This window comes from Neoarius graeffei, chromosome 28 (genome assembly GCF_027579695.1).
Source record: "Neoarius graeffei isolate fNeoGra1 chromosome 28, fNeoGra1.pri, whole genome shotgun sequence".
Taxonomy (NCBI): Eukaryota; Metazoa; Chordata; class Actinopteri; order Siluriformes; family Ariidae; genus Neoarius; species Neoarius graeffei.
The window spans coordinates 3,393,752-3,465,840 of NC_083596.1; positions in this window are offsets into that span (position 1 = coordinate 3,393,752).

The following is a 72,089-nucleotide window of genomic DNA, read 5'->3' on the forward strand; positions in this document are numbered from 1 at the left end:
GTTGCAGTGGCCTCTTCGTTCAGATTTATTGGAGATTCTTCAGATTCCTCAGATAGTAATTAATTTGACTGTAATAGTCCTGAAATTGGAGTGTGTGTACATGCTACTGCTATACACGTAGAACCGTATCAGTTCAAGCCATTGGAAAGTGAATCCAATAGTAACATGTCAGCCACGGAGGCCCCCACCTTACGAAATAAAGCCAGAGAACAAAGCCGTCTAGAGAACTGGATGGAATTGAACTGACAATCTCAAGTGACTCTCATTAAAACAGGATGGGTGTTATAACTTATGCAACATACATGTACATGCATGCATTTTCACTGATAAAATGTAAAAGGCTCATTAAATAATCAGATGAACTGAGACAATCACATTCTGAAGCAAATTAAATAATCTTATACCGCTAACTTAAACACACAATACAAGTTACATGGATTAATCTAAATGCAGGTAAACGAGTGTTGCTGTTGTTGTCTCATCTCATCTCATTATCTGTAGCCGCTTTATCCTTCTACAGGGTCGCAGGCAAGCTGGAGCCTATCCCAGCTGACTACGGGCGAAAGGCGGGGTACACCCTGGACAAGTCGCCAGGTCATCACAGGGCTGACACATAGACACAGACAACCATTCACACTCACATTCACACCTACGCTCGATTTAGAGTCACCAGTTAACCTAACCTGCATGTCTTTGGACTGTGGGGGAAACCGGAGCACCCGGAGGAAACCCACGCGGACACGGGGAGAACATGCAAACTCCTGCTGTTGTTGTGATGTAACCAAATGAGAGTTGCATCTTACCCATCTGTGTTCTTGCTTCTTGAAGGCCGAGCTTGTGGCCGATTGTTTTGAAACAATCTGACTTTCAGTTCTTCATTCATTTGCTTCTTCCACTTCAGGGCGAGATATTACTGCTGAGGCAAGCATATCCAACTGGGAAATCTGATGACTGGTCCGCTCATTCTCCATTTTCTCCATACTGAGTACTCCGCCATTACTGCTCGGCTCACACTCCGGGAGAACTGGTGCAACTGAACTTACTTTCCTTTTCTTGTAGTTTTATTTTCCTTTTATTGTTGGTACTGCACCCTCTTTCAATACGGGCTTATAGCCAATGCTCCTCAACAGATCAGAGGTCTCATACGAGTCTTCAGTAAAATGTGCCTGTGAATTTCTAGCAAAACGCGTCCAAATCTTTGCAGTTTGAACATTCTTCGGCCATGAATGCAACATAAATCCACCGTTTGTCATGTTGCTGCACCTACCAGTAACACATCTATGTGGCATGGCGATAAATTAGCTCAAAATGGAGGATTGAAGTTGCAGTTAGCTCTGTGTTTTAGGATAATGAAAATGGCGATGAGACCAATAGCCATTCCCGTTGTGATGTCATAGATGTCAAGGTCATTCACTCAGACTGCTACCTACATGAATCATTTTAATCATAAAAATTACTATATTAGATTTATTGTTAATGCTTAAAACTATTCCTATGCCATTTTTGAGGTCTCAAGGCATTTATAAACGAAAGTAAGGCCATGGTTCTGCATATCTCCTTTAAGAAACTGATCGAGGAAAATGTTGGCCTGCAAAATGAAGATCTCCTGTCTGCCATGCTTGACTGAACTATCTGGAAAGACTTCATAGTGTCACCAACAAGTCTTGGATGACACAGAATCGAACGGAAGTTGGTTCGCCAACCACCAAAGAACCCTAAAGAAGAAGAAGAAGAAGAAACCTCAAAAATACAACAAAATATGGAATAAAAGTACAACCCCGATTCCAAAAAAGTTGGGACAAAGTACAAATTGTAAATAAAAACAGAATGCAATAATTTACAAATCTCAAAAACTGATATTGTATTCACAATAGAACATAGACAACATATCAAATGTTGAAAGTGAGACATTTTGAAATTTCATGCCAAATATTGGCTCATTTGAAATTTCATGACAGCAACACATCTCAAAAAAGTTGGGACAGGGGCAATAAGAGGCTGGAAAAGTTAAAGGTACAAAAAAGGAACAGCTGGAGGACCAAACTGCAACTCATTAGGTCAATTGGCAATAGGTCATTAACATGACTGGGTATAAAAAGAGCATCTTGGAGTGGCAGCGGCTCTCAGAAGTAAAGATGGGAAGAGGATCACCAATCCCCCTAATTCTGCGCCGACAAATAATGGAGCAATATCAGAAAGGAGTTCGACAGTGTAAAATTGCAAAGAGTTTGAACATATCATCATCTACAGTGCATAATATCATCAAAAGATTCAGAGAATCTGGAAGAATCTCTGTGCGTAAGGGTCAAGGCCGGAAAACCATTCTGGGTGCCCGTGATCTTCGGGCCCTTAGACGGCACTGCATCACATACAGGCATGCTTCTGTATTGGAAATCACAAAATGGGCTCAGGAATATTTCCAGAGAACATTATCTGTGAACACAATTCACCGTACCATCCGCCGTTGCCAGATAAAACTCTATAGTTCAAAGAAGAAGCCGTATCTAAACATGATCCAGAAGCGCAGACGTTTTCTCTGGGCCAAGGCTCATTTAAAATGGACTGTGGCAAAGTGGAAAACTGTTCTGTGGTCAGACGAATCAAAATTTGAAGTTCTTTATGGAAATCAGGGACGCCGTGTCATTTGGACTAAAGAGGAGAAGGACGACCCAAGTTGTTATCAGCGCTCAGTTCAGAAGCCTGCGTCTCTGATGGTACGGGGTTGCATTAGTGCGTGTGGCATGGGCAGCTTACACATCTGGAAAGACACCATCAATGCTGAAAGGTAGATCCAGGTTCTAGAGCAACATATGCTCCCATCCAGACGACGTCTCTTTCAGGGAAGACCTTACATTTTCCAACATGACAATGCCAAACCACATACTGCATCAATTACAGCATCATGGCTGCGTAGAAGAAGGGTCCGGGTACTGAACTGGCCAGCCTGCAGTCCAGATCTTTCACCCATAGAAAACATTTGGCGCATCATAAAACGGAAGATACGACAAAAAAGACCTAAGACAGTTGAGCAACTAGAATCCTACATTAGACAAGAATGGGTTAACATTCCTATCCCTAAACTTGAGCAACTTGTCTCCTCAGTCCCCAGACGTTTACAGACTGTTGTAAAGAGAAAAGGGGATGTCTCACAGTGGGAAACATGGCCTTGTCCCAACTTTTTTGAGATGTGTTGTTGTCATGAAATTTAAAATCACCTAATTTTTCTCTTTAAATGATACATTTTTCTCAGTTTAAACATTTGATATGTCATCTATGTTCTATTCTGAATAAAATATGGAATTTTGAAACTTCCACATCATTGCATTCCGTTTTTATTTACAATTTGTACTTTGTCCCAACTTTTTTGGAATCGGGGTTGTATTTGGTGTTAAGAACGTATCTTTTTTTATTTTTCAAGGATTATGAGTATAGCATTTTTCACAAATTGTTCCTGTCCTTTTGCCGGTTTGTTTACATTCTAAACGGAAATGATTTTGTCAGATGTCTTGTATAAAGATTTTATTTATCGAATTTGCAAAACCTAAAAAAAAAATGCTCCGTTTCTCAAAATACAGTCAATGTGGATAGAATAAAACAGTTATTCCACTCAATCTCGTCATACATGGATTATAGACAACTTGATGCTACGCGCCTTGTCGACTATCAGCTCATGTACGACTCGATTTTGTGGAATAACTGTTAATTGCACAACACTTACTTCTGATCCATTCATCTGTTTGGTCGAGTGGCGTTCCAAGAGTGCTGATTCTATGTTTCTACGAGAAGGTTTCACTGTGTGTATCACTATTTTATGCTTGTCATGTAAAATTCCACCTCCTAGTTTGAAACGTGACTACAGTAGTGTTAGCAACACTATCATCAGCAGACATGGCAAATAATACTTTTCAGGAATATAACTTGCTTTTGACTTAAATATAAAAGCTCATCAGAAGAAGATAAAAAAAGGATACCAATTTTACTAAAACCACCTTTAATGAAAATGTAGAAATCAGTGTGAGAGAGCTAGCCAGCTAGCCGACGTGCTATAACGTGAGTGTGGCTTCTTCTTCAGGATCTATTTCCGCTCACAGAGGAAAACAAAACAAAACAGAACATTTGGCATATATATTGTGTCCAAAATGTCATTTATTTGACATTAAATTCTTGTTTATAGACCTCAGCAAGAATACACTTGAGGTCATGCTGCTGTTGATACTCAGCACAACAGCTCTCTCTCTCTCTCTCTCTCTCTCTCTCTCTCTCTATGTGATATTGCATCATATGTCATGCCCTGACATCATGATATACACCAACCGCTCACTTGCATTTATAAAATGTCATTTATCTCACTGATTAAGTCTTCTCATCCTTTAAACTCTCCAGTGTCACCAACAGGTCCAAATTAGACACACACAGGAAGTGGATATCTGTAACTCCAGCCATAACATGGATTTTCACAGCGCCATCTTCAAATTTTCTAATGATTCCTCATGACAAGTTTGATCATTATAAACATTCTAGTGTTCTCCATATTGGAATGGCAGCCATTTTGAATTTTTTTTATCTTTCTCCTCTGACAAATTTGGTCCCTGATCATGACTAAAGAAGAAACTGCAAAAAGCGTCAATTTCTCAGTCCTGAAGATGTTCCAAAACTTAACGTTAACATGACAGCTTTAACTCGGACTGTTGCAAAGCGCTTGCACTGGAGACTCCTTCCATACAGTGAACGTTATTTAGAAGAGGGTCTGAATGTACACGTCCCTGCGAACGAGCTGTTACTATAGAAACGGTAACTTATTAAAACGAGTGCATTGATCTAAACCTGTCAGAGCTGCTGTTATCGAATATTAATCAACAGTGAGCTGTATGTTAAAGCCTGCTAGGTCTTGAGGGTAATGAGCTCAGGCCGCTGTCAGCTTCCAAACCCGTGAGCCCTTTTTGTTTTGTCGGTGAAAAGTGTCGGTTCAGCACCTCGGCCTGGTGCTTTACGGTTGCTCGGCTCCCTCCGGATTGCCCTGCCAGTCCATTAAGCGTGAAGTGGAATCATGTTTTTCTGCAAGGCCTGCTCCTGACATCCATCATGTCATGCCTTAACAATGCACTCTGCCCAGACGCCTTCCTAATTCACCATTCCCAGAGGTGGCAGTCAATGCCTGGTGCGTCAAAACAAAGCCAATCCGCCATCTTTCACAAGACTGCGCAGGGCGTGACTCCTGCGCAGGTTTCTCGCCTGTGGTGCGATCGCTGTATTGTTGGTGTGAAACTGCGTTTGGGAATGGCTCGATAAAGCACAGCTGCGAGAATCTTTCAGAAAGCGAGTGAGAGGCTGTGAATGAACGCCTTCAGAACGCAGATGAGTGATAATTGCTCTGCTGCACTTGCTGCACTGCTGAATGACCCGAACTGCTTTTAGTTCTTTTTTCAGGTTACTTCTGCCAAAAACGCAACCTTGTGCTCTGATGTTTGTTTGTAAAAAACAAACAAACAAAAAACTTTTTTTTTTGTATGTAATACAAACCCCATTTCCAGAAAAGTTGGGATATTTTCCAGAGGCAAAATAAGACTGAAAAGTTTACAGGATATTCAAGTAACACCATCTTGGACGATTCCACAATAAGCAGGTTAACTGGTCACATGACTGGGTATAAAAGAAGCAGCACCAAAAGCTCAGTCTTTGCAAGCGTGGTCCCCCCTCATGCCAAAATTCATGAGAGAATTGTTTCAACATCTACAGTACATAATATTGTGAAAGGATTCAGGGACTTTGGAGACATCTCAATGTGTAAAGGGTGAGATCAGAAACCACTGTTGGATGGGCGTGATCTTTGAGCCCTCAGGCACCACTGCCTGGGAAACCATCATGCTAATGTGACAAATATAGCCACATGGGCTTGGGAGGACTTTGGGAAACTATTTTCACTTAACTCAGTCCGCCGCTGCATCCAGAAATGCAACCTGAAACTATTACACAAGGAGAAAGCCATTCATTAATTCTATGCAGAAACGCTGCCGATTTCTCTGGGCCTGAACTCATCTCTGATAGACTGAAAGACAGTGGAAACATGTGCTGTGGTCAGATGAGTCACATTTCAACTCATTTTTGGGAAAACCGGACATCGAGTTCTCAGTGCCAAAGCTGAACATGACCACTGTTATCAGAGAAAGGTGCAAAAGTCAGCATCTATGATGGTATGGGGGAATCAGTGGGTGTGTTGCATGTGTGAAGGGACCATTGACACGGAGGTGTATATTGGGATTTTAGAAAGACATGTTACCATCAAGGCGATGCCTCTTCCTGGGAAGTCCATTCTTATTTGAGCAGGACAATGCCAGGCCTCATTCTGCACGGGCTATAACAGCGTGGCTTTGTAGGCACAGAGTGAGTGTGTGTGACTGGCCTGCTGCCAGTCCAGATCTGTCTCCTACTGATAATGTATGGTGCATCATGAAGAGGAGAATCAGACAACGGAGACCATGGACTGTTGAGCAGCTGATGTCTTGTGTGAAGCAAGAATGGGCAAAAATTCCAAATGCAAAAATGCAGCAATTAGTATCCTCAGATCCCATACGATTAAAAAGTGTTATTAAAGGAAAGGTGATGTAACACAACGGTAATAATGCCTCAAATCCTAAAAACATCAAATTCTAACTTTGTTTTCATTTACAAAATACACTTAAGTTGGTCAATGGCAAGCTTCATTCTGCACAGGCTACAACAGCGTGGCTTCGTAGACACAGAGTGCATGTGCTTGACTGGCCTGCTGCCAGTCCGGATCTGAAAACGATTGAAAATCTTTTCTTTGTACTTTTGTCAGTTAAATAAAGGTCCACTTGAATGAACAAATCACAGATTTGTGTCTTTATTGCATTTTGGAAAATATCCCAACATTTCTGGAAACGGGGTTTGTACCATGCAAAGAATAAAACAGTTTCAGAAAAATAATCAATGACGATGTGGCATGATGGAGTTGAGGAAAGCAACCACATCAACCACATTAACCACATCAGATAAATTTCCCATGATGCATTTTATTTCTCTTTCTTTAAATTTTAAATTAAAGAATGCCTGTTTTTATTTGTTTACATTTACAGTGACATTTGAATTTCATTTTTTAAAACTCTATCTTGTTTTATATCTTATCAGGTTTGCAAATACACCTCTCATTAAATTTTCAGTGCTATCAGCAGGGAGACTGTTTTTTTTTTTTTTAAATCCTCCTCACAAATAACTTGGTATTTAATTAGGCTTGTTGGCATACGACCCTGTCGAGTTTGTACAGAACCTTCTCCGGGAGATGTTAAATAAACACGGCCGTCCTGTGAGGACATGCTTTATTTGCCATTTGTCACAGATTGGACTGTGTGGAGGACAGACGGTGCTCCTGATTTACCCTTTCACATCTCATCGCGCTCACACTCTCTTTCTTTCTCTCTCGAGTGTGAGTTTAACCATGGCCTCAGATTAACCAGGGGAAAAAAAAAAAAAAAAAACGCTCCTGCTTCACTGTGGATGAGACGACTACAACGACATTCTTTTTGCCTCCGGGCCTCTAAAAATGAAGTAATGGAGAGAGGAAGGAAAAAAGAGAAGCATCCCACATCCCAGGCTTCCCATTTTGGCGCGTGTAGGACAGCAGAGCTGCTCATTAGAGAGACGTCCAGAGCCGAGAGCTTCTTATCGGTGGGAGGCCGAGGCAGGACGGCTTCAGCTCGAACACTAATGGGCCCTAATGGCTTGTGCTCCAGGCTGCCAGGGTGCCAATGAGGAAAAAGACTGCAGTCTCCTTCACACAGCCATCTGCAGCAGCAGAACAGATAAAGCAAGCAGGAAACGAGGCGCCATGTTGGAGCGCAATGAGAAAAGTGCGATCGGGAACAAATTAAAGGACTTGGGGCTGTTTGTGTGTTTGCTTTTGCCGCAGGGTTTCTTTGTTTCTTGGCTCGTCAGAGGGCTTTGTGTTTGGCCCTCGTTATTCTGATTCATCACAGTTGTGCAAACACACACACTAATGCTAATGCTCAGCATGTTCACAAAGGAAACTTTTACGACCCAGATTTTATTTTACATAATTTATGTGGCGTGTGTAGCTATAAACCAAGACTCATCCCCATCGCATGCTTATACACACTCACTGGCCACTTTAATAGGAACTTGCTGTTGGTTGATTCTAAGATCCCTGTTCTTGGCTGCAGGAGTGGAACCCAATGTGTTCTTCTGTTTGCTGTTGCATGCTGAGATGCTTTTCTGCTCACCACGGTTGTAAAGAGTGATTATATGAGTTACTGTATCCTTCCTGGCAAAAAAGCTCAAACCACCTCAAATCTGTCCATTTCGCTCTGACCCTCTTTTATCAACAAGGCGTTTGTTTCCAACCACAAGACTGTCGCTCATTCAAAAAATGTTTTTTGTTTTCCGCACCATTCTGTGTAAACTCTAGAGACTGTTGTGTGTGAAAACCCCAGGAGGAGATCAGCAGTTTCTGAAATACTCAAACCTCATCCTCATCTGGCTCAAACCAACACCCATACCACAGTGAAAGAAAGAAAGAAAGTCACACTTCACTGTGAGATCACAGTTTTTCCCGTTCTGATGTTTGAACATTGTGAACATTAACTGAAGCTCTTGATTTGTATCTGCGTGATTTGATGCATCGTGCTGCTGTCGAGGGATCGGCTGATTAGAGAACTGCAGAAAACAGAACAGCAGGTGGATGTAAGGGTGTTCCTAATAAAGTAGCCGGTGAGTGTATTGTTTTTGTACAGATGAACATATGATTTATAAATAAATAAAAAAAGAAATGAGTTTTCCTGCAAGGAGTCGTTTATTTATTGTTTTATGGAAGGAGTCTCCAGTGTCAGCGCTTTGCAAAAATCCCATATGTTTTCCGACGTCTTGACTTCAGGGCAGATGAGTTTACGCTTTGTGGTTTCTCTCGAACAACAAGCTGCATTTTATTACCTTCAAGAGAGAAAGAGAGTGAAGCTGATGAAGGAACGACTGTCTACACAGTAGATTCTGGAACAGGAACGACGTGTTTCATGGACGTTCCATAACGTTAAACATAGCTACAAATGAATAAAAATAACATCATTCTTTATCACTTAAGGCTTCTTCAATTCACAGTCACTTCAGTTCACTTCATTTATCCTTAAGGAACCTTAGAAAGCGGTTCTACTTAGGAAAGCGCTTTGTTCTGGAGTTCTACATAGAACCTTTCATCATAGAAGGATTCCTCAGAGTGGAAAGCATCTGAAGAACCTTTAAGGTAATGATTGCTAAAGAGTATACAGTACAGTACATACATATTCCTTCCCTGCATTCAATAATTTGTAAACCATGAGGAGAACATACCGGATCTACATGTTCCTCACTGATGGTGTGTAGAACCCAAGAAATTCACAGAGCTTTCCGAATATAACCCATTTTGTAAAAACCCTTATTTATCCACTGTGTGTGTGTGTGTGTGTGTGTGTGTGTGTGTGTGTGTTACCTGCTTTATCCGTGTGTGCGTGTGATAAAATTTCCAAATGATCGCTCATTGTTCACTTGTCAGATGTTTAATGTTTTGCTAAACTGGTATGATAATAAACTGGTTCTTTAAAGGTTCGGGGGAAAATTAACAATTCTTAGCTTTGATTTAACAAATTTCTTAGTCACTGCATAATTCCTTCTTTTTTTCCTTTTTTTGTTTTCCTTTTTTTTGAGGATGTGTGTTTTCTTTCTGGCCGTAATCACGCCACTGTGCTCGAGTGTGACATTTAGCACTGACAGTGATGTACGACTTTCCGTTGGCTGAAACGCGTTTATCAGATTCATTCAGAAACAAAGTTGTTACGATGAAGGCTGAATTTCTAATGGGAGCTTTATCCATCTCTCTCTCTCTCTCTCTCTCTGTGTGTGTGTGTGTGTGTGTGTGTGTCCACTTCTTCACAGGCAAGTTCAGGCTGATCTGTTTTCAGGTGCCGAGTCAGCATCGCATCGCCGGGGCTCGACTCGACGGTGTGAAACAGAAGAAGCTCCTTTCTCACAAAATCACACTGAGAGCCATGAAGTACCGAAAACTCTTCCTCTCCCTCCTCTTCCTCCTCATATTCTTCTTCCTTCACATCTTCCTCCTTCCTTTCTTCTGCTTCTTCCTTTCCTCTTCCTCCTTCTCCTCTTCCTCTCCCCTCTGCATCTCCTATTGCTTCTCTTCTTCATCCTCCTCCTCCTCCCTTTCTTCCACTTCCTTCTTCCCTTTCTTTCTAACCCTTCTCTGCTCTCCTTCATCTCCTTTTGCTCTTACTCTGCCTCCTCATCTTTCTCTTCCTCCTCCTCTTCATCCTATTCCTCCTGTTCTTACTTTTTCTCCACCTCCTTTCTCTTCTCCCTCCTATTCCTTCTCCTCATCCTCCTCTTCTTCTCCCCTCTGCCTCCTTCTCTTCATCCTATTCCTCCTCTTCTTCATCCTCTTCCTGTTCTTTCTTTTTCTCCTCCTCCTCCCTTTCTTCCCCTTCTTCCTTTTCCTCCTTTACTTCCTCCTCTTTTACTTCTTCTTTTTCCTCCTCTCCTCCACATCTCCTCTTCCTCTTCCTCCTCCTCTTCATCCTATTTCTCCTCCTCCTGTTCTTTCTTTTTCTCCTCCTCCTTTCTTCCACCTCCTTCTTCCCTTTCTTCTTCCTTCTTCGCTCTCCGTCATCTCCTTTTGCTCTTACTCTGCCTCCTCATCTTTCTCTTCCTCCTCCTCTTCCTGAACCATCTCCTCATCCCCTTCTTCCATCCTTTTTCTCTGTCTCTTCCTCTTCCTCCTTCTCCACCTGGTAGCACAAAATGCTCAAAACAAGGTGGGCACTTTTGGTTTGAAAGCAGCTTGTCAGCATTATTGATTCGTTCCTTCGTGCGAACCGAATTACATTCGATCCAATTTGCTCTCTCTCTCTCTCTCTCTCTCTCTCCCCCCGCAGCTCTGATTTACATGCTGAGGTAAAGAAGAACTTTGTCTCCTGCAGCCGGGTCACACAATCTGAAGTGTCACTTCTGGGAATGAAGGATAGATTGGAATGCTGGGAATTGAAACGTGGGATAAACGGAGGTTCTAACTGCTGGTTTATTTGGGTCTGTGTGCTTTTCCCCTTTATAGACTAGTCATGATGGATAAATCTGATGCTCCACTGGAGGGCAATGCTGTATGAAGGATCGAGCCGAGGTTCTTAGTCTTTAGTGTAGAAAGTCTGACGGATTGGACCTCAGTAATGGCTCATAATGCAAGTCTGTAGAGTCCAACAATTTGTTTTTTGAACTCTTTAGCTTTTGTTTTTCATTTTTAAACCTGAGCTACGAGATTGTTAAACGGTGGTATGTGCTCCTTTACAGGACATAACTCAACTTTATTATTTTTTAACAAATAGCATTCTGCATTAATCAGAATCCACTGACACCGAGAATCCCAAAACCACCAATCAGAGCCGTCACTGTAACCATGGAAATACGTGGCTCAGGAATGAATCAGTGTCACAAAGTCTTGCACTGTGGGATTGTTCTGTGATTTTTTTGAAAATATTAGAGATAAAGGTTATGAGACTGAGATGGTTTGGGCACATCCTGAGAAGAGATGCAGAGCATTTTGGAAGGAGAATGTTGAGGATGGAGCTGCCAGGCACACGAAAACGAGGAAGGCCAAAGAGGAGATACATGGATGTGGTGAGAGAGGACATGAAAGTGGCAGGTGTGGTAGAGAAGGATGCGGAAGACAGGGAGCAATGGAGACGAAAGATCCACTGTGGCGACCCCTAATCAGGAGCAGCCAAAAGAAGAAGAAGATTAGACATAAAGGTTAGAATCTGGAAAAAATACCCAACAGTCTTGTTAGAAACAGGCTAAAAATGGATGGAAAGTGGAATGACATCACTGCAATGCATTATGGGAAGCGTAGTTCTTTCTTATGTAATGCATTTTGTACTTGACTTTTTTCCTCTTGACTCTTGACTGATAACAGCGAGTCAGCCTAGTGGTTAGTGTGTCCGCCTCTCGATTGGGAGATCGCGACTTCTACTCCCGGTCGGGTCATACCAAAGACCATCATAAAAATGGTACCTACTGCCATTTGGCGAGGCATGCTCCAATACAGATGCGAGTGGGGAGTCAAACTCTCATGGTTACCAGGGGACCCCCCCCACACACACTGTAAACCTAGCTATGTAATAGGCGAGAGGCCGAGGGCTACGGAAACGGAGATCGGCGTCACCATATGGTGCGGGAAGGACTTGACTAACCATTTTTCTTTTTTGCATTGAAATTATTTTTCACAAGGTATCACTAGCTTGCTAGTTTGACTCACCAAGGATGATCCAGTGTCCCACTTTGGAAAACTGGAAATGTTATATCAGTCATATCAGGTGTTCCTTCTCAACAGGATATCCAATAACATGTTCAGTAGGCCTGTTTAAATGATACATGTTCATCAAAATGACAGTCTCGATCCATGCATTTGAGTTTGATGTCCAGTCAGGTTTGGAGGAGTTGTTGAAAGTCTGACTGATGTGTGCCATTATTCAAGAAACCGCAACATTTTGAGAGCATGTGTGCTTGACAACTGAGCCTCTACTCACATGCAGAATGGCAGCATGCATCATTGTCTTTGATGTCAGGTTAGTTAGCTGTCCATTATTCGCTTTGGTCATAGGTTTATGTTTAAAACGGCTGGTTTCTGGACTTTGGAATATGAAGAAGATTGACCTGATTGAGTTACGTATGGGACCCAGGTATTTTCCAACCGTGAAACTGGAGATCTTTGGTGAGGAACCTCCTGGCTAGCTAGCTTGCTAGTTCAGTGAACAATGCTATTTTACTGTAAAAATAGTTCACTGTTACCTGAAAACAACTTAACGACTTCAGGATGTTGGGGTGAGTTGTGCGTTGTCTGGGCAGAAGATTTTTCTTCTTGGGCCATGTAACCTCAGCTTATTACAGCTGGATCACTGGAACCTCATCTTGAGGAAAGTCAGAAGAAACTCCCATAAACTCTTAAGGACAAATTAGCGTTTAAATCAATTGATTTTTCAGTGGTGCAGTTGGTAGCATTGCTCCCTCACAGCTCCAGGTCTGGTCCTGAACTCAGGTTCCTGTCTGTGTGAAGATTCCCATGTTTCTCTCTGAGGTTATTAGCTCATCTGGCTGACAGGTGATGAGTTTATATCATCATGTGTAGTCCGTCGTCTGTCTGGCGTCATCCACGTTTCACGAAAATCGCTTCTTCTCTCTCAATTCTTCACCAATTTTTATTCTTTTTGGCAGGAAGGTAGGTCTGCCTGGGGTGCATATGGCTTCTACCCAAATTTGCATAATTACAATTAATAAAGAAGATATGGAGTAATTAAGACCTAATGAGCAGTTTCTACACAAATCGCTTCTTCTCCCTCAATTCTTCACTGATTCTGATTCTTTCTGGTATGAAGGTAGCGGTACCTAGGGTGCATAGAACTTCTACCCACATTTTCTTCATTACAATTATTAATGAAGTTATGGACTAATTAAGCCTTAATGAGCGGTTCAACAAAAAGGTCAATTCCTCACCATTTTGGATTCTTTCTGGTAAATAGGTCGATATTCCTAGGGTGGATATCGCTTCTATATATAGCTTGTATATAGTGTATATAGCTTACAACATTTATTGCGCAAGGTGGTCCACTTTAGATCGTTCCTTCTGGACTAGACGGGGCCGGAGTGAGCCACACCATCATGCACGGTCTCGGTAAATATTCTCCAGATGGATTTTAAGAGCACTCGCAAGACACATGATGCTCCCTGGAGCCAAAGCGAGTGATGTTCCTCATCACGATGTTCCACTTTATCACAGTCCTTTAGATACGGCACTCCGTGATAACCGTGCCTTCGTTTCATTGTCTCCGTTTGGATTGTTTCATTTCCGAGGTCTCTGTCAAGTTCACACTGAGTCATGCAGCAGGAAGGAAGTCTAGTCAGCCAAAATTGTGGATGAGGACAGTCCGGCTCGCGCCACTTTCCCGCTATCACAGCCAACAGAGACGGATTCTCTCTCTGGCCTCCGGTTCTTTCCATCCAAACTCTCACTTTCTCTGTCTCTCTGTCCACTCCCTTCATTCTTTCATTGTGATCCGGCTAATTTCTTGTCTCTGTTGCTTCCTGTCTTTCTCTTTCTGTCCACCATGACTGAAGAGATGAGAATGAAAAGGGCAAATCAGTCAAACATGGGGGCACAAACATGTGCAAATGTTTGTGCCCCTATGAGCAAGTCAAAGAGATTAATGGTAATTTGTGTAAGGAATAACACACTCTGTGTCATTGTGCTATCGGAAAGTAAACAGTGATGCCATGGTGTAATAAAGCAGAGTTACTGTTACCACACGAAAGTTGATTATTTTCCTATAACAGCATGTTACGAGTTTGTGTTTTATTCCTTTTATAACACAGTGTTTGCCAGTGATTCCATCCATCCATCCATCCATCCATCCATTATCTGTAGACGCTTATCCTGTTCTACAGGGTCGCAGGTGAGCTGGAGCCTATCCCAGCTGACTATGGGTGAGAGTCACCCTGGACAAGTCGCCAGGTCATCGCAGGGCTGACACATAGACACAGACAACCATTCACACTCACATTCACACCTACGCTCAATTTAGAGTCACCAGTTAACCTAACCTGCATGTCTTTGGACTGTGGGGGAAACCGGAGCACCCGGAGGAAACCCACACGGACACGGGGAGAACATGCAAACTCCGCACAGAAGGGCCCTCGCCGGAATGCTGGGCTCGAACCCAGACCTTTTTGCTGTGAGGTGACAGCGCTAACCACTACATCATTGCCAGTGATTCAAATTTGTAATTTATTACAGTGTCACGTTGGATTTTTTCACACATTTATTGTTACTTTATGCTCTGGAACATCCATGAAACTTGTTATACAGTAGCAGCTATCAATATATAAACTGTCATTTCACCATCATTACACCATCACCAGCCTCTCTTTTACTCTCTCTTGAAGTTTATTAGACAAGAAAAAAAACACAGTTTGCCAAGGTACTGAGAAACCATAAAGCGTAAAGTCCTGTTCTGAATTTGTTCCTACATTATCACAAGAAACCAAAAACAAAATCAGTGATGGCGTAGCTCACTCCAGCTATGGAGTGATAAGTATAATAGGTCGGTATTCCTAGGGTGGGTATACAGTAGCTTCTATATATAGCTTGTGTATAGTGTATCTAGCTTGCAATATTTATTGCACAGGGTGGCCCACTTTAGATCGTTCCTTCTGGACTAGATGGGGCCAGAATGAGCTACACCATCATTGACGGTCTTGTTTCTCCATGTGGTCTCCTTTAAGTTCTCCATTTTCCTAAAACATAGCAGTAGGTGGACCGGTGGCATCAAATTGCCCCAAGTGGGAAAGTGTGTGTGTGATGACCTGCCATGGGCTGGTGTCCCATTCCCTGGGTGTTCTTCCACCTTGTGCCTAGTGTTTGTGTGATAAACTTCACAGAAACCGTGATGAGAATGAATGATCTGGTTCCTGAAAATGAACGAATGAACAAATCTATTACAAAGCAAGAAGAATACGGACTCGACATGAGGGCAGAACTTGTACTAAGTTCAAGACATCAGATGAGTTAAAGGCAAAGCAAGAAGAATAACACAAGAATACACTTCAACAATAAAAAAAGAACAAAGCTTGAGAATGGAAATGGCAAGACTTCACGAGGTAGCACAGGGAATTTGGGGGAATATATACAGTGCTAATTAAGAGTCATGTTGAACGCTGACAGGCTCAATCAGAAGCTGAGGTTAGAGCTGGGAGTTTTATCCACATATAAAACAGACTTCATTTCATATCTGTCAGTTATCACTTTTTATTTTTAGTCTGACGCCAACTTTTCAAGCGTGCTCACTCTCTGAGTCCTGTCAGAGTGGCTTTTACAGCTTCTTGACGTCTGATCAAAACACGGAGCTATTAGATTTAATAAAGGTGCGGCCGCATTTAGAACTCATGTCTGCAGGAGAACCTTTGACACTAAGGAGCCAAGTGCTAACTGTTTCCATCATCATGGTGACTGATGAACTTGAGGAATACATTTCGACCCTTGCCATCATCACCCAGGACATGTTTCGATCTTAATATTAAAGACAAATGGCAAGGAAGTGAGAAGAAGTGAAACTTTTTCTTGTGCAAGCTGCAAATTCAAGAGACCTTTCACACTCCAGTATAATGATTATAATGATTTTTCAGGAACTCGATAGTGACCAGCTGTTAAATATCCATGCCAGTGGAGAGAGAGGCTCGTTAATGATCACCTGGAGTGGCAGAAGCTTGACTCCAGATCCCTCGACCTTTAGCTCTGGAGGGGAAAGTCAATGAACCGCCACTGTGCACTGCCTGTCGTAGACCTCGATGCCTCGCTGCTTCAAACGGCTCAGATAGATACACCCAGCCAGAGCATCCCTTCCTCACACCATCTCTTCCGTACCTGTGTCAATATCTTCACAAAGGCTCTCGCCAGATGTGGGGAATCATCCTTTGGGTGGTGAGTTCATGACAGGAAAGTGATACTGTGGAGAAAATGGCCTGGGGGGGGAGTGGAACCCAGTCTTTTCACCAATTGATGGAACCAAAAATGCTCTGTATTCTGAGATGTATCTGTATGGGTAATACTCCAACTATCTGAAACATGAACAAACACATCATTATACACCCAGATGTAGAATTGTCAGGGAATGGTCTCAATTACAGATGTGTGTACTCATGTTGGTATTTTATTTGTGCACCCCCAGAATATTTTCCCCATCACATTACATGCTTCCTCCAAGACACATGAAGCTAGCTAACCATGCCTTTTCAAACTGCTGCTCATGCTCTATAGCAGCATGGTGGTGTAGTGGTTAGCACTGTCGCCTCACAGCAAGAAGATGTAGAATTATATCTTCTAGCCTCACGGTGTGTCCTCTGAAATGTTTAAAACATTTCAGAGGACACAGTTAAATTGTAGAGCTGATAATCAACATGGGTACTCTTCACTGTTGTTGTTGGATCTTTTTATGTATACAAGTAATGAGGTATTAGCCATGTAGTGTCATCGGTGGCAGCTGTCCATCGCGAGCGATGATGACTGCTTCATTAGGATGTGCAGAAATGCAGATGGGCCATGATTTCCTAATGAAACGCCTTGCACAGTAAGGTAAGACAAATGATGTCATGTCCCCATCATGTTGTCTCTCTGGACCTCCAGACCTGATACCAAGTGGTGCACAAAAGTGCCACAGACCTGATGGATATGGAAATTGCCCCGCAGTGACAACTGACTTGCCGAGTGATGCCATCCATTGGCCATTTGACTGGCTCTTCTGCATGCCATCTGGTGGTGCGCCATTGACCCTGTTGGGTTCATCTGCCACATTGCACTGAAAAGTGCCCTGCTGGCAGCGCCTGATTGGTGATGTACTATTTAACCCATAGCTGGAACCCAGGCAGGTGCTACTGTACCACTCTGGGTCAGAGCAGACCTGGTAGCAATGGTGATTAAGGGGTAACTCCACTTTCCCCAATACTCAAGTCCTCCTGGACTTGAGACTCACCACTGGTTTCAGTGTAAAATCATACCCAGGACTAGGCCATGTAGCGTAGAGTGTTATCGTTATCAGAAAATGAGGTCACTTTTTCCTCCTTTACCCTCCATAGTGTCTTTTCACTGATGATACCCCCCCACCACCACCACATGCACGCACGCACACACACACAAATTTATGTACTGGTATTTATATGTTAACACGGGGACTAACCTCACTACACGCCAGCTCTTGGATATCACTTTCGTCAGAGTGTTTGACGCCTCTGTCCAGTGGCTGTTCTGGCCATTGTTTTCCACAATTTGTTCATGTATACATGAACAAATTTCACTGGGGGAATGTAACTGACCATGGGGTTTAGCTTGTAGCTGACATCTTCGAATCTCTCGGATGAGTCTGAGATTTGGTTTTCTCTGCCTGCTCCCAGACATACATTTTCTGAGTTACCAACTCTTCTAGCTTCAATGATTTTGTCAATCAGATGTGCTTTCTTTAGTTTCAATCCTAAATCTTTACAAATTTGATAAAGTTTACTCAATTTGAGGTGCGATATCACTTGTCTCTTGCTGACAGATGTTTGATTAAATGCTAAAGTATCCATGTTGTCTTCCTTCTGCCATACAAGCTGGCCAGTGTGCATGCACAGCACAATTCTTGTGTTTTCTCGGCCTTAGGTCAAGAGGGTCTATTCTGGCCAAGTCAACCAAACATGGTTTGCCTCAAGCCTGGATCGGGTTCGGCAGTGACGATTACACTCATATTCTGCAGAGCATCTTCAGAGGAAACTGCCATCTGCCCTCTTCTCCATACATAAGCTCATAGACACACATGATTGTGCATGCTAGTGTCATGTTTGGGATTTGAACCTGAGATCTCCAGATGATACGGTGAACACTTTTCCTGGAGCCAAAGTGATGAATGAATGAATGAACTTACAGAACCAAAAATTCATGTTAATGAACGTACGTGGTCATTGTTTGTCCCAAACTACTCAACTTTTTTATTGTGCACACCTGTAATCTCAACCAGGAGCCTTTCTGTGAACCTTTCAGGCAACAATGCTCCTCTATTTGTATCTGTACTTGTATACGTTAAGACATTATCCCTTCATTCTGAATCATTTATTCATCTTGGCTTTCATCCTTCTTAACACCAATGTACCTGCCATCTAAATCGAGTTAGTAGCAACACTGGAATGGTGGAAGCAGACGTGCTCTCTTTCTGTCACGACTCTCCAAAGTGTGAAAGATAAATCTTTCTTTTACACTTTTCCTGTCACCAAATATAAGTGTATATGATCTATCCATCCACCCTGGTCCATTTACTACACTGGGTTTAACAGCTCTGTAATCTTCTGAGAACATGTGAGCTGACAGGTCGGATTGTCCAGCAGACCTGAGAGAAGTACGCTACATCTGCTACGATGAAGATTAAATGCAGTCACCTCAAAGACCTCAAAGACCTGAGAGAACTCATTCCCTCTTAATTGTATCCTGGTGAAATCACATTTAAAAAAAATATTATTAATTTTTTTTTGGGGAAGATGACTTGCCAAGAATTAACATTTCTCTTGGTTGCTTTAACAGAGATTTGAGGATTGTGTTGAGAACCCAGTGGGAAGATCTGCCAAAAATAAAGCTAAAAAAAAAAAAGCACAAGGGTCGGGGTTTATCTGGAGCGAGATGCAAAACAGAAGCAATGAAATGGAAATCATTCTGTGATATCTCTAATTGGGTTCATTTATAATTATTTTATATTTTCTAATCATTTTAGTGTTTTCATACACACTATTCTGCGTTTTTATTTATCAGGACCTAAATAATAATTGTGTGGTCCTCAGTAACATCTGTAAACAAATTCCTCAGGTGATTACAGATTTCAATATCTAGTCTTTTTTTTTCCTCCCAAAAAGTAAACCAACACTCAAAACCTAGATGGGAAAAAAATAAGTGCACTGTCTAATTCAGGATCATGTTTAAAATCCTTTATTAAAAATAACTTGTAGTAAATGTTTTGTGGAGGAGGAGTTTATGAGTCTCTCACTGGGAGACCATTTGGGAGAAACTTTGTATAGAAATGTTATAAAGAAGAGTGAGCAAAAATTCATCTAAAATGATGTGAGACAACAAAAAACACAAAAGAGTTTTACAACGACATATTCATGTCATTGTAGGTAAAAAAATAAATTAAAAAAATGGAGCTGACGGAAGGATTAATCTCTCATCTCATTATCTGTAGCCGCTTTATCCTGTTCTACAGGGTCGCAGGCGAGCTGGAACCTATCCCAGCTGACTACGGGCGAAAGGCGGGGTACACCCTGGACAAGTCGCCAGGTCATCACAGGGCTGACACATAGACACAGACAACCATTCACACTCACATTCACACCTACGCTCAATTTAGAGTCACCAGTTAACCTAACCTGCATGTCTTTGGACTGTGGGGGAAACCGGAGCACCCGGAGGAAACCCACGCGGACACGGGGAGAACATGCAAACTCCACACAGAAAGGCCCTCGCCGGCCACGGGGCTCAAACCCGGACCTTCTTGCTGTGAGGCGACAGCGCTAACCACTACACCACCGTGCCGCCCCGGAAGGATTAATATTCCAGAAAAAAAGAGAATGTCCGAGATGAATTAAAGTTGTACATTTATGAGGAAAAACTTGGATATTCTCTGAGATTATAAAATCATACATTTTCAAGAACAAAACTCAGAAAAAATATGGAGCTGATGGAAGGCTTAATATTCTAGGGAGGAAAAGGTCCAAAATTAAAGTTGTAAATTTACGAGGAAAAAATTTGGATATTCTCTGAGATTCTAAAGTCATAAATTTTTGAGAACAAAACTCAGAAATTCTGAGATTAAAACGTCTTTAAAAAAAGATAAAAAAAGGTTTTTTTGTGCATTATGAAGCTGATAGAGAGGGTAATATTCTCGAGAAAAAAAACCTCAGAATTTCCAAGATTACAGTGGTACATTTATGAAAAAAAAATTGGGTCTTCTCTGAGATAATAAAGTCATAAATTTTCATGAAAAAATGGAAAACGTGTTTTTTTCCCCCCTTGAGGAACCACTTTGCACTTTTGCTTCACTTTGCAAGATTGAATCGATTTCCTCATACGACAGATGCTAACGGCTGAGCCGAGAGTTTTAGAAAATGCAGTTTTTCCTTCTTGATCGTGCAATATAAATAATTATCCATCCAGGACACTTTTTCGATGGAATAAAAACGTGTTCTATTCCCTTCTAGCGGGTTTCATTCATTTGGTTTGATAGCATGCAATATTATTAGCATATCGCTTATCCTACGTGTATTACGTCACTCTACCCAATGGAGAATGAGCATTGAATATGGTTTACGATATTGCATGGTTGTCAAGACAACATGACTTCACACAATGGAGATGTAAAACTTCCGTGCTAGCGAGCAACTGGGACAATTTGTAAACAAACATGTCTGCCAGGTTTACGTCATTAAATATGGAAGATTTTGAGAGAATTTTGAAAGAGAAAGATGCATTGAACACCCGAAAGGAATGTGTATGAATAATAATAATAATAATAATAATAATAATGGCTTTTTTTCGTGGTCTATCAGATATATTCCATTCAGCTAGCAGGATATTGAATGAATCAACACCAGCCAATATTATTTAAATAAAGCACTAAGAGATTTTTAACTGCATTTCCCAGAATGCACTGCAGCCAGGAAGGACGTGATTGTTGTCTCAGAGAATGACTTTGAAATTCTTGACTTTTTAATCTCAGAAATTCTGAGGGTTTTTTTTTTTTTTTTTGGAATCACATCCCGTTCCTCAGCTCCATTTTTTTTTTTTTTTACCTACAATGGCTCTAATATGGCGTCATAGATTTCAATACGTGATCATTGGTTCCGCGCTATTTTTCCCAACATATAACTCATTCGAAACAAAAATAATTAAATGAATAACTGAAACAGTAAAAAGAACAAACAAACATATGGTTATATTAACACCAGTGTCTGGTATTATGGAGGAACACTTCGTGTTCACATATTTTTAAAATCTGTTTAAATGAGGAACACCAGGAAAAATGAGAAAACACTGAACGCTCCCATTAAGCGTCAGACTGATGGGCGGCGATGTCAGCCAGACGTGATCCCATCAGGGGATTTGTAGCAGAACAGCGGAGGACTGTGCAAATAGCGATGGAGATGAATGTAAACCTTCACCCTGTTGTAACACATCCTGCCGACAGCCGCCTAAAAGAGCGTCTAAATGATGAAGCCCTTTTAGTCAAATCGAATTTCAGCCCAATCACGTCGATGATGCGCCGCAATCCGAGTCTCAGCGGATGGCGATGGATACAGACAGCTAGCGTCTGGCGGTTTGACTATAATGGAGCAGCCACTTAAAACACACCGCCTCATTTCCCCAGTGGATCCGACACTAATCTCATTGGAGTGAGTGGAAAGCTTGCAAGCTTGGTGCACATGGAATGGGAAAAAAGTCCAAATGCCTGGTTTGGAAATTTGACAGGTGATATTCAACATCGTCAGGATAATTGAGGGCTAATTAGAGCAAGCTGCCAACATTGCTGAAAGGAAACTCTGAATTTGGTGGTGGATGAAATGGAGTCGCACAAACAGCGTTGCAATAAAACATCTGTGAATGTTTGTGAAATGTCTGGATTTAAACGCAAGCTGAGTGTGTTAGTAAACTTTATATGATTATTACAAAATCTTATTACAGACAGTTACCAGTTAACATGTTGGCTTTAATAGGCCATTTTTGACAGAATTTACACTCACTGGCCACTTTATTAGGAATACCCCGACACCCATCCACCTGCGGTTCTGTTTCCTGCAGTTCTCTGATCAGCCGATCCCTCGACAGCAGCACGATGCATCAAATCACGCAGATACAAATCAAGAGCGTCAGTTAATGTTCACTATTCACGATGAGGTTTGAGTATTTCAGAAGCTGCTGATCTCCTCCTGGGGTTTTTCATCTCATCTCATCTCATTATCTGTAGCCGCTTTATCCTGTTCTACAGGGTCACAGGCAAGCTGGAGCCTATCCCAGCTGACTACGGGCAAAAGGCGGGGTACACCCTGGACAAGTCGCCAGGTCATCACAGGGCTGACACATAGACACAGACAACCATTCACACTCACATTCACACCTACGCTCAATTTAGAGTCACCAGTTAACCTAACCTGCATGTCTTTGGACTGTGGGGGAAACCGGAGCACCCGGAGGAAACCCACGCGGACACGGGGAGAACATGCAAACTCCGCACAGAAAGGCCCTCGCCGGCCCCGGGGCTCGAACCCGGACCTTCTTGCTGTGAGGCGACAGCGCTAACCACTACACCACCGTGCCGCCCTGGGGTTTTTCATTTGATTCTTAAATGGTTCACTTATAGTCACATGTGATTTTTACACGATTCATTTATTTTCATAGGTGAGTCTTCATTGATTGTTATATTCACATGTGATTCTTACATGTCTCATCTCTCTCATTATCTCTAGCCGCTTTATCCTTCTACAGGGTCGCAGGCGAGCTGGAGCCTATCCCAGCTGACTACGGGCGAAAGGCGGGGTACACCCTGGACAAGTCGCCAGGTCATCACAGGGCTGACACATAGACACAGACAACCATTCACACTCACATTCACACCTACGCTCAATTTAGAGTCACCAGTTAACCTAACCTGCATGTCTTTGGACTGTGGGGGAAACCGGAGCACCCGGAGGAAACCCACGCGGACACGGGGAGAACATGCAAACTCCACACAGAAAGGCCCTCGCCGGCCCTGGGGCTCAAACCCAGGACCTTCTTGCTGTGAGGCGACAGCGCTAACCACTACGCCACCGTGCCACCCTGGGGTTTTTCATTTGATTCTTAAATGGTTCACTTATAGTCACATGTGATTTTTACACGATTCATTTATTTTCATAGGTGAGTCTTCATTGATTGTTATATTCACATGTGATTCTTACATGTGATTTATTTATTTTTTCATGTGATTCTTACACAGGATTCATTTAATTTCAGATGCGATGCGATTTTCTTTCACACAACTCATTTATTTTTCGGGGATGCGAGTTAATTTCTTTCCGATGTGATTGTCTCACATGAATAATTCTTTTTCACACGGTGCCACATGTTTACTCGAGTTCTGGGAACAGTCCGTTGAAAGTCACTTTGACAGGTTTTTGCACATGGGATCGCACATTGTTCAGATGTGAACTACAGGTGATGGACTTTATATTTTATCTGGAGTTACGCAAACATTCTGACTGAAAGATGGCTCGGGGAAATGATGTCTTCCAGAGTGTTCCTCTTACTGTTGTACATGTTCACTGTGGTGCTTTTCTCTCATCTCCCAGATTGAATTACATTATAGTGAAGAAATTCTTAATGAGACATGGAGAGAATTAAGAGAATTAGAGAGAAAGACTGTTTTTTTTTACACTCTTCGGCTGTATGTTCATATTTATTCCTGAATTCTTTCCACGTTTCACTGGTTTCAGTGAAGACCAAGGACAACGGCTTTAAACTGGACAAATTCATGAATTTATTTTTTTATACAACTGAGCATTCTGGTCAATCGTGAACGGATAAATACAAGGACAAAATGTCTCTCCATCTTTCTTGTACAGAGGATTTTTTTCTTAATTAAAAAAAAAAGAAAAGTTTTTCCATGCCAGTCCTGAGGCATTGTGCTTGCATAACTCATAGCCTTGCTGACTCCTACACACACGTTCTCAGGACATACAAAGATCAAACCTTGAAGATACGCTTCATATATATAAAATGCCAAATAAAGCAGTGAATCATTTGTAAAGATGTTAAATAAATAAATAGATAGATAGATAAATAAATAAGGTTAGCTATTATTCAAGTTTCTCAAGTGTTCATGCATTCCAAAATTTAAAAAACAAAAACAAAAACAACAACATGGCAGCACACAGGAGAAAGAAAAAAGCTCCTGGATGTAAAGTATAAAATGTAAAAGCTTCAGACTCTGACAGGTGAAATTAAATTAACTATATTTATATTTTATACTTTTTCAAGCGGAAATGACGTTCAGCTGGTCTCCTGATGAACGATGACGTAATCGCGGTTGTCATCCAGAAGCTTGGTCACCGTATCGTAGACAAACAAGCTACATGTCAAAGCCTGTGATTGGTCATTACACACAAGACACACCCAAACCACACCCTTTCCACATCTCACACAGGTTTTACTGGCATGCTAATATCACCAATCTCATCAACAAACTCTTTTACCACCAATGTGGCTCTTTGCGACGTTACAGGAAATCTTCCTGTAATTGTGGAACTTGTCATGACATTTTAACAGCGCCACCTGCAGGACTGGAGCACTAGGACGTGACATGGAGCAGGCTTGTAGGATTCGAGTCCAGGACTCGGACTGGAGTCCGACTCGTACCCTAATTTTAAGAACTTGTGACTTGACTTGGACTCGAGCACTGATGACTTGGACTTGGACTCAGCCTCATACATTAACTGCATTCGGACTTGTAAATTGGAGACGAGGACTCTGATTTTTTCTTTATTTTTTGTAACATGCCATAATAATTTGGCATAAGATATTTGTATCTACATTAATTTTTATACTAATTTCATGCAAGAGTATCACACCTGCATGCCTTGCGTGCATCAAATAGACTCTTGGGCGCGCTCCGGACAGCTCATGCGCCAAGCGGACTCTCTCACATGCCGTAAATGACTCACACCTGCACAGGATTAAGGCACAATCAGCACGCTGATATAAAAAACTCTGAAAACACACTTACTTTGCAAAGTATTGAGTTGCGTTGCTGACACGTTACCGAGCCTTATTTCCTTGTTTGGTTTCCTGATCCCTGATTTCCTGTTTCTCGTCTCTGATCCTGCCGAGTCTACGATAGCCTGTTTGTGCCTTGCTCGACCTGTCAGCTGTTTCACCATTTTATGATTTTGCCTGCCGTTCTGGATTGTTTACCGTCTTCACTTGGATTAATAAACACACCTTCTGCACTTACATCTGTCTCCCAACCATCTCTGACAGAATACTTCACACTCCCTGACAAAGAGAAGCACATTCACCTGTTCATACGCCATGTTCAGGAGCAAACTCATGCTAATGGCGCTGAAACAGACGCCGTCACATGGTGTGGTTGGAGTCTTGTTCTCAGACTCGACTTGAACTTGACTCAGATCAATGGTGGGCTTGGACTCGACTCAAATTTTTATTTTAATGACTTGGACTTGAACACTGGGGACTCGAGACTGGACACAGACTTGAGGTTTAGTGACTCGACTACAACACTGCCGTGAAAAGCATGCAAGCTTGCGCATCATTTTTGCATTAAGTGCACTGACGATGAAGAAGCTAGAGTTAAGCACTGACATGTTTTATAGTTTTTTTCTTTTTCTTTTATAAAATCTCTGCTGCATGATTGAGGTTGTATTTTTTTTTAGATGCATTCGAGGTTTGAATATCACAGACATGACTGGATCATTAAAGATCTTGTTTGTTTATTAGATGATGAAGGAACTTCTTGGCTTTCTATCTGTAGATGTCATTATAATAGACACTTTATTCATCCTGTGGATCGTGCTTTTCAGATTTCTCCACAGAGGAAGTGTTTAATAAGGATGCACGCTTAGTAATTAATTACAGCAAGGAGCAGCCAGCAGTCAAAAACTTTTTTCCTCATTGCACAGAGGCAGCGTCTGTCTAAAAATGATCAGATGATGCCACAGACAGTCAGGAGAGGGTTTGGTCTCTGAGAAGGAGACAGAGAAATACACCGTCATGACCTGTCTGGATGAAATAAAATCAAAGATGATCACCTGAAATGATGGACTTACTCCGACAGCTCCATGTAAATTTAATCCCAAATCCAAACAGGGCTTTGACAGCACCTGGAATTCTTAGTTATGAGGAAAAATGCAGTCGTGAACTCAGAGTTGTGTCCTAATGAAAGTCTAAGGTGCAAAAACTTTAAGAAGCCAGTTCACCCACATCCTGGCAAAGAAATAAATGTGCTAAAAAAAGGACTAATTAAAAAAAAGCATCAAAAGCCTTGCTGCCCTGTGTGGACTCAACCCTGTGTGGAGACAGGAACATTAATTAAAATAAATAAATAAATAAATCAAATAAACGAACTCTGAGTCATGTAGTATAAAGCAAAAATGTTGAATTTAATTCTCGTCTCGTCTTCATCCGCTTATCCGGGGCCGGGTTGCGGAGGCAGCAGTCTGAGCATGGAAGCCCAAACTTCCCTTTCCCCAGACACCTTGGCCAACTCCTCGGGAAGAACACCAAGGCGTTCCCAGGTGTAGGTACAGTCCCTTTAAGAAACTACATTTCCCATCAGCCAACTTCTGTTAGGACTGGGACTGTTTTGGCCTCTAGAGGCCCACTGTTATTTCCTTTTCTGGCCATGTTTGTTTTGGGCCTCTAGAGGTCACCACTGTGTTCTGTGTTTTGTTTTTGTCTTATTGCCTGTTTCCTGCCCCGCCCTGTCCTTAATTAGTTTGTGTATTTATACCCCTGAGTTCAGTCCTCTTGTCACGGAGTCTTTGTGCTGTTATGTTTAGCTCCAGTAACCTCTTTTCTGATTTCCTCGCCTGTGTCTTTGTGGTTTTTGTACTTTGCTTTCTTTTGGACTTTTTGGACTTTGTGTTTACCATTTTGGATCCTCTGAGCGTTTGTATTTTTGTCTCTTCTTTTCTGGTTTTTTGGCTCTTTGTTTCTTTGAACTTTTGTTTTTTTCCTGGTTATCTTCTGAGCGTTTGGATTATACTTTTGTTTTTGCCTTGGATTGTAAATATTGTAAATATTGTAAATAAACCTTTTGATACTTTTTCTACTTCCGCCTCACGCCTCTGCACTTGAGTCATCCCCCTGGTGGCCTAGTGGGCGTTTGCTGGATTATCACACCAGCAAACCAGGTTCGAATCCCAGCAAAACCCGAACAGAAAGACTCCGTCATGACTGACTCAGCAGAGGCTTCTTCATCTGTCTACCCGGCCAACCTTCAGGGAATGATGGCTGCGTTAACACACCTTGGATCCACCATGGACACTCATGGACGGACTCTCGCAAGCCAACGTGAGACCCTTGCTCGCCACGAGGTATTGCTTCAGCAGATTGGGAGAACCCTGGCACAGCTGACTTCTCTGCCCCATCTCCTCCGCCTGATTCTGCTCCTGCTCCACCATCCGCTCCTGCTCCAGTGCCTCCTGCCATGCTGCCTTCTTCACCTCGCGAACCCAGCCTTCCTGCACCACAGAGGTATGACGGCAAGCACAGTGAGTGTCGAGAGTTCCTTACCCAGTGTCAACTCACCTTTGAGCTTCAGCCTACCACCTACACTACGGATCGCTGCAAGATTGCCTTTGTGATAACCTTGCTAGCTGGTAAGGCGCGAGCCTGGGCTACTGCTATCTGACAGGGACCTGAGTGCTCTGATTTCCAGCTGTTTACTGAGGAGATGCTGCGTGTCTTCGATCAAGCAGACATCAGTAAAGACGCAGCCAGAAAGCTCATGTCCATCTGGCAAGGGGGAAGCGTCGCAGACTACGCCATCTCCTTCCGGACGCTCGCAGCAGTAAGTGGATGGAACGAGACTGCCCTGGTGTCAGCCTTCCACCATGGTCTGTCTGACCCCATCAAAGACGGTCTGGCTTCTATCGGATGCCCAAGTGACCTCGAAACACTGATCTCACATTCTACTCATCTGGACAACAGGATGAGAGAACGCCGCCAAGTACTGAGCCTCCCCGGCCTCCCTGCCTCTACCTGGAGCCCATCTACCTCCTCCAGTGACTGTCCAGAACCCATGCAAGTGGGTCGTACTCGCCTCTCCGCATCTGAGAGGGAGCGCAGAAGGAGGGACAAGTGCTGCATCTACTGTGGCAAGCCTGGTCACTTCCAAGCATCATGTCCCGAACTCTCGGGAAAAGGACCGCCCCGTCCAGCCGAGGGAGGGTTGTGATGGGGCCTACCCTTTCTCCCAGACTCCCTGGCCAAGGAATCTACATCCCGGTCTCCATCTCCTGGGGTGAGTCCGTCCACTCTTGTCAAGCCTTGTTAGACTCAGGGGCGGCTGGAAACTTTATGGATATCCACTTCGCCCAAAGCATCAATGTCCCGACTGCGCCTCTTGAAGTCCCACTGTCTGTGTCTGCCCTTGATGGCCAAGCGTTCGGTGATGGAAGAGTCACCCAAGTTACTTCTCCAGTCTTCCTCCAGTCTCAAGGTCACAAGGAAGAAATATCCCTGCACCTGATTCCTTCACCTGAGTTCCCAGTTATTCTAGGTCTTCCTTGGCTTACCCACTATAACCCTCGTATAGACTGGGTTACAAGCCAGGTTGTGGAATGGGGCTCTGCATGCCATGCCTCTTGTCTGCTCTCTAGCTCTCCTGTGTCTCCTGCCGAGCCCCCTGATCTCACTGAGTTATCTCAAGTTCCCACAGAGTACTGGGATCTCAAGGAGGTCTTCAGCAAGAGCAGGGCCGCCGTTCTTCCTCCGCATCGCGCCTACGACTGTGCCATCGACTTGCTCCCTGGGACTACTCCTCCTCGGGGCCGTCTGTTCTCCCTCTCTCAGCCAGAATGCAAGGTGATGGAGGAGTACATCAAGGAAGCCTTGGCCTCTGGGTTCATTCGACCCTCCACCTCACCCGCTGGTGCCGGCTTCTTCTTTGTTGGCAAGAAAGATGGGGGTCTCCGGCCATGTATTGATTATAGGGGCCTGAACAAGATCACCGTGCGCAACCGCTATCCCCTTCCGCTGATGTCCACAGCATTCGACCTGCTCCAAGGCGCCACCATCTTCACCAAGTTGGACTTATGGAATGCATACCACCTCGTCCGTATCCGACAGGGAGACGAGTGGAAGACCGCCTTTAACACCCCGTCAGGGCACTACGAGTACCAGGTGATGCCCTTCGGACTCACCAATGCACCAGCTGTTTTTCAGGCCCTTATCAATGACGTCTTGAGGGATATGATTAATCTATACATTTTCGTCTACCTCGACGACATTCTTATATTCTCCAAGACCTTACAGGAACACCGCCACCATGTCCGCCAAGTCCTCCAGAGACTCTTGCAGAATAATCTGTTTGCTAAAGCCCAGAAATGCGAGTTTCATGTCCCCGAGGTCTCCTTCCTGGGATTTATTGTACGAACGGGGCAACTCCAAATGGACCCAGCCAAGACCCTGGCTGTCCAGGACTGGCCTACTCCCAAGTCTGTTAAGGAGGTTCAGCGGTTCTTAGGATTTGCTAACTTCTACCGCAAGTTCATCAGGAACTTCAGTTCCGTAGCTGCACCTATGTCGGACCTCACCAAAAGGACTGGTGGCTCCTTTGTCTGGTCCCCTCAGGCGGAAGAGGCATTTAATGACCTAAAACACCGCTTTTGCACGGCACCCATTCTGGTTCTCCCAGACACCTCCCAACCATTCATCATGGAGGTGGACGCCTCGGACAGTGGTGTCGGCGCGGTGCTCTCTCAATGCTCGGAAGGGAAGCTGTACCCCTGCGCTTACTTCTCCCACCGCCTGAGCCTTGCGGAGTCCCGCTATGATGTGGGGGATCGGGAACTGCTAGCGGTCAAACGAGCCCTTGAGGAGTGGAGGCACTGGCTGGAGGGAGTGCAACATCCATTCCTGGTGTGGACGGACCATAAGAACCTGGAGTACCTCCAGCAAGCCAAGAGGCTGAACCCACAACAGGCTAGGTGGGCTTTGTTTTTCAGCTGTTTCAGCTTCACCCTATCATACCGCCCGGGCTCTAAGAACACCAAACCGGACACGCTCTCCAGGCTGTTCTCGCCCAACAACAGGGAGAGTGAAGTTGGGCCTATCATCCCTATATCCCGGATTGTGGCTCCTGTCCGCTGGGGTATTGAGGAGACCGTTCGACAAGCTCAATGCCGGGACCCTGATCCTGGGACGGGGCCACCGGGCCTCCTGTACGTCCCTCGTCAAGCCCAGGCCAAGGTTCTCCAGTGGGGTCACTCTTCCCCTCTCACCGCCCACCCGGGAGCTCAGAGGACCCTGGACTTCCTGAAAAGATGCTTCTGGTGGCTTAACATGGAGAAGGAAGTGAGGTCATTCGTCCTGTCCTGTGAGGTCTGCACCAGAACCAAGAACCCATGACAGTGTCCCCAGGGTCTCCTGCATCCTCTACCTACAGTGGTGCTTGAAAGTTTGTGAACCCTTTAGAATTTTCTATATTTCTGCATAAATATGACCTGAAACATCATCGGATTTTCACACAAGTCCTAAAAGTAGATAAAGAGAACCCAGTTAAACAAATGAGATAAAAATATTATACTTGGTCATTTATTTATTGAGGAAAAATGATCCAATATTACATATCTGTGAGTGGCAAAAGTATGTGAACCTTTATTTTCAGTATCTGGTGTGACCCCCTTGTGCAGCGATAACTGCAACTAAACATTTGTGGTAACTGTTGATCAGTCCTGCACACCGGCTTGGAGGAATTTTAGCCTGTTCCTCCGTACAGAACAGCTTCAACTCTGGGATGTTGGTGGGTTTCCTCACATGAACTGCTCACTTCAGGTCCTTCCACAACATTTCGATTGGATTAAGGTCAGGACTTTGACTTGGCCATTCCAAAACATTAACTTTATTCTTCTTTAACCATTCTTTGGTAGAACGACTTGTATGCTTAGGGTTGCTGTCTTGCTGCATGACTCACCTTCTCTTGAGATTTAGTTCATGTACAGATGTCCTGATATTTTCCTTTAGAATTTGCTGGTATAATTCAGAATTCCTTGTTCCAACAATGATGGCAAATCATCCTGGCCCAGATGCAGCAAAACAGGCCCAAACCATGATACTACCACATCCATGTTTCACAGAAGGGATAAGGTTCTTATGTTGGAATGCAGTGCTTTCCTTTCTCCAAATATAACGCTTCTCATTTAAACCAAAACGTTCTATTTTGATCTCATTTGTCCACAAAACATTTTCCAATAGCCTTCTGGCTTGTCCACATGATCTTTAGCAAACTGCAGATGAGCAGCAATGTTCTTTTTGGAGAGCAGTGGCTTTCTCCTTGCAACCCTGCCATGCACACCATTGTTGTTCAGTGTTCTCCTGATGGTGGACTCATGAACATTGGCTAATGTTAATGTGAGAGAGGTCTTCAGTTGCTTAGAAGTTACCTTGGGGTCCTTTGTGACCTCGCCAACTATTACACGCCTTGCTCTTGGAGTGATCTTTGTTGGTCGACCACTCCTGGGGGAGGGTAACAATGGTCTTGAATTTCCTCCATTTGTACACAATCTGTCTGACTGTGGATTGGTGGAGTCCAAACTCTTTAGAGATGGTTTTGTAACCTTTTCCAGCTGATGAGCATCAACAACGCTTTTTCTGAGGTCCTCAGAAATCTCCTTTGTCCGTGTCATGATACACTTCCACAAACATGTGTTGTGAAGATCAGACTGTGATAGATCCCTGTTCTTTAAATAAAACAGGGTGCCCACTCACACCTGATTGTCGTCCCATTGAATGAAAACACCTGACTCTAATTTCACCTTCAAATTAACTGCTACTCCTAGAGGTTCACATACTTTTGCCACTCACAGATATGTAATATTGGATCATTTTTCTCAATAAATAAGTGACCAAGTATAATATTTTCGTCTCATTTGTTTAACTGGGTTCTCTTTATCTACTTTTAGGACTTGTGTGAAAATATGATGATGTTTAAGGTCATATTTATGCAGAAATATAGGAAATTCTAAAGGGTTCACAAACTTTCAAGCACCACTGTATTCCCCGGCATCCCTGGTCCCACGTGGCGGTCGACTTCATCACGGGTCTCCCTGAGTCTCAAGGTAACACTGTCATATTGGTCATAGTGGACAGATTCTCCAAGGCCTGCCACTTTATTCCACTGTGCAAGCTCCCCTCTGCCCTTGACACTGCTAAATTGTTGTTCACTCATGTCTTCCGAGTTTTTGGTCTCCCTCAGGACATCGTCTCTGACCGGGGGCCCCAGTTCTCCTCCCGAGTATGGCACGGCTTCTGCAAGAGCATCGGGGCCACTGCCAGCCTCTCCTCTAGGTTCCATCCCCAGTCCAACGGCCAGACGGAGTGGCTCAACCAGGACCTGGAAACCACCCTGCGAGGCCTGGCTATGGATAACCCGACATCGTGGAGCACCTGGCTGCCATGGGCAGAGTATGCCCACAACACCCTGCAGTCATCGGCCACCAAGCTGTCGCCATTCCCGTGCCAATTCGGGTTCCAGCCACCTCTGTTCCTGGACCAGGAGGAGGATGCTGGGGTGCCCTCGGTCAACCATTACGTGAGACGGTGTCGCAAGACCTGGAGCAAGGTCAGGAGGACACTCATCCAGACCTCCAGTACCAACCAGACTCAGGCCAACTGCCATAGGAGACCTGCCCACACTTTCCGCCCTGGGCAGCGGGTTTGGCTGTCCACCAAGGACCTTCCGCTGCGGGTGGAGAACCGCAAGCTTGCTCCTCGCTACATTGGCCCCTTCAAGGTTGTATGCAGAGTTAACCCTGTCTCCTACCAGCTCCAGTTACCACATACGCTAAGGATCAACCCCACATTCCATGTTTCCCTGTTGCGGCCTGTACTGACGTCCACGTATGCCCCTGCGCCTATGAACCCCCTGCCCCCCCGCATCTTCCAGGGTCAGACTGTGTTCACCATGCGCCGCCTGCTGGACTCCCGCCGGGTTCATGGGGGCCTCCAATATCTTGTGGACTGGGAGGGCTATGGCCCTGAGGAGCGCTGCTGGGTCCCAGCTCGGGACATACTCGATAAAGAACTTTGTCGGGACTTCCGTTCGGCCCATCCTGATCATCCTGGGAACGTCAGAAGACGCTCCTGGGGGGGGGGGGGGGGGGTGTCCTGTTAGGACTGGAACTGTTTTGGCCTCTAGAGGCCACTGTTATTTCCTTTTCTGGCCATGTTTGTTTTGGGCCTCTAGAGGTCACCACTGTGTTCTGTGTTTTGTTTTTGTCTTATTGCCTGTTTCCTGCCCCGCCCTGTCCTTAATTAGCTTGTGTATTTATACCCCTGAGTTCAGTCCTCTTGTCACGGAGTCTTTGTGCTGTTATGTTTAGCTCCAGTAACCTCTTTTCCGATTTCCTCGCCCGTGTCTTTGTGGTTTTTGTACTTTGCTTTCTTTTGGACTTTTTGGACTTTGTGTTTACCATTTTGGATCCTCTGAGCGTTTGTATTTTTGCCTCTTCTTTTCTGGTTTTTTGGCTCTTTGTTTCTTTGAACTTTTGTTTTTTTCCTGGTTATCTTCTGAGCGTTTGGATTATACTTTTGTTTTTGCCTTGGATTGTAAATAGTGTAAATATTGTAAATAAACCTTTTGATACTTTTTCTACTTCCGCCTCACGCCTCTGCATTTGAATCATCCCCCTGGTGACCTAGTGGGGGTTTGCTGGATTATCACACCAGCGAACCAGGTTTGAATCCCAGCAAAACCCTAACAACTTCTGCGTTGACCTACGTCACGCATGGGTGGGATTTCCTACATCACATCCTCCAGGAAGGCATAAGTAATGGAACAACGCTTCCGTTTCTCTCTCTCTTGTCTGGATTTCAAGCCATCTGGACACAAAGAGATTTGCTCTGCTGATAAAGACGTCTTTTCTTTTCCTCAAGAATCAGAGTTTCGCGCTTTTCTTTCACCTTTGGCCACAGTAGATCCTAGAATCGCGCGATTTTAAACTCAGCTTGAGTTACAGCCGGTTTTGTTTGTTTATTCATTATACGTACGTACGGACTGCAGCCCAAGCAGTTAATTAATGTTAGAAGCGACCGGATCCTTCTAATTAAAGCGCTGTGCACATTATTATGATCAGAGACTCTCTTTTCACCATGAGCGACCACGCATCGGACCAAGAAATCCTCTGCTTTCCACGGACGCGACTCACGTGCTCCACAACGGTGAAACTCCAAAAGTCTCCGAACATTTTCTCATAATCTTGCATAGAGACGAGATACTGAAGTAAGACTAGCATTTGGGCAAAACCTAGTCTTAGGAATTAGCTTTTATTGAAGTAGTGTGAATTTAAACTCAGGAACGGTTTAATTCTTTACACTGTAGACACGCAGCATGTTGAATTGATGATTGTTCTATTTTGTTTTAATCCCTCAATTGTTTAATAGATAGGCTTTGCATGCTCTCTTTCTTCTATTCCATCCTAACACTCTTAATTTCATTCTTACACACATTTTGACCTCATCAAGATTTCAGTGGATTTAGTAGTGTTATGAGCTAGTGGATTAGCTACCGGCTAGTCCTTTGTTACTTAGAGACATGTGGCCACAGGCCTCATGACACACCTTAGCTAAACACACGGCTAATTCCTTTGTATTGTTAGCAAGCTAGGCTAAGTTTTGCTTAGGCCACACACAGGCTAACGCTTTGTTCAGGCCATGTGGACATACACAGGCCTCACGACACACCTTAGCTAAACACACAGCTAATTCTTTTGTTTCATTAGCATCCAGGGCTAATTATATTGTCTCAAGGGACCACGAGGTCATCATCCTCCCCCCACAAACACACGTGGAGTTAGCTACCAGAGCTAATTCCTTTATTTACACACACACACACACACTGTATATAAGATTTCAACTGCCATTATTCAATGTTATCTTTGTTATAATAAATTCAATTATTATCGAAACTGTGTGTTTATTTGCTTCCATATTCCTTGAAGTCACACAATCTCAAAGAATTCCAAGGTGCATATGAGTTATGTAATATGGTAAGTGATCATAATAATTTGGAATATACCATAATTTAGCTGTTTGGTAATTTATTATTAAGCACCAAAATTAATGGTATGATTCAATGAGACTGATTCAATGAAAACGATTCAATGAGACTGATTCAATGATTCAATGAGAATGATTTAATGAGACTGATTCAATGATTTAATGAGATTGATTTAATGAGATTAACTAATGAGACTGATTTAATGAGATTGATCACTTAATAATTACCAATTGCACCTACACAGGCCAGCCGAGAGACATAGTCCCTCCAGTGTGTCCTGGGTCTTCCCCAGGGCCTCCTCCCGGGGGGACATGCCTGGAACACCTCCCCAGGGAAGAGTCTAGGAGGCATCCGAAAGAGATGCCCGAACCACCTCAGCTGATTTCTCTCGATGTGGAGGAGCAGCGGCTCTACTCCAAGCTCCTCCCGAGTGACTGTGTTCTCACCCTATCTCTAAGGGAGCACCCAGCCACCCTGCGAAGGAAACTCATTTCGGCCGCTTGTATCCGCGATCTTGTTCTTTCGGTCATTACCCAAAGCTCATGACCATGGGTGAGAGTCAGAACGTAGATCGACCGGTAAATCGAGAGCTTCACCTTTTGGCTCAGCTCCTGCTTCACCATGATGGACCGGTAAAGCGACTGCATCACTGCGGAGGCTGCACTGATCTGCCTGTCAATCTCACACTCTATCCTTCCCTCATTCGTGAACAAGATCCCGAGATACTTAAACTCCTCCACTTGAAGCAGGACTTCTCCACCAACCTGGAGAGGGCAAGCCACCCTTTTCCGGTCGAGAACCATGGCCTCGGACTTGGAGGTGCTGATTCTCATCCCAGCCGCTTCACACTTGACTGCAAACCACCCCAGTGCATGCTGAAGGTCCTGGTTTGAAGAAGCCAACAGGACAACATCATCCGCAAAAAGCAGAGATGAAATCCTGTGGTTCCCAAACAGGATTCCTTCCGGCCCCTGGCTGCGCCTAGAGGTTCTGTCCATAAAAATTATGAACAGAACCGGTGACAAAGGGCAGCCCTGCTGGAGTCCAACATGCACTGGTAACAGGTTTGACTTACTGCCGACAATGCGAACCAGACTCCTGCTCCGTTTGTACAGGGACCATACAGCCCTTAGCAAAGAGCCCCGAACCCCATACTCCCGAAGCACCCCACACAGAATACCATGAGGGACACGGTCGAATGCCTTCTCCAGAGCCACAAAGCACATGTGGACTGGTTGGGCAAACTCCCATGAACCCTCGAGCACCCTATGAAGGGTATAGAGCTGGTCCAGTGTTCCACAACCAGGACAAAAACCACATTATTCATCCTGGATCCGAGGTTCGATGATTGGCCAAATTCTCCTCTCCAGTACCCTGGAGTAAACCTTCCCGGGGAGGCTGAGAAGTGTGATTCCCCTATAATTGGAGCACACTCTCTGGTCCCCTTTCTTAAAAAGAGGGACCACCACCCCAGTCTGCCACTCCAGAGGTACTGTCCCCGACCACCACACGATGTTGCATAGGCGTGTCAGCCAAGACAGCTCCACAACATCCAGAGACTTGAGATACTCAGGGCGGATCTCATCCACCCCCGGTGCCTTGCCACCGAGGAGCTTGCAAACCACCTCAGTGACTTTGGCTTGGGTAATGGATGAGTCCACCTCTGAGTCATCAGCCTCCACTTCCTCAATGGAAGACGTGATGGTGGGATTGAGGAGATCCTCGAAGTATTCCTTCCACCGCCTGACAATGTCCCCAGTCGAGGTCAACAGCTCCCCACCTGTACTGTAAACAGTGTTGGCAGAGTACTGCTTCCCCCTCCTGAGGTGCCGGACGGTTTGCCAGAATTTCTTCGAGGCCGACTAATAGTCCTCCTCCATGGCCTCATCGAACTCCTCCCAGTTCCGAGTTTTTGCCTCTGCAACTGCCCGAACTGCAGCATGCCTGGCCTGGCAATACCCGTCAGCTGTCTCAGGAGTCCCGGAGGCCAACATGGCCCGATAGGACTCCTTCTTCAGCTTGACGGCATCCCTTACTTCCGGTGTCCACCACTGGGTTTGGGGATTGCCGCCACGACAGGCATTGGAGACCTTGCGGCCACAGCTCTGAACAGCCGTGTCTACAATGGAGGTAGAGAACATGGTCCACTCAGACTCAATGTCCCCCGCCTCCCTCGGAAGTTGGGAGAAGCTCTCCTGGAGGTGGGAGTTAAAGACCTCCCCAACAGTGCTTGGCCAGACGTTCCCAGCAGACCCTCACCATACATTTGGGCCTGCCAGGTCTGTCCGGCTTCCTCCTCCACCAGCGGATCCAACTCACCACCAGGTGGTGATCAGTTGACAGCTCAGCCTCTCTCTTCACCCGAGTGTCCAAGACACAGCGGCTAGGTTGAATTTAATTATTCAAAAATTTATTTTTTTCATTTAAATTTTTTTCATTTTATTGTGTTTTTGCAGTAATTTCAGACCTCACAAACCATGAACTTTTCTTTTGAATGGTTTTCCTGACTTAAAAAAGTATTTAAAAAAAATGGGAATACTGACGTCAAAAAAAAAAGGTGAACAACACAACTATTAAAGCCACAAAATAAAACATATGGGTGAAATAAGCTAATCCCATCTGAATAGAGTTATTGTGTATGCTGAATATCCAAGGACATTATTTAACTGATTATTTGTGCATGTCTGTGTTGTAATAACAATGTAATATCACACAGATCACGATTCAAACAATAACCAGGCATTAATTAAAATCATTCCCAGCTATATCCATGTAAAAGTGGGAGAAGTGTCAGGAGAAGTGTCAGAGCCCGTCTCTTATTTCCTCTAAAAGTGAGAGAGAGAGTGGTGGTGGTGGTGATGGATCGTGCCCCACACTGAATTAGGGATTAAAGTGAGGGAGATGGATGTGTTTAGCATGGATGTGGCCTCAGAGGCACCGGCCTGATAACAGAGGGAGCTGAACGCCTGCCAGAGCTCGGGATGAAGCCTGACTTATGCCCTCATATTTTACGGGCTCTTGATGAGCCTGTGCGAGCAGCCATTAATCAAACTCTCCGTGGCAGAGGATGGCGCCAGAGACGGAGGAGAACCTTCCATTCGTCTCTCTCATTTCCTTCTCGCGCCGTCGCTTTTCGGGCCAAAAGGTTCTGCGTCCTGAGGACCTGAGTGTCTTAGTGGATCGGCTCACAGGTAGAGTGTGATTTGGATGAGTCGAGGCAGATCTGTGTGCTCGGGTCATTCCATTCCCTGAGGCAGTCTCCTGGTTCATTTTTAACCCGCACTCATAGACGAATTCATATGAGTCTGAATGGGCAGGCAAAGATCCCTGTTTCAATCTTCACCGAAATGAAAAGTCTTGGCTGAAACTAAAACTGAAATTTGCTCAGAAATTAGAAATAAAGAAAACCGAGCACTGGAATAAAGCTGAAATTCATCACACTGAAGGTCACTCAGAGAGCGCAGACCTCCACCAAGGTCAACAGTCGACTCTTCTGTGATCTGCAAATCTGCAAACGCAACCACTTTATATATCGGATATATTTCCAAAACTATTAGAACGATGTGCCTGTATGCATATCTGTGTATCTGATACCTGTGGATGTGGATTGTTATTATATGGAGTCATCATATTTCTACATTGGTTATGTTTTGTCACTATTGAACTTTACTCCCATCTACTGGATTTTAAGATGGATGGCATTGTTTAGTGAAACACAAGGTTAGCAAAAGTGAAACTAAATTTATGGCTCCGCCCCATGCCTTGGATCCACTCCAAAATGTAATGGGTTCTTCCTCGGCCCAGGTTACACCTTTACACCAAGTTTTATGGAAATTGGGTCAATAGGTTTAACAAAATCCTGCTTACAGTCAGACAAATATAACCTCCTTGGCGGATGTAATGAATAAGCAAACAAGCATAAAAAAAGAGCAAAAAATGACAAAAGTAACAACCTAAAAAAATAATGTCTTAAAAAATATTTCTTTCAATAATATATGTATACTTTTTAAATGAACAATTTAAATATTACACAGTTTACAAATAATTTTAAATATTGCAATTAAGTTTGTACTTGTACAGTTGCATAGTTAAAAAAAACAAAACAAAACATTTTTTTAAATCGTGTAAAGTTAAAGGTATGAATTAAATGATAATTTTCTTTATCCCCCCCCCCCCAAAAAAAAAAAAAAAAAGTAAAAACATTTTATTGACATACCTGGACATTGCTCCACTAAACCAAGGTGATAATGCAAACAAACAAACAAACAAACAAACAAACAAACAAACAAACAAACAAGACAAGTTTTTGCATTTTTGGCTTGTCTTTAACACAACAAGCTACATTTATTTATTTATTTGTAAATAAAATGTGTCTTCTTATTGATCTTTTATTTATCTTTTGTTATTTGCACCAGCAAAGGACAGTCAACTAATTTCATTGTACTGTACTTGTCATTATAATGACAATAAAGATCGGTCTGTCTGTCTGTCTATCTATCTATCTATCTATCTATCTATCTATCTATCTATCTATCTATCTATCTATCTATCAAGAGAAAAAAGAGTCTGGTGAAAGAGTGAGAGTTTTGAGCTGCTATAACGTCAATGAGAACAAGAACTGACTTTAAATGTAACTATAAAAGTATAAAAAGTAAACCGTAATGGCCTTCAACGAATGAAAAACCTGAGTGTTAGTTAGTGTTGGTCAATGGCTGTGGTGTCCGAGGAATAAAACACTTCAGGATGGAAACTGCAGCTCCTCTTCTGTTCACACAGCATGCCATCATTGATTATTTTTCGAGAACAGCACAACGCTGGAGGTTTTATTTATTCCTTATGATATAAGAGTTTCTTATAACCACAGCGAAAGACAGAAAGCCGATGTTATTATAAGTCTGTAGCATTGCATTGACTGAGATCGCGCACCTGAATATTGACACAGTTTAGTGTGGTTTAACACCCACATCTGCAGCACCTGCCCTCTCCTGATCCGCATGCGCCCCAGATGCCAGCGCACATGGATACACCGAAGCACAGAGCCGCTACGCTGCTGCATGTGTAGCCCGAGGCTTTTATTCCAGCAGGACATGGGAGGAAGCAAAGTGGAGTTTCAGAGCTTCTGTTTTCTCCACCTACGAGCACCTGAGAAGGAACTTCCTGTCCTGTGAGAACCGATCTCTCAGATGTCTGTGATTTTTCTCCAGCTAGAGTTTCTTTCTCACCTCACCTCACCACCCACCCTCTCTCTCTCTCTCTCTCTCTCTCTCTCTCTCTTCTCCTGACAGTTCCTGCTTGACGCTTGCTTTGCACTCCGGCACAAAAAGGCTGTTATCAAGCTGCTGTCCTCTCTCAAACCCTCGCTCTCTTCTTTCTTGTCAATCTGTCAGTGAGACCCCCCGCAGTGCCAAGCTTCCTCACGCCAAAATCTCTCTCCTTCTCTCTTGCTCTCTTTATTTTTTCTTTCTCTCTCAGCATTTTCTCTTCCTCTAACACTGAATCATATGGGGGGAAAATCACATTGTGGAAATACATCAATCAGGTGAAAATAAAAAACACGACTGAAAAATAAACAAATCGTGGTGAAAAAGAATCATGTGGAACAAAAACAAATCATGTGTAAAATAATCACATTTACAAATACATGAATCAGGTGCCAAATGAACATGTGAACGTGAACTAATCACACTTGTTTATTCAAAATCAATGAATTGTGCAAGAATCAAGTACAATTAAATGAATCATGTGTCAAAAGCACATAAACGAATCATATCTAAATGTTATGAGCTAAAATAGATCGTATGAAAAAAAGACAAAATAAAATGTGTACAATAGCCCTAGTTAGGTAAAAATACATAAAGTACAAATAAATAAATAAATAAATAAATAAATAAATAAATCCCAGCTCTGCCAGGCAGCCACTGCTGGGCCCTTGAGAAAGGCCCTTAACTTGCACCATCTCAGTGATATAAATCAGCCTTTCTCAACTGGGGTGCCGTCTGGCTTTGTTAGGGGTACCATCAAAAAATTATATATTCTAACATTGAAATAAATAAAATAAATTAAAATTCCAAAAAAAACGATAGTTACACGAATGCAGATCATCGCCGCCTCATGCATCATCAAAATTTGTCTCACGGCCCCCTTTCCCATGTCACAACGTCACTGCCAGGGTCAGCGTATGGTCAGCGTGACTGCATATATTTTATATGCAGGTGCCTTAAGAATTTGCATACTTCTGAAGGGTGCTGTGACTGAAAAAAGGTTGAGAAACGCTGATATATATGATATAAAAATGCAAGTCAGCCTGGATAAGGGCATTTGCTAAGTGCCATAAATGTAAATATAAATGGATTGGCTTCATTAAATTACCCTTGATGTGAATGAGTGTGTGATTGTATGTGCTGCCCTGCGATGCATCAGCGTCCAATCCTGTGCGTTCTCCCACCTCCCACCCAGCATTCCCAGGATAGACTCCAGATCCACCACAACCCAGACTGGGATAAAGTGAATTTTCAGATTCCTGAAGATGAGTGTTAATGTAATTTCTTCCAAACTTAAAAACATGCAGTATGGCGTCCCACAAGGTTCTCCTTTAGGCCCCTTATTGTTCTCCATTCATATCCATTTCCTTGGACACCCAGTCCAAAATTTTAATCTTGATGTTTTTTTAGTATACTTAAAAATACTATAAAATAGTTCTTCACTACTTTTTTGAAGGGTTAATTGCATAATTATGGGTTTTTAGCCTCATAAAAGGGCTCTGTGTGTTTCCCCTGTCAGAAAGGTTTCCATTTAAACCCCTATTTTATCTAAAGAAAATTTAAAGAATGTTTGGAGAAACATAATTTTGTCCCAAGTATGAATACAGTGCATGCAAACTGTACACATTTAAATCATTTTTCATTAATTTTTTTTATTTATTTATTGCACATGTGATTCTTTCAAGCGATTCATTTATTTTCATCAGATTGTTTCTTCATAATTTGGTAATTCTTTTTTATTTTACAAAATATTGCATGTTTGCAGGAGGAATCCAGAAAACCTGGAGGAAACCACATGGGCACGAGGAGAACGTTGGTGCAACCCCGTCCCACCTGTTCTTATTATCATTATTAATAATAGTAATAGCCCGTTACTTTATCTACAGTCTGAGCTTTATCGCAGTAACTGGTGCTCATGCTCTCGAAATATTCCCGCTAATTCTGACTTTTTTTAAAGTTTGAAGTTAAAAGGAGTTTCGCGGCACACCATGATTCACACTCCTCTAAATTTGGTGCTGTAACAGAGCTGCCAGTTTTGTCTTTACATCGGACGTATGTTTTTCTATTGGTTCTATGATGGTAATTACTCCAGTAGCATCATGTAAACTGTTTAAAATAAAAACAAACCTCAAAGATCACAGCGTCGGGTGATTGCTTATAAAAATACCCCCCCCCACACACATTCTCTCACTTAAAAGGTGTTTTAATATTTTTAATAGTCTACCTTAAGGATCCCTTTATATCCTGTGCTGCAATATACACTACAGCCCTGCTATAACAAACTCTTTTACAATGAACTTTCACATATAACGAACTAACCTTGTGACCCTTGCCTTTCGTGACAATGAGTTGGAGTCTTGAAACATCACTATGTTACATTCATTTGTATTGGCCTTTGGAGCATGCAGCACCATTAGGACTAATTACTCTGCACCTGTTCCAGATTAAAGTGCAACCACAGCATGCACTTATAATCACTCTGTAAACACACAGACTTGCTGAAGTATATGTGCTATACCGAGTGTCTCACATTACCAAGCCTTATATCTGTGTATTACCTTTATTTTGTGTATTTGGACTCTGCCTTTCATCTTTCCTCCCTCCATTTTGCTTGTGCCTCGCATGACCATTTCCCATTTCACGACCCTGCTTTTGTCTTATGATTTTGTCCTGTTTACCTGCCTGTTTGTAAATAAACACTCTTCCTGCAATCACATCCATCATTCGCCTGCTTACACACACACTGAGCCATGCATTCCTCTTCCCACCAGAGACAAACAATAAGTAATCAAGTCTGCAGTCGAGTTAACAATACGTGTCAGCACCATAAAACAAAGGCTTAACGAGATTCGCTTAGGTATTGATCATGAACAATTATCGAGAACGGTGATCAAAGGATCGATAAAAGGATGAAATGATGGCTGATAATGCTAAATAGGTTTAACACCTAGTTAAAGTGCACCAGTGGTGTTTTTATACCCCCCACCTTACCCCGCTCAGCCCCACCCTGCAGTGCAACATAAATCACATCATTGCTGATTTGCAACACATGAATGAACTGAATGGTGAAGATTTTTCTATTCTCTGTTTATCCTGTAATGATGCTGCTGGAATTTTAATTTCCCTGAGGGAACCCTCCCAAAGGGATCAATAAAGTTATATCTAATCTAATCTAATCTAATCTAATCTAATCTAATCTAATCTAATCTAATCTAATCTAGAAAACAGAGTGAGTCAGTGGTGGATACTGACACTGAACGATACACTGGTAACCTCCGTCATTTCCATAACAGACGAAGAAATCAATCATTGCCTCTGTTCATGATCCTTTAACTCAGTCAGTGAACTACGATAGTGACTCGGAAGGAGAAATCCGTGATCAGGAGAATGTGTGTAAAATTTCACATATAACGTGAGTGTTTGGTGCGACAAGTGGATCCATTTCAGTCTTATGAACGTTTTGGTATAATGAATGATTTGGATCTGCAACCAAGCCGTAAATGTTTAATCCACACTGGACGGAGCATTAATATGACATTGTGTCTGAGTGAGCTGGGTGAGGTTCTACCAGCAGCTCTGCCCCAACACCATCACTTCATTGTCCTCTCTGTAACTCATTAGGGGCCATATGGAGTGTTATTAAAGAGATTTGCAGCCTCCGTTTTTTTTTTGTTAGCGAAGGCTCGGTTTTGTGTTAATTAATGATGTACCATGAGACTTGAAGAACAATTACAGTGCCGCTCGAGTACGCCCCTTTTTTTTAAACCCTCAGCCTTGTGCTGCATATTCAACACGGCTTTAAAGAAATCCAACTCTTTTAAACCAAGCTATTAAAAAAAAAGCACATTGACTTGACTGTTTTATTTTTCACTCTGAATGAATAGCATAGTAACGAGATATAATTAGGATGATGGTCTTGGAAAAAAGATGGGAATGACTCTCATATAGGTGGTTAATCTCACATGTATTCAAATTACACACTATTCAAAATCAGTGCTAATAAACGAAGTGGGTTTTTTTTTCATATTTTTACTGATTGGTCCCAGTTTTAAATGTTCTTCATCACTGGGTTGTTATTGTTGTTGTTGCTGATGTTGTTGTTGTTCTTCTTCATTCACTGTCATTTCGTTTTCCAGGTGCATTAAACTCACTTGAGGGAAAATCAGGTTCCATCCAGCATGCTCGACATGGAAATCTCTCTGAAATGGAAAAGAGAAGAACCTCGGTTGTTTACAATATATTCACACAGGCTGAGAGGCGGAAAAATATTTCCATTTTTAATTTTGGGAACATTTGGTAACATATTCTGCATACGAAAGCAGTTCCTCAGAGGGTTCTTTATTTATTTATTTATTTATTTATTTTTTTGTGGTTCTAGTTTTCTAAAACAGTACTTCTTGGAACTTTTTGTAGGTGAGTGGCAGTGGAGCGAAGAAAAAAAAAGAGAGACGACTTATATCTTTTTATGGCGGTAAGTTGTTAATTGTAAACCCAAAGTGGTGAATTTACCTCATCAAATGCTGAGAAAACCAACAGACATCTATTTTTATGCTCAGGTTGTAATTAAGACATTGATTATATTTTTTTCAGCTAAGTATAAACTGCTGTTAGTGAACCACCGCTCCATAGAGATTGAATGGGATTTAGCTAACTAGTGGTGGTTTTTTTTGCTAACATAGTTAGCTGAAAGTTGTTGCTAGCTATGTAGGGATAACGTTAGCTCTCTTGCGTCAAGTTAAAAGTGATGGGCAGCTCATCTAATCTCATCTCATTATCTCTAGCCGCTTTATCCTGTTCTACAGGGTCGCAGGCAAGCTGGATCCTATCCCAGCTGACTACGGGCGAAAGGCGGGGTTCACCCTGGACAAGTCGCCAGGTCATCACAGGGCTGACACATAGACACAGACAACCATTCACACTCACATTCACACCTACGCTCAATTTAGAGTCACCAGTTAACCTAACCTGCATGTCTTTGGACTGTGGGGGAAACCGGAGCACCCGGAGGAAACCCACGCGGACACGGGGAGAACATGCAAACTCCACACAGAAAGGCCCTCGCCGGCCACGGGGCTTGAACCCGGACCTTCTTGCTGTGAGGCGACAGCGCTAACCACTACACCACCGTGCCGGAAGGGCAGCTCATGATTTTTTTTTTTGTGAGTTGTAATAGAGATTGTCGAACTTATCATCTGATCTAATTCACATCCAGAGCACAACTACTTGTGGAACCCGAGGGAGAAACAGTACAAACTTTGGGATCTAAAAAAGAAAGAAAGCCTTTCAGGAGCTCCGTCAGCTCCTTTTCCTCCTCAGCAGCATCTCCTGGTCTGTGTCCTTTTTTCTGTTTTGCTGAAATGAGAATTAAACAATGACTTTTTTTGATGTATGTGTCATATTAGTTACAGCATATGTGATTCAGGTGAGTAGTATTTATAAAGAGATTTTTAAAAAATGTTTATTATTAACAGAATAACATGGTTATTTTGACTAATAAACGTTAAAATAATGGTGAATTATCTTTTGATCAGAGGATCTATTCGGCACGGTGGTGTAGTGGTTAGCACGGTCGCCTCACAGCAAAAAGGTTCTGGGTTTGAGCCCAGCGAGGGCCTTTCTATGTGGAGTTTGCATGTTCTCCCCGTGTCTGCGTGGGTTTCCTCCGGGTGCTCCAGTTTCCCCCACAGTCCAAAGACATGAAGTTAGGTTGACGTGGGGAGGCCTTGGGCTGAGGTGCCCTTGAGCGAGGTACCGAACCCCTGATTGCTCCCCGGGCGCTCTGGTGTGGCTGCCCACTGCTCTGGGTGTGTGTGCGTGTGTTCACTGCTTCAGATGGGTTAAATGCAGAGGATGAATTTCACTGTGCTTGAAGTGTGCATGTGACAAATAAAGTGAAGTCAAGTCAAGTTTATTTGTATAGCGCTTTTAACAATAAACATTGTCGCAAAGCAACTTTACAGAATTTGAACGACTTAAAAACATGAGCTAATTTTATCCCTAATCTATCCCCAATGATGAAGCCTGTGGTGGCGGTGGCAAGGAAAAACTCCCTCAGACGACATGAGGAAGAAACCTCGAGAGGAACCAGACTCAAAAGGGAACCCATCCTCATTTGGGCAACAACAGACAACATGACTATAACATTAACAGTTTTAACATGAAGTCAGTTTCGTTGATGTTATAAACTCTTCATTGATGGAAAGTTGAGTGCAAAACTGTTCATGACAACTGCAGTCCTAAAATAAAGGTTTCTTCTTCTTCTATTCAGTTTTGTTCCAGAAGTGATACTTACTTGAATGAAATAAAGGCTGAAGCCAAGACAAAAGTGACCGCTGCGAATGTTTCAGTGTCCATCTATGCGGTGTCTGACTCCTGGCAACAGATTTGCTGATCTGACTGGTTGTTGCCAATTGTCTGTTGCCCAAAAAGTTGCCCTGTGTATCATCACTTTCAGACTCTAAGTGCTTAATGAAAACCACATCAAGCACCCAGCACTCATCAACTCACCCATTACATCCACGCCGCATATTTCTCTTCCTCAACCTTCTGTTCAGCAAAGCCATCAAACTCTGATTAACGAAAGCGCAGTGCTGATCGGGGAGCTCAGATCTCATCACTGGGAGACGCCGCAGTGTCAAGCGCTTCGATCCAAAGGGACTACCTTCAGCAAGTTCCATCCTCGCTGTTAATTTCACTCCTTTTTTCAAACCGAATTTTAAACACAGCCGATAAGACTCAAATCATTTTTTGATCCTTTTGGACTAAAAGAGTCAGTCGTGTCAGATTAGAAGAGCTAATGTTCATTAAAGCTCTTTTTTTCTTATAGATGCCTCTCTGAGATTTTCCACACACTCTCACATTCACATTACATGCTGTAATTGCCAGGGAGATAATGAGTCTCGCCATGGGGATAATGGGAAAGGTTTCTTTCCTAGTGGCTTCTTTCATTCATAAATCATGATGTTGCATTGAAACTTGTCCTTTTCCTTGTTTTACACTAAAACAGAACGAGTGACGAGGTCTCTTAAGATGAAGTGAAACAAACTCGATGGGTTTTATGGCTTTGACATTTACTTAGTACCTTTTTAAGCTTTGTGGTAGTTGCTGTTCTTTGTAGAATTCATGATTTGATGTCATAATGTGCTGGGAAAAAATGTAAAGCAGCAGTGGTTTATTTAATAATAAATAAATAAATAAATAAATAAATAAGCAAAATATTTAATTATGGAAATGGTGGGCTAAAAAAGGAATGGTTAGAAGTACAGCTACATTCAAAGTGATAAACCAGGAAATTTTGAAATGACGGGGTTATGAAATGTCATCATTATACATTAATACAAGATGAAAAAAATTAAGCAGACTTTAGCTTGAAAAACATGTTAAAGTTGTAACATCAGTCCGTTGGGTCATTTCCCCGGGCGTGGCCATACTGGATTAGCCAGATACATTGGATGGATGTATTAGGAGATGAAAACGAGGGTGGTGCTGTGTGATGTAGGATTCTGCACGCCTTCTTCATACTGTCCTGGATCTGAGACGTTTGGCCGAGTGGCTTCATCAAGTAAAGTGAGAAAACTACTCCTAGAAAAAGCAGTGAACTGTGCCGTGAGCATTTTACAGAAGAGTGTGGATTTGTGGAGGACTTGGATGAAAAAAATCACTGGGAAGAAGCAAGACATAAGAGGCAGAAATGACAACTGAAGCCAGACGTGATCCCGACTTTGTTTCACCACAAAACACCAACAGTACGACAGCACACCGTGTCACGCATCAAACATATGGAAGATAAGCAGGTCAATATATATATATATATATATATATATATATATATATATATATATATATATATATATATATATATATTATACAGTGGTGCTTGAAAGTTTGTGAACCCTTTTAGAATTTTCTATATTTCTGCATAAATATGACCGAAAACATCATCAGATTTTCATACACGTCCTAAAAGTAGATAAAGAGAACCCAGTTCAACAAATGAGACAAAAATATTATACTTTTCATTTATTTATTGAGGAAAATGATTCAATATTACATATCTGTGAGTGGCAAAAGTATGTGAACCTTTGCGTTCAGTATCTGGTGTGGCCCTCTTGTGCAGCAATAACTGCAACTAAACGTTTGCGGTAACTGTTGATCAGTCCTGCACACCGGCTTGGAGGAATTTTAGCCCGTTCCTCCGTACAGAACAGCTTCAACTCTGGGATGTTGGTGGGTTTCCTCACATGAACTGCTCGCTTCAGGTTCTTCCACAACATTTCCATTGGATTAAGGTCAGGACTTTGACTTGGCCATTCCAAAACATTAACTTTATTCTTCTTTAACCATTCTTTGGTAGAACGACTTGTGTGCTTAGGGTCGCTGTCTTGCTGCATGACCCACTTTCTCTTGAGATTCAGTTCATGGACAGATGTCCTGACATTTTCCTTTAGAATTCGCTGGTATAATTCAGAATTCATTGTTCCATCAATGATGGCAAGCCGTCCTGGCCCAGATGCAGCAAAACAGGCCCAAACCATGATACTACCACCACCATGTTTCACAGATGGGATAAGGTTCTTATGCTAGAATGCAGTGTTTTCCTTTCTCCAAACATAACGCTTCTCATTTAAACCAAAACGTTCCATTTTTGTCTCATCTGTCCACAAAACATTTTTCCAATAGCCTTCTGGCTTGTCCACGTGATCTTTAGCAAACTGCAGACGAGCAGCAATGTTCTTTTTGTAGAGCAGTGGCTTTCTTCTTGCAACCCTGCCATGCACACCATTGTTGTTCAGTGTTCTCCTGATGGTGGACTCATGAACATTTAATATTAGCCAATGTGAGAGAGGCCTTCAGTTGCTTAGAAGTTACCCTGGGGTCCTTTGTGACCTCGCCGACTATTACACGCCTTGCTCTTGGAGTGATCTTTGTTGGTCGACCACTCCTGGGGAGGGTAACGATGGTCTTGAATTTCCTCCATTTGTTCACAATCTGTCTGACTGTGGATTGGTGGAGTCCAAACTCTTTAGAGATGGTTTTGTAACCTTTTCCAGCCTGATGAGCATCAACAATGCTTTTTCTGAGGTCCTCAGAAATCTTCTTTGTTCTTGCCATGATACACTTCCACAAACAGGTGTTGTGAAGATCAGACTTTGATAGATCCCTGTTCTTTAAATAAAACCGGGTGCCCACTCACACCTGATTGTCATCCCATTGATTGAAAACACCTGACTCTAATTTCACCTTCAAATTAATCCTAGAGGTTCACATACTTTTGCTACTCACAGATATGTAATATTGGATCATTTTCCTCAATAAACAAATGACCAAGTATAATATTTTTGTCTCATTTGTTTAACTGGGTTCTCTTTATCTACTTTTAGGACTTCTGTGAAAATCTGATGATGTTTTAGGTCATATTTATGCAGAAATATAGAAAATTCTAAAGGGTTCACAAACTTTCAAGCACCACTGTAAATAAACAGGCAATAAACAAGCCACTACTTTATTTTGATTCCTTTTCTAATCCTGTATTGCCATAATTTTAGTGGAGAAATGCAAACAAATTGATCAAGAAGTCACACTGGACCATAATATTATACTATAGTTTATTCTGTTAATGGATTGCCCAGTTTAATGATAACAGAGTTGACGGTGACTAACAGTGTCAACACTTGAAATGTTCCCGCAATTATAGAATGGGCCGCATCGTGTTACACATTTTTATAAGAAGGCTCCGGAATAAAAGCTATAAGTTCTTGCACTTTTCCCTCAACTTGAACAGTTAATCATCTTCGAACATCAAACCTAAGTTCTGAATTCTGAGTCCAATCAGGTTATGAAAGCTGATGAACATTTTTAAGAACATTCCAGTTCTCTGACACTGATTGATGTGTTTGTCGCACGAGTTTCCCGTGCCAGGCATGTTTCTGGGCTCTAATACAGGATGGAACATAAGGAATGAACAAACACAGAGCAACAAATGCTCACAGATGGTTCTGCAGCAAGTTCTCTTCCAGTCACACTTCCAGACTTCTGCGAAAAACCGTGATCACGGAAGATCTGCAAAGATAACACGCTTCTGCCATTTCTGTCTTTCTCTCACTTCCAGTTCATCCCAGATCATCCCACCACACACACACACACACACACACACACACACACACACACACACCCCTTCCATCAAAATTCATCTCCATATTTAATCTAATAGACATGAGGTTTCTTAAGATGAAAAACAGTTTTCATTCGATTTCATCATGGTCGGGATTTGGCCACCTGGGGATGGATCTGTGATGTCTGTGTGAAACTGCACACTTTAAGAAGTCTTATACTGTACAAACTGTGGATGTTTTCTGCGCCAGAGTTTATTTACCATTTATTTTTCTCCTTAAAATCAAATTAGACTCTATCAGCTCAAATGTCTCATTTTTTGATGGTTAACGGTTCCTTAAAAAGCTTTCACATATTTTATGCAATGTTTCTGCAAAGTAAGATCCTTATTAAAAAATATTGTCTAAAATTTCTGACAAATTAAACTATAAGGTAAAGAAGAAAACCCTCTGTGTCATGCTTTAACAGGAAAATAATCAACAGTGTAATGATGTCATGAAGCGGAGCTACTCTGACCATTCTGACATTGATATTATTTTCTGTGTAGCAGCATGTCGTCCTGAAGTGTTTTATTTCTCTTATACTACAGCAAATTTTGTTTTCAATTAAAGAATGGCACCTGATATGTTTTATTAATTTATAGTTACTGTTAATGTTGTTGAACAAGTTAGCAAGTTAGCACTTGTGTTAAAGCAAGTGTAAACAGATGTTCCCTCACTGATTAATAAAAACACACCAAAACATCTCTGTCCTGAACATCTCGTCTCATCTCATTATCTCTAGCCGCTTTATCCTGTTCTACAGGGTCGCAGGTAAGCTGGAGCCTATCCCAGCTGACTACGGGCGAAAGGCGGGGTACACCCTGGACAAGTCGCCAGGTCATCACAGGGCTGTCCTGAACATACATACATATACATATATATCCACATTCACTGGATATGAGCAATCATGCACTCTGATTGGTAACTCTACTACTAGGCTATCAGCTCATATACTGTGAGTAGAGAAAAGCAAAATGGCGGAGCGCATCAAGTCAGATATTTCACTTAGTTATCAAGCATTTAAAAGAAACAGAAATAGCTAAAAGAATTTAGTCCCCCCCAGTATTTCCTGTTCCACACTCCAGCCCAGTCGGTGGCGATAATGTACCTTTAAGTTGGTTTGCCAACCACCCAAAAACCCTAAAGAAGAAGAAAATGTCAGCATGGGTTGTTGAACCAACCGAGGATGAAGTAAAAACTCTACTCAGAAACAAAACCCCTCAAAAAATATAAGAAAAAAAGCAACAAAATATGGAATAAAAGTATTTGATGGTGAGATTGTATCTTTTTGTATTTTTCAAGAATTATTATTATTATTATTATTATTATTATTATTATTATCATCATCACATTTTTCACAAATTGCTCCTGTCATTTTGCTGGTTTGTTTACATTCTAAGCAGAAATGATTCTGTCTGACATTTTGTATAAAGTTTTTATTTAACAAATTTGCAAAAAATAAAAAATAAAAATGCTCTGTTTCTCAAAATCCAGTGAATGTGGATAGAATAAAACAGTTATTCCACTCAATCTCGGTGCTACGCGCCTCGTCGGCTATCAGCTCATGTACGACTCGATTTTGTGGAATAACTGTTAAATATATTTATATATACAACCCCGATTCCAAAAAAGTTGGGACAAAGTACAAATTGTAAATAAAAACGGAATGCAATGATGTGGAAGTTTCAAAATTCCATATTTTATTCAGAATAGAACATAGATGACATATCAAATGTTTAAACTGAGAAAATGTATCATTTAAAGAGAAAAATTAGGTGATTTTAAATTTCATGACAACAACACATCTCAAAAAAGTTGGTACAAGGCCATGTTTCCCACTGTGAGACATCCCCTTTTCTCTTTACAACAGTCTGTAAACGTCTGGGGACTGAGGAGACAAGTTGCTCAAGTTTAGGGATAGGAATGTTAACCCATTCTTGTCTAATGTAGGATTCTAGTTGCTCAACTGTCTTAGGTCTTTTTTGTCGTATCTTCCGTTTTATGATGCGCCAAATGTTTTCTATGGGTGAAAGATCTGGACTGCAGGCTGGCCAGTTCAGTACCCGGACCCTTCTTCTACGCAGCCATGATGCTGTAACTGATGCAGTATGTGGTTTGGCATTGTCATGTTGGAAAATGCAAGGTCTTCCCTGAAAGAGACGTCGTCTGGATGGGAGCATATGTTGCTCTAGAACCTGGATATACCTTTCAGCATTGATGGTGTCTTTCCAGATGTGTAAGCTGCCCATGTCACACGCACTAATGCAACCCCATACCATTAGAGATGCAGGCTTCTGAACTGAGCGCTGATAACAACTTGGGTCGTCCTTCTCCTCTTTAGTCCGAATGACACGGCGTCCCTGATTTCCATAAAGAACTTCAAATTTTGATTCGTCTGACCACAGAACAGTTTTCCACTTTGCCACAGTTCATTTTAAATGAGCCTTGGCCCAGAGAAGACGTCTGCGCTTCTGGATCATGTTTAGATACGGCTTCTTCTTTGAACTATAGAGTTTTAGCTGGCAACGGCGGATGGCACGGTGAATTGTGTTCACAGATAATGTTCTCTGGAAATATTCCTGAGCCCATTTTGTGATTTCCAATACAGAAGCATGCCTGTATCTGATGCAGTGACGTCTAAGGGCCCGAAGATCACGGGCACCCAGTATGGTTTTCCGGCCTTGACCCTTACGCACAGAGATTCTTCCAGATTCTCTGAATCTTTTGATGATATTATGCACTGTAGATGATGATATGTTCAAACTCTTTGCAATTTTACACTGTCGAACTCCTTTCTGATATTGCTCCACTATTTGTCGGCGCAGAATTAGGGGGATTGGTGATCCTCTTCCCATCTTTACTTCTGAGAGCCGCTGCCACTCCAAGATGCTCTTTTTATACCCAGTCATGTTAATGACCTATTGCCAATTGACCTAATGAGTTGCAATTTGGTCCTCCAGCTGTTCCTTTTTTGTACCTTTAACTTTTCCAGCCTCTTATTGCCCCTGTCCCAACTTTTTTGAGATGTGTTGCTGTCATGAAATTTCAAATGAGCCAATATTTGGCATGAAATTTCAAAATGTCTCACTTTCGACATTTGATATTTTGTCTATGTTCTATTGTGAATACAATATCAGTTTTTGAGATTTGTAAATTATTGCATTTCGTTTTTATTTACAATTTGTACTTTGTCCCAACTTTTTTGGAATTGGGGTTGTACTTACTTACTTCCTGGCCACTATACCATCGGCACATAGGGCAGCAACAAAGGTTCTCCATCTCTGGTGATCTTTAGCCCTCTTTTCAATTGTTCCCGAGGTATGTCCCATCTTCTGCAGCTCTCCTTCCACTGTCCAGCTCCATGTATTTCTGGGTCTTCCACGCTTGCGCTTTCCTTCTGGTGTCCATTGAAGTGCTGTTTTGATGATGGCTTCTCTTTCTCATTGAATGACCGAACCAATCCACTTCCAGCATCTTCTTATCAAGATGGTACCCAAGCTCTCTTGGTTGGATTGTCTATGGATACATATATAATAAGCAGAAAACTTATTACAGCATTTCCTCTGAGACTGGAGACTCCTTCCATAAATATTAAATAAATGCTTCCTTGAGAGATCTTCCGTTTCTGGTTGAGAGTACCGAGTACACTGTGCACGTTTCGGCTGCTGCTGCTTCCCGGAGTCTTTTCTGTTTATTTGTTTTTTCTTTCTGTGTTTGTATGGTTTGATGTTTGTTCTCATGTTTGAATGTTTTGCTTCAATGATTTTGTCTCTTGGTCCACCGGTTGTGGTGTAGCTCCAGACCCAGTCTGAGGTTTGGTTTTCTGAGGCCTTGGTCCACCATGAATGATGTGTGTTCTGCTCACTGTGGACTGTGGTGTTCTTGTTGCTCTCCAACATCAGGGTTGCTCAGCGGTTTGTGTCGCGATGTTTCTGTGCTCACTTTGTGGCTACATGGTGCGGTGTTCTGAGCACTGTTTCCCAGTGACATTGTGGTGGCTGTGTAAGTGGTGTGGGGCATACCTTCATGTTCTTTTATTGGTAGGACTGTGAGCAGCTTCACCACTGGAGTTACACCCTGACCTCTTTTGGTAGACTTTTTTTTTCTTCTCCTGTTTATTTTGTAATTGTAAGGTGACTTTGGGTATAAGAAAGGCGCTAAAAAGTTAAACATATTATTATTCCAGAATGTCGGTAATATACACGATACGAGTGCCTGTGTATGAGCTGTTACTATAGAAACATTACATTGCTAAATGCCTCTCATGTGATGCAGATGCTCTTATCCAGGACAATGTACAACAAACTCAGAGCAGCCTGGAGAGCAGTTAGGGGTTCGGTGCCTTGCTCAAGGGTACGGTACTTCAGCCATTCCTGCTGGTCCAGGGAATCAAACTGGCAAGCTCTTGCTCCCAAAGTTGCTTCTCTAACCATTAGGCCATGGCTTTCCACACTTTAAAACAACTTTAGATCAAGTGAATTCAACACTTCCTGTCCAGTCAGAATCCAGAATCCAGAAAGCTGCATCACTGTGGGATAAAACCGATTATCAGCCACATACTTTGCCAGTTCTTTCCCTTTTACGGTGAAGGATTAAGAGGAAAGAACCTTCCTGCCAACAGCACAAGCCCATTATACAGTCAACAGGAGACCAATTAAGACATTTAGACACCTGTCATGAAAAAGTGAGTGACCTGAACAGATGAGAGAGACACACGTTTCTAATGGGTTCAGACCTTCATCACGTCTCCGCTGGGAGATACGACCTGCCTATTGTGGCTGTAATGTGGAGCTAATTTCTCCCTCCCGAGAGTTGTTTGACCTTTGACTCTTTATCGGAGCCGTGCTGCGTTAGGATATTCAGTGAAAGTATGTGGTACACCATGTGACTGCTGATGAAAAATGTCCTCTCAAGATGGTGGAGTTCACAGCTTTGTGTTGGGAAACCGAACAGATCTACATTCCTGCCTATTGTTCTCCAAGCTTTTAATAATATCCGTAATGAAGCTCTTTTGGGGTTTGGTTTTATTTTCAAAATTCTGCATGCTCACTTCTATTTTCTCACCGTATCCATTGTGCTCAGTTCTCACTACAAAGTGCTGACGGTTGTTTGTTGGCTAGCTAAACCAGCCGTGATGGTGAACAATAGCTTATAATTAGGGTCCTTGAGATCAGAAAACTTTGTAAACGCTTCAAAACATACTTTTATTAGAAATTAATCAAGTTCAGGGAGGTAACTGTGGCTCTGCTTCATCAGAGCAGAACATTGCTGATTATTTTACTGTAACAGCACGACACGGTGTGTTTTATTCCTTACTTCCTGATACTGCAGCATTCACTGTTATTATTCTAAACATTTTAAAATCCCATCCATAAATGTGTTTTCAAACGTCTCCAATAGAAATGTCTGCAATATGGAATTATCCAGTGAAGGACTAAGATGTTGTCGGTCATCTCAGACATCCTGAGTATTAGGATTATATCCTGATGGAGATCCTGACTGCAGGGAAATAAAGTATAAATATGAAAGAGATTTCAATCTGGTCCTTTTAGACGCATTATACAGGATGTGTAAATGCATCTCTGTCCTCAGAGTTAGCAACGACAAAGAGGTTAGCAAGATCAAAAATCAAACATAAAATCATGATTTTTTGGTTTGGCAACACGCTTATAGAGTGCTCACAGCATTACATGACAGAGTAAGCTAGTAAACCAGCCGGGAAAGTAAGACTCGGCTAATAAGCTAGCAAACCTACAGGTTTTTTTTTTTCAGGTCCATATTAATGACATTCTGATTTAAAGGTGCTGACTGCAAAGTCATCTTAAATTATTATTCATTCATTCATTCATTCATTATCTGTAGCCACTTTATCCTTCTACAGGGTCGCAGGCAAGCTGGATCCTATCCCAGCTGACTACGGGCGAAAGGCGGGGTACACCCTGGACAAGTCGCCAGGTCATCACAGGGCTGACACATAGACACAGACAACCATTCACACTCACATTCACACCTACGCTCAATTTAGAGTCACCAGTTAACCTAACCTGCATGTCTTTGGACTGTGGGGGAAACCGGAGCACCCGGAGGAAACCCACGCGGACACGGGGAGAACATGCAAACTCCACACAGAAAGGCCCTCGCCGGCCCCGGGGCTCGAACCCAGGACCTTCTTGCTGTGAGGTGACAGCGCTAACCACTACACCACCATGCCGCCCCTAAATTATTATTATTATTATTATTATTGCCCTGTGATGACCTGGCGACTTGTCCAGGGTGTACCCTGCCTTTCGCCCGTAGTCAGCTGGGATAGGCTCCAGCTTGCCTGCGACCCTGTAGAAGGATAAAGCGGCTAGAGATAATGAGATTATTATTATTATTATTATTATTATTATTATTATTGTGCATGGGATTTTCCTCTGTCTTGCAAGAACAATATCATGCGAACGAACAGGATGTGATCATTTTGATGTCCTGAGGGTCGCTTTTCTCTGTTTTGGGACCATTTTCCTCTCTCTTGAGGTAAACAGTACAGTAAACAGCTGAACGCGAGGAGCATAGTTATGCTAATTACTTGAAGTAATTAGCATAACTATGGAATTGCATTACACTGAGATGGTGACGCAACCAAGAAAACATCGTGACTCTGCGTCGACCTCGAAGAGTTTTGAGTAATTTGTCGTTGACGTTCACGAATAGATCTGTGAAACAAAAGATGAATGTTTATATCTTTTCTCTGTTCCTGCTTTTGTGTTCTCGTTTCTTTCTCTGTAAGATCAAAACATTAGGTGTAGAACTCCATACTCGCTACCGTGGAGTCGAGTCCATGCATTCTAAGGCTAAGATAGCTAAGCGCTATCTAGAATGATTTACGGTAGTTACTGTATCTGTCCAGAAAAATGACACGTTATCTAGCCTTGCTTGATCTAACAGTTGCACTCACTAGACAGGTTTTGCTTTTCTTTTCGACTGGAGGGAGAGCCGAGTCCAACATGTTCGCCCACACCGACTTGTTTTGGTTAAAAGTAGCTCAAACACGCCCCGTGGTGGTCACATGATATTGTTGCTCGCTTGCTTCGGGGATCTCTGGAATCATAAAATGAGGGACACTTTTTATCTCAACAAAACATTGACACAACAGGATACACGGTGTGTGTGTACAGCAGCAAAACATCTCAAGACTCCAACAGCAACAGAAATAGAACATTTTTACCCAGAATTCAGCTTTTCACTCAGAACCTTTAATACAGTAATTTTGATGTGTTCATTCTGTAAATTACAATCAGTAGATAAAAAAGGATGCTGTATGAATGGTAAGAGGTCTACTCTTTTGTTCTTTAAGTCTTATTGAAATGTTACGATGGCATTTTTGGGCCATCAGGACAAGATTTTGTGACTCAAGTTGCAATTTTACAAGGAAAAAAAAATCCCTTAAATAAAATATATTTTAAGTATAAAATCCGAATACTGTGATAAAATGATGCCCTTCATGAGGAACGCTGAGGATTAGGTGAAATTATTCTATCTTCTGGTGAAGGAGAAACCGCAGGCAGTGGTCACCTTCAAGGCTATCGATGGTTACATCTGCACGCCTTTCGGTGTGGTGATGGGTGCGAAGATAAACGATGATCAAAATCGATCAATCCTCAACAAAATATCAAGAAAGGTTTGTGTGGTTCATGTGTTTATTTATTCTGAAAATTTTCATTGCTCTGATATGCAACATTCTGTTATTGTATTGTGACTTTAACTGCAAAATATTAAGATGTTATTCTGACAATTGGGATCGTGCACAGCACCCCTAATGATCAATAATATGTACTTATTGACTGAGTGGGAGGGCTGGACAGGAAAATATGTGGCTTGAGATCATGCCGTACAAATGACCAAGGGTCAAATATTTTCCCATCTGGCCCTCCCATTCAGTCAGTAAGCATTTTATCATGTGACCTTTCTTAAAGCTAGACGGCCTTTCGGTTTCATAAAATCGGTGAAATTTAGTTCGCTCTGAAATGTGGTGATTGTGATATATGTTTATTTCTGTAATATCTCACAAAATATCAGGCCATTCTGTGGCTGGGAAGTTATTTAATTTGAGGGGATTAAAGCAAATAATGTGCATGAAATCGCTTGCTTCGCGCAGTCAAACAGACAGAGGAAGTCCGTGTGCGCATGCGCAGGTTTTCCTTCTTCTTTTGGGTTTTACGGCAGCTGGCATCCACAGTGCTGCATTACTGCCATCTACAGGTTTCCCTTTGAGCGTGCACTGACAGTTCCATCATTCTGTCGCTAAACGAACAGCTGATCACACCGAGGTGCTCGCTGAGCGCCCATATTTATTAGTTTGGTCCTGCGTTTCCTTTCCTTCATATGTAACATAACGTCTTTTCTTCTCACTTTCTTTCTGTTACTGTAGTCGCTCTTTCACGTTTCATTCGCACACTCACGTCCTCCATTTTTCTCTCCTGTTTCAAATTTGTATCCCACAATGCTTTACGCGAACGGGGAAAGCCCACCACGTGATGCATGACGTAGTATCTTGAATTGGGTCTGTGATTCGAATTCAGTAGCTTTCGGTCCACTGAATAAAGATAATTGAGTGTCGTGAAAATTCTTTTCATGACCTACACTTGAAAAATCTGAAAGGCAGTCTAACTAACATACACAATGGAAAAAATGAACAGTTTTGTGCAAAAAAACCCCGAACCAATCAATTTTTATTTGTTGCCTTTTCCATTTTTTTTCTGAGGTCTCTATGCTCAGACTTCAGGACTTCCCTGGACTTTCTAAAGTCTTCATCTTTCAGGATACTTATCTTACTGTTGTTGTTGTCAAGGTAGCGTTGAATACTTTGCAAAAAGGAAGACAAAGTGTCAGGTTTGTCGTATAAGTTTCTTTTTTTCTTTGCTTGTCTATAGAAACTACATAGCAAGCTGTCGAGCTCCTTCAAGGGGATGACATGTCTCCTTCTGAAAACGTTCATGTCATACTTAGTTTTTCTTTTAATGGTGTTTTCTTCTTGTTGTCCTTGTATGAACAAGTGAAAAGCAAGTTTTCTTCACTCAAAAGTACCTTTTTTCATTTTCTTTGATAATTTCAACTTGTTCAGTTTGATCTGTGTCTGATAAATCATCTGGATAATAAAATTCACTTTCATTGTGCTCAGTGAAATACCGCATACGGCTTTTTCCTGACCGGATTCAAAAGTCCGTATATCTGCCCAGTCACGTGACTTTTCTCAATGGTTTTATTAAGAGTGTGCACGTGGGTCTGTACGGGTCATCTGATAAAGCCCAATAACCAGGATGTATGTACTGTACACTACCGTTCAAAAGTTTGGGGTCACCCAGACAATTTTGTGTTTTCCATGAAAAGTCACACTTTTATTTCCCACCATAAGTTGTAAAATGAATAGAAAATATAGTCAAGACATTTTTCTGGCCATTTTGAGCATTTAATCGACCCCACAAATGTGATGCTCCAGAAACTCAATCTGCTCAAAGGAAGGTCAGTTTTATAGCTTCTCTAAAGAGCTCAACTGTTTTCAGCTGTGCTAACATGATTGTACAAGGGTTTTCTAATCATCCATTAGCCTTCTGAGGCAATGAGCAAACACATTGTACCATTAGAACACTGGAGTGAGAGTTGCTGGAAATGGGCCTCTATACACCTATGGAGATATTGCACCAAAAACCACACATTTGCAGCTAGAATAGTCATTTACCACATTAGCAATGTATAGAGTGGATTTCTGATTAGTTTAAAGTGATCTTCATTGAAAAGAACAGTGCTTTTCTTTCAAAAATAAGGACATTTCAAAGTGACCCCAAACTTTTGAACGGTAGTGTATGTGTGTAAGAATGTACATGCAATGAAAAACTGATTTTTATTTTAATTTTTTTACGGATGCAATAGGAGGTTGTACTGCTTATTCATGAAGGAAATAGAGATGAGAACCTGAACACTGAAAGTTTGAATGGTAACTCACATATAACGAGCTAATTTAAAGATAATTAGTTCAGATATAACAAGCTAATTTGCATATAAATGCATAATACAGAATTCGGTTTATACAATCCAGTTACAAATTGCATGAAAAGATGAAGCGTAAACAAGATCAAAACCTCTCAAAATTGGATTTTTTTTCTCTCGAAAGTTCAGGATGGACGGCAGAGAAATAGAACACGAGTTTCTGCTCTTAAGAACAAAATGCCTGCAAGGCTGGAAATTGCCAACGAGAGAGCAATTACCAAGCCCACTTGAAGTCCTTCTCTTAAAGAAGGGTTTTATTTCCCCGCTTTTTGTCCTCTATTCTGTCTTTTTTCACTGTAGTCCATTTTTTTATATCTCCACTCGTCTGTCACTGCTCCTGTGTGCTGTCTCCCAAATTCCACGCTGATCAACCATTATGAAAATAGGAGATAAGGACCACGGTAATACCGGTGCGATCTGAGACGGATCATACACCCTGCAGTAGTTTGAGGTTATATAAACTTCCCACACACAAGCCCTGGAAACATTTTTTTTTATTCACACAATTACAGCAGCTCTCATGAAGAGAAGCGTATTAAAAAGTTCGCCTCTCTTTTCTGCTTACTGCTGTTTTCTCTCTGTCTCTCTCTCTCGTTGTTTTGTGTGTCTCTGTCACTCAGGTGTGTTTCAAGTGGTGTTTGCCTGTGAAGTGGCCCATAATTGTTGTTTATGGTCCACAGTTTGCTAACATGGACTGAAAAAAAAAACAAAAACACTCCATTATCGGAAACTAATCAACACCAGGATGGTTTGATGAGGTAGAGTTACTGGTAATTATTATTTTCTTTTAACAGCATGTCCTGAAGTGTTTGATCCTTTTTACACAATGGCAATCTGGCAATGATTGCAGTAATTTTTTTTTTTCATTAAGGAACGACGCGTCATACTTTTTATCCATTTATTGTTACATTTAATGTGGTCTGCAAAACCGGGTCCGGGGCGGCACGGTGGTGTAGTGGTTAGCGCTGTCGCCTCACAGCAAGAAGGTCCTGGGTTCGAGCCCCGTGGCCGGCGAGGGCCTTTCTGTGTGGAGTTTGCATGTTCTCCCCGTGTCCGCGTGGGTTTCCTCCGGGTGCTCCGGTTTCCCCCACAGTCCAAAGACATGCAGGTTAGGTTAACTGGTGACTCTAAATTGAGCGTAGGTGTGAATGTGAGTGTGAATGGTTGTCTGTGTCTATGTGTCAGCCCTGTGATGACCTGGCGACTTGTCCAGGGTGTACCCCGCCTTTCGCCCGTAGTCAGCTGGGATAGGATCCAGCTCACCTGCGACCCTGTAGAAGGATAAAGCGGCTAGAGATAATGAGATGAGATGAGATGAGATGAGAAAACCGGTTCCTTCTTGTGACCACGTTCCGTTATGTATCGGTTGTGATGGAGCTTATTTCTTTCAGATTTATGGACTGTTGCATTGTTTATTCAAAATTCTATCATATGAAGGAGGTGTGGTTTCTGTCACTGTCATGGTGAAAGAGGTGTGGCTTCTGCATCTGAGTCTCAGAAGAAGGAAGTATGGCTTCTCTGTCTGTCTGTCAGTCCTAGTAGATGAGGTGTGGCCTCTGTGCCTATGACAGTGAAGGAGGCGTGGCCTGTGTGTCTGTCAGTCCCAGTGAAGTAGGTGTTTCCTCTGTTCCTGTTACAGTGGAAGAGGTGTCGCCTTTCAGTCCTAATGAAGGAGGCGTGGCCTGTGAGCATTTCAGACATAGTAAAGAAAGCATGCCCTGTGTGTCTGTTAGTAATAGTGAAGGAGGTGTGGCCTCTGTGCATGTTACAGTGAAGGAGGCGTGGCCTATGTGTATTTCAAGCCTAACTAAGGAGGCGTGGCCTGTGTATCTGTTAGTCCTAGGGAAGGAGGTGTAGCTCCTGTCCCTGTTGCAGTGAAAGAGGTGCGGCCTTTCAAGTCCTAATGAAGGAGGCGTGGCCTCTGTGCATGTTACAGTGAAAGAGAAATGGCCTGTGCGCATTTCAGCCATAATGAAAGAGGCGTGGCCTGTGTATCTGTTCGTCTTAGTGAATGAGGTGTGGCATCTGAGCCTGTCATTCCTATTAAGGGAGGTGTGGCATCTGAACCTGTCATTCCTACTAAAGGAGGTGTGGCATCTGGACCTGTCATTTTTACTAAAGAAGGTGTGGCCTCTGTGCCTGTGATTCCTACTAAAGGAGGTGTGGCCTCTGCACCTGTCATTTTTACTAAAGAAGGTGTGGCCTCTGTGCCTGTCATTCCTACTGACGGTGGCATGGCCTGTTTGTCTGTTATTCCCAGTAAAGGAGGTGTGGCCTCTGTGCCTGTCATGATTACTAAAGGAGGTGTGGCATCTGCACCTGTCATTCCTACTAAAGGAGGTGTGGCCTCTGTTCCTGTCATGATTACTAAAGGAGGTGTGGCCTCTGTGCCTGTCATTCTTACTAAAGGAGGTGTGGCCTCTGTGCCTTTCAATCCTACTGACGATGGTCTGTTTGTCTGTTATTCCTAGTAAAGGAGGCATGACCTCTGTGTCGAGGTCTCAGTGAAGTAGATGTGAATAACAGAAAAGGATGAAAAATCTGATTATTTTTTTTTATTCTAAGAAGTAAAAGTGATTTGTATTAGATTTTATGTAAAATGAATGGATTTAAAGGGTCATAATCATCTTGATGCATAAAAAAAATCCCGCAGGAGTCCGTCCACGACATGCTTTTAGTTAATTAGCCCAGAAATCACGTCCTGTCAGTAAGATGGCAGTAAAGATATCTGGCCTCAGCGGAGAATCACAGAGACATTTGAGTAATGAAGGACTCCGTTTCAGTTCTGATCCAAATGATTCATGCTGTTCTCCTTCACGTCCTGTCACTGCAACACTGATACATGGACGCTCGTCTTTCCTCTTCTGTCCGGCTGAGCAACATTGAATCTAATGGAGGAGAGTTTGATTGCACAGCAGAGACCAGGACACAGGGATTGAGCACAGAACCATCTGTCCAGAGAGAAGATTATAGAACTCATACAATATGTCCTTACAGCAGAGTAACAGCTCATCTCATCTCATCTCATTATCTCTAGCCGCTTTATCCTGTTCTACAGGGTCGCAGGCAAGCTGGAGCCTATCCCAGCTGACTACGGGCGAAAGGCGGGGTTCACCCTGGACAAGTCGCCAGGTCATCACAGGGCTGACACATAGACACAGACAACCATTCACACTCACATTCACACCTACGCTCAATTTAGAGTCACCAGTTAACCTAACCTGCATGTCTTTGGACTGTGGGGGCAACCGGAGCACCCGGAGGAAACCCACGTAGACACGGGGAGAACATGCAAACTCCACACAGAAAGGCCCTCGCCGGCCACGGGGCTCGAACCCGGACCTTCTTGCTGTGAGGTGACAGCGCTAACCACTACACCACCGTGCCGCCCGAGTAACAGCTCAATATCAGGAATTATCAGGAAGCGGCTCTGAGGCTATCACACTGGGTACAGGAGGCATGGTCTAGTGAAAGGGATGTGGCCTTGTGCTTGTTGCTTCCAGCGAAGGAGGTGTGGCCTCTATAATTTTAAGTCCTGTTTGTCTCTGTGTCTGTCAATCCTACTGAATAAGGTGTGGCCTTTGTACCTGTTAGTCCCTATGAAGGGGGTGTGGCCTTAGTACCTGTTAGTCCCTATGAAGGGGGTGTGGCCTTAGTACCTGTTAGTCCCTATGAAGAGGGTGTAGCCTTAGTACATGTTAGTCCCTATGAAGAGGGTGTAGCCTTAGTACCTGTTAGTCCCTATGAAGAGGGTGTAGCCTTAGTACATGTTAGTCCCTATGAAGGGGAGTGGCCTTAGTACCTGTTAGTCCAAATCAAGGGGGTGTGACCTTAGTACTTGTTAGTCCCTATGAAGGGGGTGTGGCTTTAGTATCTGTTAGTCCTTATGAAAAGGGTGTGGCCTTAGTATCTGTTAGTCCCTATGAAGGGGGTATGGCCTTAGTACCTGTTAGTCCCTATGAAGGGGTGTGGCCTTAGTACCTGTTAGTCCCTATGAAGAGGGTGTGGCCTTAGTACATGTTAGTCCCTATGAAGGGGAGTGGCCTTAGTACCGGTTAGTCTCAATGAAGGGGGTGTGGCCTTAGTACCTGTTAGTCCAAAACAAGGGGGTGTGACCTTAGTACATGTTAGTCCCAATGAAGGGGGTGTGACCTTAGTACTTGTTAGTCCCAATGAAGTGGGTGTGACCTTTGTATCTGTTAGTCCCAATGAAGGGGGTGTGGCCTCACTACCTGTTAGTTCCAATGAAGGGGGTGTAGCTTTAGTGCCTATTAGTCCCAATAAGGGGTGTGTAGCCTTAGTATCCATTAGTCCCAATGAAGGGGGTGTGGCCTTAGTACCTGTTAGTCCTAGTGAAAGGGGTGTGTTTTCTGTATCTGCCATTCAGAATGAAGGTATGGCATTTGTGCCTCATCACTCTAGTGGAGGAGCAGAGGAGGTGTGGCTTTAATTCCAGTCAGTCTGCATGAAGGAGGCGTGAACTTCCATCATTCTTATTACATTTCTGGTTACGTTTAACATCAAACATTTCAATCACTTAATAATTGTTGACTAAGTGCTAAATGTGAAACACAATTTATGATTATATTTATAATTACCAATTAAATAATTAATTAATTACTTAGAAATTAGTTGCTATGACTAAATTATGGTACAATTATGAATTGTTAACCAACTGTTAGTTAAAAATTAATCTTCTGGGCGGGTCTAGGACGGAACATTCAAATCTGAAACTTTGATCTAGAAAGCTTGCGAAGTGATTTCATGTTTGCTTTGATAAGTATTTTTAATTTATTTTGATACAGTTACAATTGCGGTCCTGTATTTGACATCTTATTTTAAAACACATCCATTTTGCTGGACCTTTGCTGATCGCAGGTAGCAATAATACAATACACACCTGGACATGTTTCTTGTTTCAGGGGAAATAAACAGCATCCTGTCCAGAATTAAACAGCACCATAGCAGAAGTGAAACATGTTTTTCGACTGTCGCTGTGTATCCGCTGTACTCTCCTGATTACTCACCCCATGGACGTGTTTTATCTGCAGCTGAGAGGTCACAAATGCACAACAGAGTCCTCGAGATCAATACCCCAACTGCAGCTCACTCCAAAAGCTGAAGAGCGAAAGGAGGCTTCAGGTTATAATGGAGGTGCTCCAAGTCCCCAAGTCTCCCAGGAGCCTCAGTGGTGTTTATTTTTTAGCACACATCAAGAGGACAATTTCTCTCAATAGAGAAAAGGGATATGGAAAAGTTTATCTGTAAAGCAGGCAAAGGGCAGCAAGTGAGCAACAAAGAGATGAGTTGTCAAAAGACTCAGAGATGGGGATAACGATGAAATGCCCTGGATGACCCGCAGGATTGACGTGTGTTTGATGATGAAATAGTTGTTTTTCTTTTCTGCTGTGGATGAAAATCATTATCATGGCTTCAGAAAATGCCCAAACAGGTCCTTCTTTATCAGCAAAAGGGCTGATTATCTCAGGGTCCCTTTCAGTTAGTCGCTGTGCGCATTTCACCTGTATGAAGATTTCCTCCTCAGTGCGAGCCGGTGATGCAAAAATGTAAATATTATAATTACACAAACTTTAACATGTTGAACAATTTCATCAGCTACTTCATGCTTCCATTTCATTTTTTTTCCATGAACCTTGACTTTGTCCCTTTTATTTCATATTTTTGTCTCATTTCTGCAGCTCAGAACTCATACCAAGGCCACAGAATCACATCCACAGCTTCATAAACACACAGACAAAAGCTGGAGCCTGAATGAGGATAAGAAAAAAAAAATCCTCTCTGAAACATAAAAAATGTAGATCTCATCACGGCATTGTTTCCTATTCCAAGTCTTATTATGACTTTTTTTTTAAATAGCGGCAAAGTCTTCACAACTGAAAGAAGAGACTAATTAATGCCAATGTGCCTCTTTTATCAGCTCATTCCCAACTCTCTGCTGGATGTAATGATGCTCAGCAAGCTGTGATTAAATCCCAGTGTAGGCAATGATAGTAATTTCAGGCTCCAGACTGGACTTGCAACACCAACCACCTGTACAGGAAGGGACAGAGCAGGCTATACTTCCTGAGGAGGCTGCGGTCCTTTAACATCTGCAGGAAACTCCTGTGGATGTTCTATCAGTCTGTGGTCGCCAGTGTCCTGTTTTACACCGTGGTGTGCTGGGGGGGGGCAGCACATCCAAGAAGGACACATCCAGGCTGGACAAACCGATCAGGCGGGCCGGCTCTGTGGTCGGCATGAAGCTGGACTCTCTGGTGACGGTGGCAGAGAAGAGGACTATGGACAAACTATTGAACATCATGGACGATGCCAGTCACCCTCTGCACACCATCATCAGCAACCAGAGGAGCCTGTTCAGTGACAGAATGCTCCTTCCCAAGTGCAGGACGAACAGACTTAAAAACTCCTTTGTCCCTCACGCCATCAGACTGTACAACTCCTCTCTGGGGGGGAGGAGGGGGAACAGGAGGACAGAGGACGGGAAGGAGCAGTAGCCTAGCCTGACAATAAGCAATACTGGACAATGTGCAATGTAAATGTGCAATATCTCACCTGCTGGACTTTTTTTCTTTTCCCATATCTTATTCTTTTTTATATTTGTATATGTAAATCTCATCTCATCTCATTATCTCTAGCCGCTTTATCCTTCTACAGGGTTGCAGGCGAGCTGGAGCCTATCCCAGCTGACTACGGGCGAAAGGCGGGGTACACCCTGGACAAGTCGCCAGGTCATCACAGGGCTGACACATGGACACAGACAACCATTCACACTCACATTCACACCTACGCTCAATTTAGAGTCACCAGTTAACCTAACCTGCATGTCTTTGGACTGTGGGGGAAACCGGAGCACCCGGAGGAAACCCACGTGGACACGGGGAGAACATGCAAACTCCACACAGAAAGGCCCTCGCCGGCCCCGGGGCTCGAACCCAGGACCTTCTTGCTGTGAGGCGACAGCGCTAACCACTACACCACCGTGCCGCCTTGTATATGTAAATACTTAATTTAATTTAATTTATCTAGAAGTTTTCTCTATTTTGTGTTCTCTGTTTATCTGTAATGATGCTGCTGGAATTTTTATTTCCCTGAGGGAACCCTCCCAAAGGGATCAATAAAGTTCTATCTCATCTAATCTAATCTAATACACATGAAGAGCAAGCACATGTCTCTGACTTCTATCCATCCATCCATCCATCCATCCATCCATCCATCATCTGTAGCCGCTTTATCCTGTTCTACAGGGTCGCAGGCGAGCTGGAGCCTATCCCAGCTGACTACGGGCGAAAGGCGGGGTACACCCTGGACAAGTCACCAGGTCATCACAGGGCTGACACATAGACACAGACAACCATTCACACTCACATTCACACCTACGCTCAATTTAGAATCACCAGTTAACCTAACCTGCATGTCTTTGGACTGTGGGGGAAACCGGAGCACCCGGAGGAAACCCACGCGGACACGGGGAGAACATGCAAACTCCACACAGAAAGGCCCTCAGCGGCCCCGGGGCTCGAACCCGGACCTTCTTGCTGTGAGGCGACAGCGCTAACCACTACACCACCGTGCCGCCCGCTCTGACTTCTACTGAACATAAAATCACATTAAATACCCATAAAAGAATAAAATGCGAAATTATTGTGCTTGTAAAAAATATAGTAGAGTCAAGTGCCAAAGTTAGTAAACAATTCAGACAAACTTTCTGAAAAAAATGTTTCTCATGAAGATATTAATATTCATAAGAAGATTTTTTAAAATCAAAACATTATAAAAAATGTTTGTTTCTTTTTCTTTAAAATGCTCTCATAACTGAAGGTCTGTGGACGAAGAGGCTAAGAGCAGATCCTAGGGATTATGAGTATAGGGGTGTGGTCTATGTAACTGTTACTCACTGTGAAGGAGGCGTGGCCTGTGTATCTGTTACAGTTGAAGGAGGCGTGACCTGTGCACCTGTTAGTTACAGTGAAGGAGGCGTGGCCTGTGTATCTGTTACAGTGAAGGAGGTGTGGCCTGTGTACTGTACCTGTTAGTCACAGTGACGGAGGCGTGGCCTGTGTATCTGTTACAGTGAAGGAGGCGTGACATGTGTACCTGTTAGTCACAGTGAAGGAGGCATGGCCTGTGTATCTGTTAGTCACAGTGAAGGAGGCGTAGCCTGTGTATCTGTTACAGTGAAGGAGGCGTGGCCTGTGTATCTGTTACAGTGAAGGAGGCGTAGCCTGCGTATCTGTTACAGTGAAGGAGGCGTGGCCTGTGTATCTGTTAGTTTTTGTGAAGGAGGAGTGGCCTGTGTATCTGTTAGTTTTGGTGAAGGAGGAGTGGCCTGTGTATCTGTTAGTCACAGTGAAGGAGGGGTGGCCTGTGTATCTGCTAGTTTTTGTGAAGGAGGCGTGGCCTGTGTATCTGTTAGTCACTTTGAAGGAGGCGTAGCCTGTGTATCTGTTAGTTTTTGTGAAGGATGCGTGGCCTGTGTATCTGTTAGTTTTGGTGAAGGAGGCGTAGCCTGTGTATCTGTTAGTTTTTGTGAAGGATGCGTGGCCTGTGTATCTGTTAGTTTTGGTGAAGGAGGCGTGGCCTGTGTATCTGTTAGTCACTGTGAAGGAGGCATGGCCTGTGTATCTGTTAGTCACTGTGAAGGAGGCATGGCCTGTGTATCTGTTAGTTTTGGTGAAGGAGGCGTGGCCTGTGTATCTGTTAGTTTTTGTGAAGGAGGTGTGGCCTGTGTATCTGTTAGTCACTGTGAAGGAGGTGTGGCCTGTGTATCTGTTAGTCACTGTGAAGGAGGCGTGGCCTGTGTATCTGTTAGTTTTGGTGAAGGAGGCGTGGCCTGTGTATCTGTTAGTTTTTGTGAAGGATGCGTGGCCTGTGTATCTGTTAGTTTTGGTGAAGGAGGCGTGGCCTGTGTATCTGTTAGTCACTGTGAAGGAGGCGTAGCCTGTGTATCTGTTAGTCACTGTGAAGGAGGCGTGGCCTGTGTATCTGTTAGTTTTTGTGAAGGAGGCGTGGCCTGTGTATCTGTTAGTCACTTTGAAGGAGGCGTAGCCTGTGTATCTGTTAGTTTTTGTGAAGGATGCGTGGCCTGTGTATCTGTTAGTTTTGGTGAAGGAGGCGTGGCCTGTGTATCTGTTAGTTTTTGTGAAGGATGCGTGGCCTGTGTATCTGTTAGTTTTGGTGAAGGAGGCGTGGCCTGTGTATCTGTTAGTTTTTGTGAAGGAGGCGTGGCCTGTGTATCTGTTAGTTTTTGTGAAGGATGCGTGGCCTGTGTATCTGTTAGTTTTGGTGAAGGAGGCGTGGCCTGTGTATCTGTTAGTCACTGTGAAGGAGGCGTGGCCTGTGTATCTGTTAGTCACTGTGAAGGAGGCGTGGCCTGTATATCTGTTAGTCACTGTGAAGGAGGCGTGGCCTGTGTATCTGTTAGTTTTGGTGAAGGAGGCGTGGCCTGTGTATCTGTTAGTTTTTGTGAAGGATGCGTGGCCTGTGTATCTGTTAGTTTTGGTGAAGGAGGCGTGGCCTGTGTATCTGTTAGTCACTGTGAAGGAGGCGTAGCCTGTGTATCTGTTAGTCACTGTGAAGGAGGCGTGGCCTGTGTATCTGTTAGTTTTTGTGAAGGAGGCGTGGCCTGTGTATCTGTTAGTCACTTTGAAGGAGGCGTAGCCTGTGTATCTGTTAGTTTTTGTGAAGGATGCGTGGCCTGTGTATCTGTTAGTTTTGGTGAAGGAGGCGTGGCCTGTGTATCTGTTAGTCACTGTGAAGGAGGCGTAGCCTGTGTATCTGTTAGTCACTGTGAAGGAGGCGTGGCCTGTGTATCTGTTAGTTTTGGTGAAGGAGGCGTGGCCTGTGTATCTGTTAGTTTTTGTGAAGGAGGTGTGGCCTGTGTATCTGTTAGTCACTGTGAAGGAGGTGTGGCCTGTGTATCTGGTAGTTTTTGTGAAGGAGGCGTGGCCTGTGTATCTGCTAGTCACTGTGAAGGAGGTGTTGCCTGTGTATCTGTTACTCACGTTGAAGGAGGCGTGGCCTGTGTACCTGTTACTCAGAATGAAGGAGTATACTTATTTGTCACAGTGAAAGAGGCGTGGCCTTTTTATCCATTCAAAAAGCAAAATGGTTCAAATTTTTGCAATCAGCTTTGTGTAATTTTACTGCATGACACTGGATCTTCATTTTGGAGATAAGTACCTGATTTTATAATCAATTTGACATGTGTGTGTTCTTTTCAAGTGTGTTTGATTTTAATTCCTCGGCTGTTGAACACGTAACAGTGAGAAACACAAACAGAACAGACTGAAATCTTTTAATAAGAACAGATTTATTTCCTGACTACAAATGAGCAAAATCAAGGATGAAAAAAATCACAATATGATAACAGCACAATTCCAGAATCTTCACTTCAAACCTATAACGATGTGCGAACTGGAGGACACACTAACTCTCCGATGATACGGCAAATTTAAAGCGACGTGACAGATATGCTTTTATTGGATGGATTTATTTGGACCAGCTTCTCTTCTCTTAATAATTTAACCACAGAGAGAGTTTTAATCAGAGACCACGCCTAAGAACGACAGGTTTATCCCATTTCCACTGGATTAAACTCCGAGGAATTGTAGTGGAATTGTTTTGAGTGCCTTGAGGAGTTTATGAAAACATCGTAGAAACGTGTTTTTTTTTTCAATTTTTATTTCATTTTCAAACAGTATAGACTGCCATAAAAGAAGAAATTTAATTATTTGAAAAAAGTCTAAGTTTTTTAACTGAACTGGTTTGTTTTTCTTTCTTTTTTAACTTTCATTCATTTATTATCCATTACATAAAATTTTATACTTTTTCATAAAATCACGGTCACACCTCAAGTTTAAAAAAAAAAAATCCAAATCAGGAATAAAGAGTAACATGAAATGAAGTTACTCTTTAAGTATGATGTATGAAACACATCGTGACACTTTGACTTATTTTAATTAAATCCCAGGGACTCAGTCATCAGGAAATGAAGACCAGTAAAGTCGGGACACGCGTCAGAGCTTCGTAGCTCACGCTCTCCTGAGGATGTTGTGCATATATTCTCTCTTTTTTCCCCCACTGTCCTCACAAACCCTTTTGAGTGTTTCCTTTTTTCCTTTTTTTTTCCTTTTCAGGGACTCAGAGGTGTAGTGCGCTTGTAATACAGTACTTTATTCTCACAGCCAGGCAACAGCGACGCAGCCTCTCTGAAGCCTGTTGCTAAGGGACAA